Genomic DNA, 72089 nt, shown 5'->3' on the forward strand with positions numbered 1-72089 from the left:
TAAGCTATCGCAGGAGACGAAAGATCTGATCAAGAAACGGCAATGTATGAAAGCCTCTAACCCTTACCGGTAAAATAGAACTGTCAGAACTTTCGAAGTTAATCAACAAGCGGAAGACAGCTGACATAAGGAAGTATAATATGGATAGAATTGAAAATGCTCTAAGGAACGGAGGAAGCCTAAAAGCAGTGAAGAAAAAACTAGGAATTGGCAAGAATCAGTTGTATATGTTAAGAGACAAAGCTGGCAATATCATTACTTATATGGGTGAGATAGTTCAAGTGGCTGAGGAGTTCTATAGGGATTTATACAGTACCAGTGGCACCCACGACGATAATGGAAGAGAGAATAGTCTAGAGGAATTCGAAATCTCACAGGTAACGCCGGAGGAAGAAAAGAAGGCCTTGGGAGCTATGCAAAGGGGGAAGGCAGCTGGGGAGGATCAGGTAACAGCAGATTTGTTGAAGGAAGGTGGGCAGATTGTTCTAAAGAAACTGGCCACCCTGTATACGCAATGCCTCATGACTTTGAGCGTACCGGAATCTTGGAAAAACTCTAACATAGGTTCAGTAATGGTCCAGAGATATAAACGCCGTGGTGCGGCTCGGTGGATAAGGGGTTCCGCTGCTAAGCACGCAGTGGCACCTTCAATTGCCTGCTGCGGTAGGTTGAAATCAGGTTCGCTTTGAAACAACTGTACGGAAATGTAAGAAACGCTCGTGCCCTTGAATTTGTGTGCAGTTTAATCAACTGTAGGTAGTATAAACTATAACGATGCCGTCCACTACCGCGTAGCTCATAATGCCCTACCTGACGACTCTCTTTATTTCAGGGTGACACTCCCGAACTCCACCCAAAAATCCCCTATTGCAATGACACGGCCATAAACCTCCCAAATATTACACCATATCAAACGCAAAAAATAATAAAAAAGAACAACGTCATGCAGCACAGCCGCATCTAATCCTTCTTATGAGCTAGGAAGCTAGCTGAAGTGAGACTTAAATGTGCGGCCGGTGTAGGTACAGTGCAGGCTTAACTGAATTCGCTTCGGATCGACAGCTGTGTTGGGGAATGCGTTGCACAATGACAGTTTTTTGGGTCAGCTTCGCGGCTGTAGAATATTGTTATGCGATGAAATCTGTTGCTAGCGGGAAGGAGCCACTTTCAAAAGACACTCCCCCCGTTCCTTAACTACGCACGTGTGCACATGCGGTATGCGATCAGAATAGGAGCCGCGGGAAGTTTATAACTGTACTAACAGCCATTCATCGCTATGTTTCTGACGTTTCTGTCAGCTGGAAATTAAAAACAGCGTTTCATTTCTATTGTCGTCGTCGTCTTGCTCCCCTCTCATTTTTAGAATACCATACTCACGGGAACCGCACGCATTTTCAGACTGCACTATCATAGGGATCGGCCGACATTTTTATGCTGCACTATTCTCGAGCTGGGCAGTCCAGTAACACGATATGGAAAGGTGCGGTAACTTGCTGAGAAAGTAATTGTCAATAAATTCGAATATAACAAGACGATTTGCTTTGAAACCACGCAACAACTGCCTTGCTCTCGTTGCTTCAAGTGTGAACAAAATCTCACGGATTTCTGCGTAACCTGCACGAAGCGCTGCTGCCTACATGTTCAGTTAATTCTTCAGAAAATTAAATGACAGGTAAATGCTTGCACATTCCACTCTGTTGCTTTTTAGTCTTTATTTGGCGCTGTTCAGTATTGTCACATAGCTTTCCACACCGCCGAACTCATGGGCTTCATAAACAGCGCTTAATGGATCAGGCTGTCCAGAACGAAAGCTACCTCGATCAAATTTTAAGTAAAGCGGCCAGCTCACTCACCCCTGCCTGAGGCTGGTCTTCAGCAGCGACCGCGTGGTGCGACTCGAAAGTCAAAGGCAACACGCGTAGGTGCTCGTCCGTCTCCTCGACCTCTTCGGGAACGGCGGCTGTTGCCCTAATCTGCGTGGCCTCCGCCTTGTGCTTCCGGCCTGTGGTCTTGTGCTTCGACATCTTGGCCCGATGTGCAGCGGCTATGGTGCCTGCTCCACCCGCCGGCAGGTGGGCATGCTCTTGCAGCGGCTGCGTGAGAAGCACCTCTGTAAGTTTGGGCACCGCTGGAGCTGCAAATCCTGCGCCAGGATCTTGGGCAAGCAGTCCCGGAGCGGGAGCATCTGGTACCGCTGCTACCCCATGCTGCAGCACTTGCGGTGCAGACTCCTGCCTCTCGCCTCTTGTGGCGAGGAGGGCAGGTTGTGGAGGCTGTGGAGGCTGTGCTCCTGCACCTGTGGGGCCTTGCTTTGCAGCCATCTCGCTGCAGAGGATAACACTTGTCTTCAGCAACGGTGGTGCTGCAAACGTTGCTGGCTTCTTCTTCCTCTGTCTCGAATGCCACGCGCACACGAAGGAAATTGATGATGGCTGGAAAGATATCGGTGTGCCTGGAAAATCGGTTAAGTAGAAAGATGACAGGGAGGGTATAAAGAGCTTTATTAAACCTCAGCGGCCTGCATTCACAAAAAAAACCACTTTCGCCACAATTCATATCCCCACAGACATAATGAGCAACGTTCTACACCAATAATTAGAAGGTAGCAGTCGTCGTAATAAAGCTCAATAGGAGCTATAGAATAAAGATAGCACAAGCCTCAGTTCCAACCTCTAGTCATGGTGATGAAGAAACAGAACAGTTTGATGAAGATGTTTAATTAGCAATGACCTTGTCTGTGCCTGAGCTACCTAACACTTGTACTGGTCAAGTAGCTGGCGGTTTTCCTTTAATCTGTGTCTTCTAAGGGATTGTCTTTGACCATTTGTTTCAATATCCGTTACCTTGCCAGAGTAATGTCCTATTTCTCTGCAATGTCACTCTCATCGGCAGGCCAGGAGGCTTCCACCTGGCCGGCTTCTGTTCCTAACTCTGATTTGCCGGTGGAGCTTTTCTTACGCAATGGGAGGAACAGTGTACCTGTCGCTTTGATTCCGAGTCATGGCGGAGGGATTAGCGTGCAGAATACCAAGGCAATTCAAACCGAAATCCGCATGGCCTCGGCCAATTTTAAACAAATCGCCTAGTTTCGACAGTTTGGCTGAGGGGGCATTCTTTGCTGCACGTCAGACCAGGCTTGTGTTCAAGATTTACTGAAGTGCGATATTTTTGCGACACATCCGGTGAGCAGACTCATTCCTTGTCACCTTCCATGTACCAAAGGCCTAGTTCGCGGTGTCGACATAAGTCTATGTCCGGCAGAAATTTTGGAAATGTGTTCCGCGGCAGGCGGGATGTCTGTGTATCGTTGCAGCCGCGTCGTTGATAATAAGTGCGCTCACAAAGAAACAGTCATTGCTACTTTTGCTGAAATCAACCCCCATCGGAAAACAAAGCATGGCCATTTGTACACCGAGTAGAGCCTGTATCACCTCGTGTTCTTCAGTGTCTGAAGTGCTGGCGGTTCGGGCACTCCAGAAAAGGTTGCAAGTACAACACACGATGCCGAATTTGTGGAAAATGCGATAATTCAAATGACTGTTGTTCCCACAATGAGTCCTGCTGCCTTTCCAGTCATCCGCACCCTGCCGATGAGCTTAATTGCCCTGCAAGGTCAAAAGAAGTGCATATCACTGAAATAATTTAAGACGTCGATGCTATCGTCGTGAGGCCATTGGAGAAATTCAGAGCAGGACTCAAGGGTATGCTGGTACAACTGCCCGTCAAACTCTGTGCATAGAAATAGAAATGTGTGTCATAGAAATGGTGAGTTTTGTCACAACGCGCACCATTGCCTTTTCTACGTAAGCTTCCACAGCCTCAATCTCTGAGGCTGTGGAAGCTTACGTAGAAAAGGCGTTGGAGAAAGCAATGGTGCGCCTTGTGACAAAACTCACCGAATCCCTTGTTCAAGTGCTGTCCTCACAACTACCTGAGTGGCTTGAACTAACTAATAAAGCCAATATTGAGGATTCGGTGACGAGTCTTACGCGTAGTCCACCGATTGAAATATCGACCGCACAGCCATTTACGAATAACGATTCATCAAAGCCATCAACTGCTGAGAAAGTCGACCACATCTGCCTCTCTGACACAAATAGGATTGAAAATCAAGATGTAGATATGCGCCCACGATCTGTTAAACCAACAAGATCACCGACAGAGGAAATATCTAGCTCTACCACCAACCGCAAGAGAAAAAAGCACGTTAAAGAGATTCCGACTAAGAAGGGCTTCTTAAAAGAGAGCATTTCGTTCATTATTCATTTATAAGTGACAACATGGACATCTCAAAGGCAATGATTTCCTTAAAATGAACAGTTCAAGGTGCTAATTGTGACTGCACAAAGACCACCTATGGTATATCCAATCATGACCATGCGTTCTGAAAAAGTGAATTAAGTTCACAAATAAATGCATATTATTGACGTTGTAGAGATATAAACATAGTCGAAGCGCTTCTTTCTCTAAAAGAGCAAGTGGTTTCATTTTATATTTCGCACTTCCGGTAAACAAAGCACAGCAAAATTCTACAATCGGTCGTCCGTGCTTACGCTATATTGTTATTATTGTGTTATTTCGCATATCAGAACGCCGTTTACTGATCCTGCGTAGTATACCTACGGTTCGTCTCCCTTTCGTTGCAATATTTGCTATGTGAGAACACCAGGTAAATTCTCCGTCATATGTGATACCCATGTACTTAAGTGACTCTACCTTTAGCATGGTTCTTTGATGATATACTAAGGATAACTGCATTGGCGCGGAAACGGAAAGACAAGGTCTAATTTTTTGTTTAGGTTTACTGAAGGATCAATATTGGGAAGCCAGGTCTCTAGCTTACGAAGGTATGCTTTCAAAAACATGGCGACGGAAATTGAAGTCTGCCTAAGAGCATTCATGTCTCTTGTTGCCTGAAAAAAAAACGATGCCGTCTCCATAGACATACACATGACCATCCTGACGTAGTGGGACTCAACTCATCAGCACGGTACATCGTCATCATCACCCTATTTTATGACCACTGCAAAACTAAAGCCTCTCCATGCGATGTCCCATTATACCTGTCCCGCGCCAACCGATCCCAACTAGTGTCCCCGCGAATTTCTTAATTTCATCGCCCCACCTATTGTTCTGCCATCCTCGACTGCGTTTCCCTTGCCTTGGTACCTATTCTGTAACCCTATTGGTCCACCGGTTATCTATCCTACGCGTTGCATATCCTGCCCAGCTCCATTTCGTTCTGTTATAGTCAATTCCAATATCGGCTATTTCCGTTTGCTCTCTCATCCACACAGCTCTCTTCCTGTCTCCTAACGTTATGCCTAACATTCTTCGTTGCATCCCTCTTTGCGCGGTCTTTAAATTATTTTCGAGCTTCTTTGTCAGTCTCCAAGTTTACATTTCAGCACCAATATAATGCATTGATTGTACACGTTCTTTTTAATGATAAGGGTAAGCTTCCAGTCAGGGTCTGAGAATGTCTGCCGAATGCGCTCCAACTCATTTTAATTCTTCTGTAAATTTCCTTCTCATTATCAGAGTCCCCTGCGAGTAATTCACCTAGGTAAACGTGCTCCTTCACAGACTCTAGAGGCTGACTGGCGATCCTGAACTCTTGTTTTCTTGCCGCGCTATCGATCATTATCTGCCTCTTCTGCATATTAATCTTAAACCCCAGTCTTGTACTCTCCGCTTTAAGGTCCTCAATCATTTGTTGCAATTCCCACCAGTCTTGCCGAACAGGACAGTCATCTGCAAAGCTCAGGTTGCTGAGATATTCGCCCTTGATTTTGTTCTCTTAATACCTCCCCTTAATACCTTGAATACTTTTTCGAAGCGCACAGTGAATGGCATTGGAGAGGTTGTGTCGCCATGTCTTGTACAGGCGAATGAACAACCCCTTGGGGCACCCTTCTTACCTCCTACAATTTTCTCGAAGACGCACCGTTTTGAAGAGCAATATATGTTCTGTTTAAATTCGGTAATCTATGCCGTTATATATTTAGGAAAAGTGAAGGACTAATCTATCCAGTAGCAGTGGGTACTCGACGCTGTCGTAAGCTTTTGCTATGTCAAAAGTCGCTAACTGCGGTCACCTGCTTTACTCTGCTTCGTCCTCTTCTCTTCCAGAGCCCGCTTTGCGAGAGCCCGAACCCAGGGTCACGTCATCAAGTTCAGCGCTGTGTTCCCACGCGCCTGGTGTGGAGGTCGCGCAATCTCATGTTCCTAAGATGCGTTGAAGCTAAAGCCAGCACGAAGCGTGCGCTTGTCGCTGCTGTTGTTCTTCATCACGCCTGCATTCTAAGAGCGAATGTCGGCCGCCATTAAGTGAGATCTGTTCACGTTTGCTTGTGTGCGCTTGTTAGGAAGAATCATGCTTGTCAATTTATTTAGCAAGCGAATATTAACTGATATATATACCGCCGATAACACTGCTAACGAGACTTCGTACCGGTGTCTAATTATTCGTGAACCATTGAACTAGAACCATTGCGGAACTCGAAAAATTGCGAACCATCGTTATCGATGGTTCGCCTTTTGAAAGAAACTGTACATTATGTTATTTTGCATTTCTTTGATTCTTCTCCAAAATTTCTGTAGTCTTTAGTAAAAAGTAAACGTAATTTCTGATGACATGCGACCTCCACATCGCTTATGCCCGTCATCACAGCAACAGCAAACACAGTGCCAAAATTAGCATTATCAACGAAAGTTATATATGTATACATATAGTAATATATGTACATGGAGCGACGCTTGTTAGGCCCGAGTACTCGGTGTCGAACCAGCCAAGGCACACACCCGATGATGACGATCACACACGTAATTGAAGATGAGGATCGATTATAGTAGGATGCTGATAATAATATGCACATCAAGAAGGCCAGCGTAATAAACGCCTACGCCAATTTCCCCCCCCCCCCGCCACGTGAAAGCGGCCATCCTGACCGCAAGTCAAAGCGACGAAGTACTCCGCGTGAAGGGTTTCATGCCGGAGACGTGAACGACCTCGGTGCTGCGAAAACGTTGGTCCGATGCAGCGGCAACAGGAGTCACGCGATAAATGACGGGTGATGTCTGCTCCATGACTATGTATGGCCCGATGAATCGCGGTTGGAACTTGTCGCACAAACCACGAGTGCAAAGGCGCGTGAACAGATGTACCTCGTCACCAGGTCGGAAGGACACAACCGGATGGATTGTGTAATAAATGATTTCCCGATCTTAGTTGCCTGGCCGTTTGCGCGGGCACGCTGGCGACATTGAGCGAGTTGTGAAACGAAGTCTTCGCTAGACGATGTAGATGGGTTGACAGGAGCATGGAAGAAGGAAACCTCGAGAAGGGAGGAAAGTGACCGTCCGTTAACTACGTAAAATGGCGAGTAGTCGGTGGTGCGCTGAACGGCCCTGTTGTAGGTGAAAGTTAGGAATGGTAGAAGCTTCCGCCAAATTTTGTTGCCAGGTGGAATATACAAGGCGATCATATCGGCAAGCATGCGATGAAATCGTTCTGTGAAGCCGTTAGTCTGTGCATGGTAGCTCGAAGCTGTTTTATGGGTGGAACCAGAGGCATGCAGGACTTCGTTTTAAAGTTGAAAAGCTTTTCTGCGGTCTTTCAGTAATGTAGAGATATTAATAACTTATCTATGTTTGAATGATAGCTTGAAGGGCGAAGTCGGTAAATTCCAAAGCCTAGCCACTGATCACTGATGTTGTCCCAGCATAGCGCGTAAGGTGCTCGATGGCGGTCACTATCCAGTGATGCCGGGCGGCACTAACAGCGAGAGCCCCGTAAAGGCCAATACCAACAACTTCAAATGGTGCGGTGGGACACGGACAACGCAGTAATTCACCGGCAGGAGCCGAGGTTGGGAGTGTGCGACGCTGACACGGAGAACAAGAATCGACGTACCTCGCCACACTAGTAGAAATGCCAGGCCAATAGTAATGGCTTAAGCCTTAGGCTCGAAGGACTTAGGCTCGAAGAGAGCGTGGTAGAACGGGCACCCAGCATCGACCGTCAGGGTGGTAAATGCGCCGATACAACACGCGATTGTCCAGCTTAAATTGTGCTAGTTGGGGTCGCAGCCGCATGTTAGGTGGGCGAGACGCGTCAGAGAGGTGGTTCATCATACGCCGACAATATGGGTCGGCCCGTTGGGGAGATGCGAAAATGAGATCGTCGTCCGGAGAAAGGCGGTCTATTAGGCCTAGGCAACAAACCGGCGTAAAAGTCACATCCGAAGAGCCCCTTTGCGACAGAGTTGCCGAGACGTCGAGTGGGTGCTCAAGGACCAGACAACGAAAAATAGCGTCAGCGTCTTGGTGTTTTTGCCAAACTTATGAATAATGAGAAAGTCATACTCTTGCAGGGGAAGAATTCAGGGACCCAGGCGTCCCGTCAAGTTCTTGACCTTGGTAAGGAAGTATAAGGCGTGATGTTCCGTAACAATTGTAAAATGAAGCCCGTGCAGATAGGGTCAGAACGTCTGTATGGACCAAACAACAGCCAGGTATTGCTGCTCAGTGGTCGTATAGTTCTCGGCATCGGTTAGTGCGCGGCTGGCGTATGCAACGACTCTCTCTCGCGAAGAGTGTTCGCGTAGCAGAAGAAAGCACCGATGCCGCTATCGCTAGCGTCTGTGGGCAACAGAGCCGGTGCAGTGTGACCAAAATGGCAAAGCACAGGTTCAGACGTGAGGTCGTCCTTCAGCCTGTGATAAGCTGCTTCACATCCTTGAGACCAGAAGAAGGGTACACCAGAAGCAAGCAGCTTATGTAGTGGCGCAGCGATGGAGGCAATGTTCCGTGTAAAGCGACAGAAATGAAAAGCGAGGCGAAGGAAGCTTCTCAAGTCTTTAGGCCTTTCTGGGCGAGGAAAGTGAAGGACCGCAGCAATCTTGTCAGGGTCTGGACTTATGCCGTCCTTGCTGAAGGCATGTCCTATGAACCCAACAGAACTGCTGACGAAACGGCATTTCTTCGTGTGGAGCTGCGTCGGTAAGGCACGTAAGAACTTCATCCAAGCGTTACAGGTGCTGAGGAAATGTTGATTAAGAAACTAAATGTTGTTACACAAATGAAGGATTCAGGACTGGAAACTATTTACAAAGTATATACAAAGGATAATGAAGCGCTGGCCAGTTCAGCCGACAGCTCGATAGCCAGAGAGCGTTCGTCGTCTTCGTCGGGGCGCCCAAGTGCATCCTCCAGAAGAAGCACACAATATACATGTATCAATATCATCCAGGTAGCTGGGGCATTCCAAGTCAGGCCACACAGCACGGTGTCAAACGTGCGCTGAAACGTGGCAAGTGCATTGCATAGCCAGAAGAACATGGCGTTGAATTCGTAAAGTCCATCGGGGGGAAGCAAACGCTCTTTTCCTTTTCTTTATCATCTGCCTGCATGGGAAATTGCCAATAGCCAGAACGGATATCGAGGCTTGAAAAGTATTCTGCGCCTCGAAGCAAATCTAAGGCGTCGTCAATGCGTGGCATAGGTCCCTTTGAGTGATCTTATTGAGGGTCCAGTAATCGACGCAAGAGCGCACGTAACCGTCTTTTTTGTGGACCAAAACAACAGGAAATGACGAAGGCCTAGCTTACGATCGGGTGATCTCCTTTTGTGGCATGTCCCCGACATTTCCTTCTATCATATTTTGCTCGGCTAGAGACATGCGGTATGGGCGTCGCCGCACTATAGACGCTTCGTCTGTGTGAATGCGATGCGCTGCTGCTGTGGTTTGGCCCAGAGTTCACGAATGTACATTAAAGGAATGTGCGTGTTCGTTCAACAAAACAAGCAGCTGCTGCATCTCTGAAGGTGGTAAGTCACTGCTGTTGGCTGAAGTAAGGGCAGAGGAAGCGGCAGTAGCACAAACAAAGGGTCTTTGGAGGGCATAGGTTTACGGGGCAAGACGCACATGTGCTATGGGGCGGCCGCGCAAGCCACTTTGTTGCGTTTGGAAGGAGAATTTTCTCTGATGTGTTCGTGGCGGTGACGAGCGCACCGCCATTGTGAAATCGAACCACAACTGGTGAAAAAGCGATGCCTTTATGAAGGCAACAGGACGACGGCAAGACCAAGACGTCACCATGGTCACCATAATTTGACAGAATGGTAACAATTGGCTGTCGACCGGGAGGTAGGTCGATGTCTTCCGCAGCAATAAGGCGCAACGACGTGTAAGTTTCTTCCCCAAGCAAGTAGTCGGTGTCTGCAAGATGTAAGACGCGTTGCCCACCACAAATGGCAGTGGAAGCAGAATAGAATCCCGCCCTAAAATAAGTTGACAAGCCCACGGGTACAACTCAGCGAATTGAATATGATGGAGGGTGTCATCGATTAGGACGCGACCAGTACAAAGAGCGGAAGGCCGAACAGTGTCCCCTTGCGTTGCAATTAGCGTCGGGGCATCGTAAGGCGTCGTGACTTTTATGAGGTGGGAACATAAATCATCATGGATAACGGAAATTGTCGCACCTGTGTCCACCAAAGCATCGACGGGCACCCCTTGGAAAAGCATCGAAAGCATATTGGGGGGGGGGGGTGCACAGCAGAAACTTCAGTCCTATTGACGTGTGCAGTTGTTCCTCCAAAACTGCGTAGCTTAGTTTTCCGGACAAACGGTTGAGTTGAGTGAGACGAGCCGTAGTGCTAACGTGGAGCGACGGAATGGCCAAGGGTATTGGCGTCTGGCTGAACGGTCAGCACTTCGGTCTTCAGTCCTGCGGGTGGAGATTTAGACTGGAGTGGAGGTGAAGAGAAGCGCCGGCTTTGGGAAGAGGCTCCAATGGAAAAGTTGTGTTCAGACAATTCGTAACCCCGACGCTCGTCCTGTTGGCGCTTGCGGCAGAAACATGAAATATGACCGACGTGGCGGACTCAAAGGCGGATAGTACAGAGTGCTAGGTACTCCGGGAGCCAGTGCAATCAGATGGGCCGATAAAGGTTCAGACGGCATGGACGGGACGTCCTGTGGAGGCGCGGAAGCAACGGAAGCCTACGCTGTTAATGGCATCATCGAGTTGACCTTGGCTGGAGGCGAGGCAACAGCTTGCGCGTGCGTCGGCTAGCGGACAAGAGATCGATGGTCGCACGTGCGCGGAGTAGGTCGTGGAGGCCAGTTCATCCCCGATGACGTGACGCAAGGACGCGCCAGAAGGTGCACTAGGGCACACCGATGGGGATGACAAGCCCATTTATTGTCATTCTTCGCATATCATTTCTCTTATCATGAGACGCAGTTCTGGGTCCGCCGTGGAAGAATATTCGCCCACATCCGGCTGAAGGCGGACAGACTCAAGTTCGTCCAGGCACTGACACTTTGTGACGATTTCAGTGATTGTAGGGGGGTTCCTGGAGGCAAAGGCATTGAAGACGACTGTTCTACTGCCTTTCATAATGTGGCCTACTTTGACTCTGGCAAAGATTAACTCACACGGCGGCAGAGCGCAAGGACATCCCCTATATACGATGTGAAAGACACCTGGATGTTTTTGGGCGAGTGTCGAGGGTTTGCTTTGCGTTGGTAGAACGAGCCGCTGGGGTACCAAATGCATGACGGAGTGGCTGCGTAAAGGCAGCCCAGTCAGTAAAATCTATCTCGTGTTTGAAGAACCATGTCATCGGCACACCCATCAAGTAGAAGGAGACATATCGGAGCTTCAGGGGCTCATCCCAACGATTAGCGGAGCTGGCTCGTAATCGTCCATCCAGTCCTGGTCATCTTCCCCACAAGGACCAGCGAAAAGATGTGTGTCACGTTAATGGCTGCTTAGGATATAAGGAGTGGCTTGCGGTGTCTGGACGGTTGCGCTAGAAGTGGTGGGTGAGTCGGCCTGAGACATGCTAGCGGACAGTGGGCGCAAGCGGCGGCCTGAACCAAACTCCAGGAGGAAGATCGAGCGAGTAAAGGACTGAGGATTGAAACGTCACCTCCGCCACGTATAACGACTCTGTTGGAGCGACGTTATGTTAGCCCGAGTACTCGGTGTCGACCCAGCGAATGCACACACCCGATAATGCTGCTACAGGGAACCTCAATTCCCTCAATAGCCAAACACTGACTGCCTATCTCGAGAGACTGGCTCCAGGGTAAATCAGAGAGGTGCGATTTAATCCTAGAAGAAACATACTTACTGTCGATGTGACTACACGAACCATCGTCGACACTTTGAAAGCTGTAACTGAGCTAGGAAATATACTTGTCCGCTCATTCATCGTACATGGAGGCAGCACCACCGCCGGTGTTCTCTACGGTGCCGATACAGATATTGATAATGGCGATCTCCCAAAGCTAATCTCCTCAACTCTCCATATCACAGACGTACACTGCTTTGGACGGTCGAGGTGCATAAAACACATTTTTGAGGGAGAGACTATACCAACTCATGTAAAAGTGGGTTATGTGCGACATCCTGTCCGTCCATACATCCCTAGGTCCTTGCATTGCCGTAAATGCCAGAAAATAAGGAATGTAAGTCCTGTGTGCGTTAACAAGATGACATGTCCGCCCTGTGGTGGTGATCACGATGAGTTGACATTTGCTGGCTCTGACTTGAAGTGCCCTAACTGCCATGGGCCGCTAGAGGCAACGTCGAAGGACTGTCCAAGAAAAGACTGAAATGTCCGTGCTAAGGAAAATGGTACGAGATCGATCTACACACAGAGAAGCGGCTACCAAGGTCCACCACCGCCAAAGGCGCTCACGTAATCGCAGAAGGAGATAAGCTTCGAGAACAGGACAACCTGTACTCCAGCAAAAGTCGTCGCGCGCTCCTACTAGTCCTCAAACGTCAGAGCCACCTTTACCCACGTCTACTCTTCTGAACACCAAGGACACTACTATATGGCCTTCCCTGCCATCTCGCAGTACAGAAGCGCAGCCGTAACGCCAGCGTGAACATGAACCTTCATCGTCGGATGGGCAAATCAAGGCAATGCTTCCACAGTTCATTCGTTCCTCGCGGATGCTGCTTATCGGAGTTAAGACGCCCGTTGCCAAGGCTGCGCTGCAAATTCTGGACGCACTATAACCAGTGCTTGCTGCTGTATAAACGCTAGCAAACGCCATGCCATCATCAACCTGAAGATTGTCACTACAGGAAAGGATAAGCGGTTCCGTAATATTCCAGAGGAACGCACGAGGTCTACGGGGTCGCCTGGGAGATATTAAACAAAGAGAGTTCAAACATCGGTTTCCAGTTATCATAATATGCGAGCCGAATATGACATAGCCATTTAGACTCTCTGGATACGAACAATTCGAGTCTGCGACAAGTGTAAATACTAGCAAAGCTTTACAATGTGTGCGATATGACCTCACGTATTCGCTAAACCTGAAACTTGTTCTTGACTTTCGCAAAGGACCTCATATTACAGTAGGAGATTTAGCTACCTAGCTAAATAGCTGTCTCGATTTAGCTATCGCTTCAAGATGCCTTTAGTCTTCTGCTGCCTGGTGCACACATTCTGAAACGTATGGCAGTGATCACCTACCTACCTATGTACAAATGAAATGGTTTGCAAGACTTCCAAGTTCTCATAAGCGACGCACTGACCGGGATGCTTTTCAGAACCAGCTAGAAGAACCTTGCAGCTGTATAATTTCACCGAAAGAGATTGAAGAGCGCATTACAGCAGCAATGCATGCAGCAACATGCCTTATCCAAACATCATATTCAAGAACATCCGTTGACGTTCTATATGAAGAAGTGCGGGCAATCCGACGTCGCGCCGAGAGGAGATACAGGTGAACTAAAATGATATCAGACGTGAGGACGTCACGCCTTGTGCAAAAGAAAAATCGAAGATACTTGGAAAAGCTCGACGGACAACGTTGGAGGTCCTTTTGCACCAGCCTGGACCCAAGAAAGCCGTTGTACACAATATGGCATGTTGTACGAGCACTACCATCTCCTCCACAACCGCTACGTCCCTTCCGAGCTTTGGCTATCATCCCGACGCACAGTGAGAAGGAAATCGCGGAACGTTTCTGCATACACCTCTCTGGATCTACAACATCGATAGCTTCAGTGTTCAGGTGTGCTCCTCCAACAATGGAAGGTCGTCTCGACCTCCCATTCACGTTTCAAGAGCTACATGCAGCGATTTCCTCTTCAATGCACTCAAGTGCGCCTGGTCATGATGGCATTACCTATTCTACCTTGCGACATCTAGACCCTCGAGCGACTGACCAGCTTCTGGCTTTATACAATCTCTCTTGGCCATCGGGAACTGTGCCTGCACACTGGAAGACAAACAATATCGTGGCATTCTTGAAACCAGGCAGGACACACCATGCTATGCTTTCCTACAGACCTGTGGCACTTGCCAGTTGTATAGGTAAAACCATGGAACGCATGGTTTTGACGCGCCTTGAGTAATTTTTGGGGAAGCGTAATATATATTCAGACGCAATGACAGGTTTCCGAAAGGGTAGGTCGTCAATCGACAGCGTCATTGATCTAGTAACAACTGGTGAACATCAGAAACGTCGCCATCGATTCACGGCTGCTGTCTTTCTAGATATCAAGGGTACCTTTGACAACTTTCAACATGATGCAATTTTAAATGCCCTAGAAGAATGTGGCGTCGTTGGACGTATGCATCAGTGGATAGCCAGCTATCTTCAAGAGAGAACGATACTCATGACAACCTCAGACGGTGGAACAAAGAACCAGCTCGTCTATCGTGGAGTGCCTCAAGGAGGTCTAATGAGCCTAACCTTATTTAATATCGTTCTCATTGGACTTGTCAAAGAACACGCCGGCACACTCTGGGTCTCTGTGTACGCAGACGACATCTGTAAATGGACCACAAGCTTAACGCGCTCGTGCAAACGAAACTGCAGCGTGCGGTGTCAATGACGTCGACATACCTAAAGAGTCGCAGACTGCAGCTCTCACCGTAAAAAAGTGTAAACATGGCATTTACATGGAAGTCAATGGCCTGCTACCCCATTATGATTGATAAGAAGATTATACCTTCAGTAATCCACTACAAGTTTCTCGGAGTCGTCATCGACCGTGACTTATCTTGGTCGAAACACCTGTCTGGATTAAGAAAAAAGCTGGACAGCTTTACTCAGATCATTCGACATATGTCTGGAAAATCATGGGGGCCATCCAAGCCTTCTTTTCAGCAGCTCTACCAGGCACTTTTGTGTTGGCTACTTGCGCTACAGTGCGCCTGTACTTTCTCGGGTTAGTACAACTGCTGTACGCGCACTTGAAAGTGCTCAGGCTCCCGCACTGAGACATTGCCTAGGAATAACACGATCTGCGTCTAATAATAATAATAATAATAATATTTGGGGTTTTACGTGCCAAAACCACTTTCTGATTATGAGGCACGCCGTAGTGGAGGACTCCGGAAATTTTGACCACCTGGGGTTCTTTAACGTGCACCTAAATCTAAGCACACGGGTGTTTTCGCATTTCGCCCCCATCGAAATGCGGCCGCCGTGGCCGGGATTCGATCCCGCGACCTCGTGCTCAGCAGCCTAACACCATAGCCACTGAGCAACCACGGCGGGTATGCGTCTACTTGGGGCACTGTTGGAGAGGCACGTGTGGGCCCAACTCGAGTTTATATGCAACATAAGCCATTGCGAGTGCATCTAAGGCTACTGACTAGACACAGGAATCATCCACTCACGAACGTCACAAGCGTACAGCCTGTGTCCGCCTACTCAGAAGCCGCGTTGTCGCAGCAAGATTTATTGCCGTCGGGCTTCGAACCGTATGACATACCCGAAGTTCCATTCTGGACGATCGGAAACCCAACGGTGACACTCTCAATCCCTGGAAACACGAAGTCGAAAATGCCGCTTGCAGGGCTCAAGCATTTCGCGCTATCATACAGAAGCAGATCGCTGCATACTGCAACAGCGTCTCGAGAAGTAGACAGTGTTCTGTGACTCAGAACAAGCACTGCAACTCATCAACTATTATATGAATGACAGAACCGCATATAGCCCTCTGGTTTATGATATCATGTCTCTGCTTGCTGAAGCGTCTCATTCCGGGCATACCATCGTGCTGCAGTGGATTCCTGGCCATAGTGGAATAACTGGAAACGAACAGCTGACTCGGAAGCAAAAAAGACGCACACTGACAGAACCATTGTAAAAATTCATTTTGCCCGGTATGACATTAACGCCTTGCTCCACACCTCCATTAAAACTTCTACGACGCGATATTCGGACAACCCCGAACATCGACAAGAGCGCCTCCATAGATTTGACGCTGGATTACAATTCCGGCTTCCACTTCGGCTGCGGAGAAGCCGGGAAACACCCATTCATCGATTACGGCTGGGTGTGGCATACACCAGCCGATACCTTAACAACATTGGACAAGCACGGGACCCTGAACGTAGCGTCTGTGACACTCTCGAGACAATAGCTAACGTACTTTGCGTGTGCTCTCAATATACGGCCGAACGAAGAACACTGCAATCTACTGCTGACAGCTTCGACTCCCGCGCCTTTTCAGAAGAAAAGCTTTTGAGCGCGTGGAGGAGTGCTGACTGTGCTCAACGAGCCATAATATGACTTTTGAACTTTTTAAGTGAGACTGGTTTAGAAAATCGCCTTTAGAAGTTGTGAGACGTGCCGTCAGTGCGAAATGTGTTTGCGCAATAACTTTTTATGACAAGATTACTTTTTGCATGGACAAGATTACTCTTATGTGTATTGCGTCTACAGTGCGCATCCGCATATTAAACAACGTGTATATAGTATCTCATTGTACCATAACATAATCAACCGCCGCCTACATTTCCGTGTATTTCCAACTTCTCCTTACCCCTGTGAGTAGTAGCAGGCTAGAGCTACGCTCTCCAGACCAACCTCTCCTCCTTTTGCTTCATTAAAAATCTACTTCTCCCCACCCGATAATGATGGTCACACAGGGAACTGAAAATGAGGATCGATCAACGAAGGATGATGATGATAATGTATAGATGAAGAAGTGGAGCGTAATAAACCCCCACAGGACAGCCAATACTATACCCCATAGTGGTTACGCGCCACTGTTGAGGATAGAAGACAAGACATCTTGAGTACAAGTTGGGAAGAGAGAGAGATGGAGAAGGTTTATCGAGAGCTGGATATCGGACAGCGGAGCAGAAATTTTTTGCGACTACTCCACATGGTTGGAGGAGTTATAATATAATACATTGTTGCGCCAAAAAGGAATATAAAGACGTGGGAGGGAGACTACGAAATGACAGACCGAGCGCTAAACTTCAACTGATTTTATTTTTACAGGAGGACAGGGAGAATTGACAAACGTGCATGTGTACATCAGTGTTGCCTAGAGTGGTTACAGTCACATTTTTAACAGTTGCATCTCGTTTTCAAACAGAAAAACAGACGTGTCACTAATACAACCCGTGCCTCTCTCTTTTATGTGATATGCCTTCAACATCTCCTGTTTAAGTATCACCATTCCTGCCAGGTATGTTTATCTCATGTATCTAGCGGCTGGCAAGGGGGGAAAAGAAGCAACAGTGAAAAAAGTCGAGATTATTGAAGCAACACAAAAGCGAATTTACGAACACTAAGAACACGCTCATAAAGAATTATCGTAATACCGCTATGACACGGGAAATAAAACGTATAGCAGTACCTGATTGAGGCCAGTGTCACGTAAAATATTTCTTAGCGCCTTTTAGTGTGAAAGCCGAAGCAGCCCTCCGAAATGTTTGAATGCACCTAGCAGTTCCAGGCTTTCATAGAGACGCCGCTCTAAGAAACTCATTTAGGCTGCCCGTGAAGCTGTGGGCCTGTGAATCACAAGTTCTAATTAAATAAGTCACGTCTTCGCATTAACCTTACGTTTGGCGTATTGCAGAGCTTAAATAACAATCGAATGGTGAAGTGAAATTTAGCCGAACGTGTGACACAAGAGTAAAATTCGAGAGCAAATTTAGGAAGGGGCTCGTATGGCAACGCGCCGCAATTCCGGAGTAAACGCTGTGTGCTACACACAGCAGACACAACAACCGCAGCGCCACGCCTAGAAAAGGATGCGAGAAGAGAAAGAGAGAGATAGAGAAGACAGGAAAGGCAGGGAGGTTAACCAGACGCACACCCGGTTTGTTACCCTGCGCCGGGGGAAGTGGCTATGAGGATGAAGAGAGAGAGAGGAGAAACTGACAGGCAAATAACTTTAATAATTGTCCTGAGGAACCGCGTTAGGGTTCCTGCCTTTTTAGGGAGACCCCGTAGCTGTCGCGGGCAGCACCCACGTTGGTGACGGAAGATCGCGGTTCTCCGCCCTGTCGCAGGCCCTCTGGACAAACCGTAGTGGCTCTGAGAGGTTGACGCTCTTAAGGGCTGCCTCCCAGTCGGTTAGAATGGTCAGGGATGAGCTGCGTAACGCCCGGCATTGCCAGGGCATATGGGATAAGGAGCAGTACGCCTCCCCACAGTCTTGACAATGGGGTTATACATTAGGCGCGAAGTGACTAAATCAGCCCCTGGAGGGGAATTCATGACCCCGTTTGGAGCATGTGAAAGGCCGACGATTGTGGTCTATTAAGTTTAGGATGGGTAGCGGAAAGGCTCGCCGAGCAAGTTGATAATGTGCCAAGATTTCATGGAAGCTGAGACGCGAATCCCTGTACAGTCCTAAGACGCCGCCCGTGAGTCCACCTGAACCGCTGCGCTGTGTAAGACCTCGCTCACAGCCATGGGCCAACTCATTGGCGTAAGGAACCTCAGAGTGCACATTGATTTCCATATGGACCGGGAACCATTTGATGATATGAAAACCAGCAGCCCCCTCGCTGCCGAGCATGGCCGCCGCCTCCTTTGAGATCGAGCCGGAGGCGAACGCTCCGGCTGCAGACCTGGAGTCTTTATAGATATTGTAACGTAGAGGGCCCTTCAGTGATATAGTTATAGCAACTTGCTCGGATACTGTTGCAGGAACATTTCGCACGGATGCTGAGTTAATGAGAGTGTCATTGGAGTCACCGAAACTACGGTATAGCGATAAGAGCGCTCGTACTGGGCGGCGTCAACGAAACATGCCAGATTCGGAGTGGTCGCAGCCACTTTTGACAGGGAACGAGCCCTGGCTACCCGGCGCCCTACGTTGTATTGAGGGTGGACGTTACGTGGCATGGGACGTTTCTTGAACGTTTCTCGGACCATGGATGATAGGGTCACGTGGCGCTTCGTGAATTCCTGGTGACCGCATCCAACGGATTCGAGGATGCGTCTCCTCGCTCGCGAAGATGAGATTCGTATTAGTTGGGCCACTCATTGGGCCTCGATCCCCTCTGACTGGGTGTTGTGCTTGCCTAGTTGCATGAGACGCGCTGTGCTAGTAGTGAGTGATAAAGCCAGCACGCGCTTGATGCTTTTGCGCATGAGCGCGTCGATTTTGACCTCATCCCGTTTAGACCAGCGGAGCGCGGAGGCCATATAGTTAACTTGGCTCTTCAGAAACTTGTGATAGAATCTGAGGAGATTGCTCTCGCCTGACCCCCCCCCCCACCTGCGGTTCCAGATCCTGAGGATAAGCCGAAGCATATTCTCGGTCTTGGAGGTAATGCGGGCTGCCCCCGTGAGATTCCAGCAGGAGTCAAGGACCCTGATGGTATCCACCCTGTGAATTTGTTGTCCGTCCCCCGTATAGAGGGCTATCAGAACTTGATCTAAGGGTGTAACCTCCCGTCGGGTGGGCCTATACAAAAGAGTTTCGGACTTGGTTGGGGAAAGACTCAGGCCCGTGTCTTGTAGGAAGTGTTCTGTGACATCGAGTGCCTCTTGGAGCGCAATCGCAACTGCATCGTCAGACCCTCCCATGCACCACACGGAAATATAATCCGCGTAGTAGAAGGAGTGACCCCTTCCTTTTAGTGTGGCCAGTCTGTCCAAGAGGCTTTTCATGGCGATGTTAAACAGTAGGGGAAATACGACCGCCCCTTGCGGGGTGCCTCTTCCTCCTAATGTAAATTCCTTGAATTTGATTTGCCCTATTTTGACGGTGGCCTTGCGATCTCTGAGGAAGGAGCTAACGTATGCGTGGAATTGTGGCTCCAGGCCCAGGTCCGAGATGGCGTCTAACACGAACTGGCGCGAGAAGTTATCAAAAGCCTTGGACAAGTCAAGAGCAAGAATGCCCCGAACGTCTCTAGTGTCGTCATCAATGATTTGCCTTTTTATAAGTAGCATGACGTCCTGTGTGAAGAGTGTCGGCCGAAAGCCGACCATGTTGTGAGGGAATAACTCATTAGTTTCTATGTGCCTAAATATACGGTTGTGACTGGCATGTTCGGCCACCTTACCGACGCAGGATGTGAGCGAGATGGGCCGCATGTTCTTCGGTGCAAGAGCCTTGTCTGGTTTCGGGATGAGCACCACTGAAGCTGTCTTCCAGGAGTCGGGAATGAGGCGCGTTTCCCAGATTATATTGACTTCCTCGGTGAGCAGCGCAACTGATTGTTCGTCCAGGTTGCATAAGATATTATAGGCGATGCCATCCGGGCCCGGTGCAGAGCGACTGTTAAGCGTTTGAAGCACCTCCCAGATTTCGGATTCCGTGAAGGGGGCATCGAGCTCGCTCCAGTAACGAGGATAATCCCCGTCACCGGAGGGGCCCAGCGGAAGATACTTTTCGGCCAACTCTTGCAGGAGGACGTGTTCATGTACACCTGCCGCCTTTTGATTATGAACTATGCGATCGATGGCTAGTCTCTGATTGCTTTTGCTTTGCGAATCGTCGAGTAAGTGTTTGAGCAGGTTCCATTTCCTTCCGTTCTCATCTGGCCATCAACCGAGGAACACACTTCATTCCATTGTTGTTTGGACAATACGATGGAATGAAGTTCATTTATACGATTGAGCCCCGTAATTTTCTTGTGAAGTCGGCGGTAGAGTCTGTGCGTTCTCCAGCGGCTCAGCATGAAGTTTTTGGGTTCTAGGAGGTGCGCAAGGCGCGCGTCCATCCGATCTACTTTTAGGTCGGTCTTAACCACCTTGTATGCAGCTTCTACGTCCTTCTGTAGTCTTTTGAACAGACTATCGAGATTATCGTAGTTGGTCTGGTGCGCCTTCCGCATTTTCCGGAAGGCATCCCAGTCCGTCACTTTATAATCCCTGGTAGGGGCTATGATAATTGTTAGGGTAATCTCCACAATGAACTGGTCGCTACCCAGCTTCTCTTCCAAATTTCACCATCCTGCTCAGGGGGCGTTCTTGACGAACGCCAGGTCCGGAGTGTTGTCTCGGACTACCGACGTGTAGGTTGGCGTCGGGTTTTGAGGATCCGTAATCAATTCCAGTGAGAAGTAAGCAACTGCCTGTACAAGGAGATTGCCCTTGGTGGATCGGCGGGGGAATCTCCAGGCATTCTGGGGTGCATTGAAGTCACCCGCTGTCACTATGGGTGCCCCCTTGCTCAGGGCCACCACCTTTGCCATGATCGTGCCGAATGCCTGCCGTTGATCCGACGACGAGCTGTATATGTTTAAAAGGAAGACACTGCTCTTGAGCCAATTGTTAGGGATAATATCTGCGAAGTTCCTAGTTCTGCGAAGTTTCTGCGAAGTTTCTGCGAAGTTCCTAGTTCTGCGAAGTGGTAATATGTGTACTTGAAGGGTACTTCCGTGCGACCAAGGTTGCTAAACCACGCTTTACTTCCTCCCATATCGATGCAACCCGTTATCGGGGAAGGTGGGCGGATCATCGAGGGTTTCTTGTAATTGAATTACGTGCGGTTTGACCGCCGGGGCCGCAACCAATTGCTGCAGCGGAGCTTTGCGCCGTTGGAAACTGGCACATTTTCACTGCCACACAACCAGATTATTGGGATTGACCGCCATGGCGATTGCCTTGGATTGGCCATTCCACCGTCTTGTTGACGCGGACGGCGCTTGCGGGTAAAGGTGCCCGACGGGGCTCCCTCCAAGGCTGTCTTACCGCAGCTAACGCGGCCTGGCGCTTTCCAGGGACGCCGTCCTTTTAAGGAGGGCAGTCACGGTTTCACCGAGCTGCTCAATTGCTCGCTGCATGTTTCTAAGTCCTTGTTATTGGACTCGTTCTCTATAGAGTAAGCGTCCCCCTCTGGGGGCACGGCGCTACGTTTACACGAGCGCGCCTATGGCTCCCCTGAGGGGGGCACCTGCAGCTTCTCGACTTCCGAGGGGTAAGACTTGCGCTGCGACTCAAAGTCGGACCTCATCTGTTGCATTTCTGCTTTGAGCCGAGCGTTCTCTTGCATCAGTTGAGTGACTCTGGCATCAACTATCTGCTCCGGCAATGCTACCAGCGTTACCTTTGAAGCCGGCGTCGTCTGCTTCGGCTTGACACGATCGGCCCAAGTTGGCGTTTCCTGGATCCGATCCCGGGAGGTAGAGCGCCCTCGGGAACGAGAGCGCCCGCTGAGCGGCTGCGTAGTCGACGAGCTGGCGTGACGGAGTGCTCCTCCTGGGGGCTCCCGCCGCGCTGGCTACACGTTGCCAGATCTCCTTGGCAAGCTGTTGCTGCTGGTACTTGTTCTGGTACATCAAGCCCAACCGTTGGGCGGACAATAATTCGTATGTGCTCCCTAGGTAGTCTGGAGAGCCTCGACGAGGCTGCGAGACGTTGCAGCGCGCCTTGCGCGGCAGCCGTGCGGAAGCCACCCTTCGAGCCCACGTGGGATTTCTTGCGTGTTGAAACTGGTGTTCCTCGCCAAGCGTTCTTGTTCTTGCCCAAATCTGTCATCCAGCCTGGGCTGTTGCCTTCTTCGGAGCAGATTTCCTCTCCTACCACCATTTCTGCTTCGGGCATAATGCCCCTCTTCGTTGGGTTAGGCCTACGCCTACCCGCGCCTATAGTGTCGCCGCGGCATCCTCGACGTGAAAACTTCCACAATTCCCGCACAAGGGCCACTCACCGAAGGAAGCCCTCTGAAGAAACCGTGTCAAATGGCGTTGATTTCAGCTATAGCTGACACAAAAAGCAGACTGAAAATATTTACAAAAGCGGGAGCCGAGCTTTCCACGTCCGCACTAGTCGGCGGACGAGAGGAGAGGAGGACGGAGGAGAGAGAAAAAGAGCACAGTTTCGCGCACAGTGGAAGTTTCGCACGGACTCTGCGCACGGTTCCCAAGACCTGTAGACTTGACGTATCTTAAGAGCGTTTTCTTGCCTTTCTGTGCCATCGACGCGTCCGGCCAGGGTCCAAGGATCTTCATTACGCAAAATGGTCTAGAGTCCAGCTGGTTCATTGCTGTCCGGAGAACTTAGTGCTCGTCGCCGTGTTGGGGACAGATACACAGGATGTGTTCACTCATTTCTGTGGTTCCGCAATGGTCGCACATCGGCGTATCCCCATTTCCAATGCGGAACCAGTCGGCCTTCGTAACTGCCACTCCGAGCAAGAAGCGGCACAATACTGTCTCCTCAGAGCGGGAAATTCTTGACGGCACTTTTAGCTTTAAGGATGGATCCAGCCTATGACACTTCGGGAGGGTGGGAGAACGCCAGTATTTGTGTGTCGTAGCTTTAGCCACAATATGAAGCTTTCTTGCAGAGTCGGTTCTTAATAAGGATATTGAAAGTAGTCGGGCATCCATATGGGCAAACCGGGTGGCTTCGTCGGCGAGGTCATTTCCAGCAATGCCGGTATGTTCAGGTAGCCACCGGAATATGAATTTATGCTCTTTAGCAATTTATGGTGGTCTCCTCTTATTTCACAAGTCAGCCGCTCATGAGTCCTATGATATATGGCAAAATGTAGATTCTGAAGTGCTGCCTTAGAGCCGCAAAAAATGACCCATTTTGAGGTGTCTCTTGCAGGAGGTATTTGACTGCAGCACGCACGGCAGCAAGCTCTGCCGCCGTTGATGTTGTCATGTGGGATAGCATGAATTCGATTGTGGTTTTCGTGGCCGGAATGACAACGGCACCTGAAGAGGTTGTAAGTGAGAAGAAACCATCAGTATAGATGCGTATTCGGGTTTGAGGAATGGCTAACTGGAGCCATGGCATGCTGTTCTAGGAGCTTGAGCGTCTTTCACGGTGCCGGCTACGCCAAAGTGGGCGGGCAACCAACAGCGCAACAGGGCAGGCTTGCGCCGAGGCTTTAGAAGTTGTTGGCGCGCCAGCCCGTCAATGGAGATCAGCAAATCAAAAGATATGTGTTCAAAGCCGCAAGGGGAACGTTTCCTGTAGCACAATAACGCTCCCGTTTTCCGAGCCAGCAACTACAAGTACTCTGGCGTTTAGATCCCCGAGAACCATTCATGACAAACCCAGATTGAACAGACAGTCATTAATGCTAATCGTTCAATTGGTTACATAAAGTGAAACTTCTCCATTGTGCCTACTAACCTAAAAGGCCTTTTGTATAAAACACTTGTCCGTTTAAAACTTCAGTATGGCTACTCCATCTGGCACAAACATGTTCAGACAATATTGCTCTTCCTCGAAGTCATCCAAAACCGTGCAGCTCGTATAATTTTACCTAGCCATTGCCTCACTGCAAGTGTCACATCAATGAAATCATCCCTTAATTTGCCTGACCTATGACTTCGACGTCATTATGCTGAACTCTTTCTTTTTCATACAATATACCATTTCAACCTTGTCCTATGTAACACAATCTTCACAGCACCCTCTTTTTTTTCTTCACGCAACGACCACGAGTTGAAAGTTTTTGCGTCTAATTGTAGTAATATGTATTTTCATTCTTTTCTACCCACGCCAAGCACGGACTGGAACTGCATTCTCGCCGACTTGGCAGTCTAATATTAAATGACAAGAATTTTGGGACCGCCGTTTCGACTCACTTCATGTAATTACACCATATTACGCTCTCGACTCTGTAATCTTATAAACCCTGCGAGTAAATAAATGAAATCAAGTCAAGCAAATCGTCTAGTCATTCATATAACAATAGCATTCCGGTGCTACATGAGCTTTTTGATATCGCTGCAACCAGTCCAACAAGTTGAGCACAAACTTTAAGCATTGGGTACGATTCCGACTTGCCTCCCGTTTCAAATTTGTGCATACTTCGAATGAGAAAATTTGGGAATAGAATTGAATGCGGATATTCAATTATACCGAAACATGGGTTCAAAATAATGGTTTGCAGCACGAACGTCTTAATACGTTCACATAATCTATAAGATACCTGAAACTACGAAAGAACGCAGGGATTCTGAATAACTGGAATTATAATTTCCAGCACCTGGACATCTGCGACTAAAGTTGTCGACCGGCCTTTCTTGAAGGTGCCATATACTTAACTCCACAGATCTCTAAATTCTGATAAATATCGTTCTACCTATCGAAGATTGCTCCACGTTGATGAGTAGGCTAGCGAAATGCATAATTTTGCAGCAAGGCGTCTGTAATCAGTTCCAGACAGTTCAAACATTCAAGCATTTGAATCCTTGCTTACAAACGTCGCTCGCAGAAATGCAGTCGCTCTTGACATGGACGTGAAGATTTGCTTCAGAGCCGACACGCCTTTCACGTAGAATGAGGACTCAAGGCGCCATCTCGCACGACAGTGCAGTTTTGCAAGATAGGAAAGCAAAGCGACGAGTGCTAACCAACAAAATAGGTTGCGACTACGTGTCACGCAGGCGCAACGTTCGGAAAAGTGTCGCTGGCTGGTGTATAAAAGCCAGCTGCCCAAGAGAAGCGGCCAGAAAACACTTGCTGTCGCATCAACGTCGCTCGCCGGACCGCAGCTGTCTTGACTTAACCTGCGAGATCATCGTAAGAGCAAAAATGTTTCCCACGGTGAGAATTTATTTTACAGAAATTTCAGGGCACATGACTTTCATTCAGAGAATGCTGCCTTATTTTTCCCTTTCTGATGATTTACGCAATGTGGTGGAAGAGCTTGTTAAATATATAGTTGCATGTCGAACTATTATGACGTGTAATAATGTTCATGTTGCAGAATCAATTAGAAGAGATAAAAAATACCCGGGCACAACTGGTAACAGTAGAAGTCCTCCCCATCTTCTCAGTATTTTCTTTCTTGCGCTCTATTAATTTACTCGGCATTATGAACCAGGTAGCCTAAGAATACGTCTTGTTGCGTGCAAATTTATTGTTTTCGTAGCAGCTGTAAATCATTTGTAGGCGCATTTATATATGGACCTTCAAGGGCCCTTCCATCTTCGATTAGGCCTAATCTGAGAAATTATTACGTGAACGTCCTGAACGGATTTCGAGCCGTTCACTATCCTGATCATGCTCATCAAGACAAAGTCAGCAGGGTGCAAGTACACTGCATTAATATTCCCGTCTGCTTGTTCTCTGTGGTGTTCTAATTTCCTAGGTTATCTTTTCCAACTATGTTTACATTGTTCATATTATACCTATGGGTGTACTTTTTACATCCTCCTTCTACGTCCTTCATTACCATAGCTGATGTACATTAAAATATTCAAACTGCTTGGTTCATGAATAATGAGATTTCACGTCCAAATGAAGCACTGACGCTATGAAACACGCTGTACTGGGGAGCCGCAGATCAATTTAGACCTTAAATTAGGTAACCGACCATTTTTACATTTCACTTTCAGCGAAGTGCGGCCGCTGACGATTGCTAGTTGAAATTAATAAATAGCAGCTTCACGAAGGACTAAGTAAGTGCGCACCTACGCAGTCGGTCACATTTAAAACCTCTTCAGTTTATCAGGACATAAATTATAAAAAAGGTAAAAGGTATTAGATGTCAGCCCTCTCTATTTCCTTCAACGTGTGCGAGCGCTGTCGACAGTACTTAGGAGTTACACGGAGCCGCTGTGTTTCATAACAACCGGAATGAAGAAGTCGTGCGTACTTTATTTAAAGGCTGAAGAGGGCTCTTTGTATCAACTGGTATTCAATTCACTTTTCCTAACTCCTTCAATAGATCTAGACGTCGTAGATAAAGGTGATTTCTTCGCTTCATAAACACTGATAAGGTTTTTCACGAAAGTGAGAACCTAATCATCCAAGTATAAAGTACGGCTAAACCAAGCCGTTGAGCAGAAAATGATTCTGGAATGCACATGCAAACACTTATCTCAACAAGATCACAAGTACAAATTCTTCACTTGGCGTAGTATTGCCTTCGGAAGCTACATGCAAGTACTCTCAATGTATGCATCAAAAGAAAGAGTACAAAACTGCATTTACAGCACCAGTCAAGCAGTTAGAGCCCCTTGCTCGTCTAAATACGAACGAGGAAACGAATAATAAGTGCCCTCTAAAGTGGCCGTGAAAAGCTTCTTGAACATTATAAGAAAACGTAACCGATTTCTCGCATGTGCTACGTTGTACATGTGAGATGAATATTACTGCACTGCGTGCAGCAGGGAATTTACAGTCGTGTGCCAAAAACTGCGGTAATCGCTTGGTATCCCTTCCGTAGTTCCGTCATGCAGCGTCATCAAAATGAGCTAAAACCTACCAACGCTATTGGCTGATTTGGCGATCGCGAGAGCAGTCTGAGCGGCACATGTTGCTAATTTTGAGTGAAATAAATGAAAAACATACGTGCTTGGGATGTCGAAAACACGGCAAAATTACTTTATCTTTTCACTGCGCGTAGCTGCTTCATCGGCACGTGGCCTTCGAAATCGAAGCGGCGTATTGCGTAGCGTGTTCTACCGCGGCCGCCACGGGGTGGCGCGGTGAGCGCTTTGCCTTCTTAGCTACTCTACTGTGAAGCTCCCAGCACTGCAGTGCAGTTGAATAGACAGCGAAATTCAGATATCGGTGTGAAAACTACACTCTGATCGAAGAATTTGAAAATCTTTTTTAAACATGAAATACGTGAAAAGACGTGCTTTATAAGTGAGATCTTTCTGTGAATAGATCGGAAAGTGTTTCAGCGCCCCTTTAATACATAGCCTGCTCGAAGTTTTGCGAACACACCGCTGTTTCGCAGTGCCTTTCAAAGGTGAACAGGTATCACTCTGGCGCGAGGCCCCACGTGACGTATGCTCCAACGTTTTCGTGCCTTTGTAGAATAAAAACGCTCTTTTTGTTAATCCCAGTTGCAAGTGCTGCTGGTGCACATCGCCGTGGAAGCCTACGGCTTACACCACCACCACCAGCAGCCGACACAAGCCGGATACAGGGGCGCCGGCTTCGGTGGCTACGCTGCTGCGGGGACACCTTACGGAGGATACGACGCCTATGCCTCTGTGGGTACCACTTGCACTCTCTACGCACGATTTAATCCCGGACATTTCAGCGAGCACGCAATACTTCCGGTCACTTGCCCTGGCAATTGACCCTGGCGTGAATATGAGTGCATCCATTTTCTCAGCAACAGTAACAAGGATATGCTTCGCTTTATGAAATCATAACGTCTTTTACTTTCTGCTTATGTCTGTACCATATTGGGCCATGATCTGGCTCGCCCGACTGGCAGCTAGTACTTTAAATTTGTGTCAGAAGTGCTGGCGCGTTAGGCTACTGTTGAAAGCAAGTCTCGTTCTTGCCGAGGCAACCTCACCACCTTTTATCTGATTGAATCTTTCCCCTCGCTGTTGCCAGCTGAATTTAGCGGAATATTTTGCTTTCTGCGCTTTGTCCCTTCATGCCTACCTTATCGAAGAAACAACTGCCCCCTGAAAGTCTCCCGCGGCAATTTGCGCGAGCTCACCTGGAGTGCGCTTAAAAGCGCGTTATCTTTACACATTAAAATCAGGACTTTTGCATAATATCAACATTGTCCTGCATATTTTAATCTAGCCGTCGGTTATCAAGAAACTGTGAACCCACTTTGCTAAAGCTAGGTACAGCTAGCTTTACGATGGGCGACAGCACGTATTGCACCGATAAATACTTCGAGAACTCCACGCCCACGAGTACGTTGTTCGATGACGACGTTACTGTGTAAACAAACACGGCACAGTGTAAAGAATGCACCTCTTACCTACCAAACATTCTTACGGAAGGAACAAGCCTTCGTGACAAGGCTAATTTCGCGATCACTCTCTTAACCAAGTTCCCGGTACAATTGTACGGTGCGACTTTTAGCATTCTTTCTTTTCGTCCTTCATAATGATGCTAGTGACAAACCCATGCAAGTAACAGCACTATGCTGCTAAGCTTTCGACATAAAACACGCCACCTTTGATTTTCCAATTCCTCTCTACAATGTTATGTACTACGCTTTTGCATAAGTGTTTACAGGCTAGCTACCCAACACAGGCTAGACAGTCGGTACTTACACTTGGTAACCTCCCTGTCTTTCGTCTCGTTTTTTCTCTCTCTCTTTCGCTGGCTCTATTTGCATAAGTGTTGCCAACGAAAAAAATCTCGTTCCTCTTCTGGCTTACAGCCACCTCAGCCGTACAGTTTTGGCTACGACAACGTGGACGAGTACGGAAACCGACAGTTCCGCAGCGAGCAAGGTGACTCCAACAACGCCAAGACCGGCTCGTACGGCTACCGTGACGTCAACGGCCTCTACCGTCGAGTGAACTACGTGGCCGATGCGAACGGCTTCCGGGCCACCGTGGACACCAATGAGCCCGGCACCGCCCCTGGTGCCAGCGCCGACGCGGTCTTCAACGCTGCGCCAGTCGTCCCTCCGGTTCCCTCAGGACGTGGACAGATTGGTGCACCTGGAGCCTATGTCGCCAGGGCGGCGGGATCACACAACGCCGGTGGCTACAGTGGTTACGGCGGATACGGATACAACCTGTACGGAGGCGCTGCTGGAGGCTACGGATACACCCCGTACGGACGTCAGGGTTACGTTGACAGTAGCCCAGCACTCGGCGGATACGCTTACGGTGGCCAACCACCTTACGGCTACAGTGCCGCCGGCTACGCTGCGGGCAACTCGCCGGGTGTCTACGGCTCCCCTGCTGGATACGGAATTTGGCCTTCCTCTCATCGTGGATACCGCCGCCGTCGTTAATGAAGCGATCTGCAAAACTATATGTAAAGCTCTGAAAACGCGGTGTTATTTTCTGAATAAAGTGGGAACGTAACGACCAGAATTCTTGTCTCAAACAAGAGATTATAGCTTCAAAACAGAAGGCGAATCACAAAGTCAGATGTCTAGCATTCTGCATGTAAAAAAAAAATCACAGGAGATTATCTTCAAGAAACCATTACCCCCTTTCTACTAGCAACATGTGACGATTACCGAATATATTTAATTATGAATTTGTCTCTTGCGCATTCCGAATGTCTTTCTTTGCACTATGGCAAAACTTAATGGTGAAAATCAAGGTATACGTTCCTTGAGTTCTAAGGCTAGTAAATGTTAATCTCTGGATCAGCACTTTGTTAGCTCTGGTTACCACATTGAATGGGTAGCATCGCGCATCTTTGAATTCTAAGTTTAGAGAAACACAATTATGTTCCAGAAACGTATATATGCGATGGTGTACCAACTTTCCGCTGCAAGCAAATCACGAAAAGTCTGCTTATTAACGCCTTTTTATATCAGGACGGAATTTTTTTGTACTTATGCAACGCATCGAGAAGCCTCCACAAACATAAGGTTTTATGCGCAGCATGGCTCGGCGGTACAAATAATCGTCCACGGTAAGTTTCTACATCAAAAGGGGGTAAATAGGCCTTTTGCAATGACGACACACTAAACGTGTAAATTGGCACCTATTAAAATAGGCGATTTTAGGCACACCCTACACTCTTTAAAAAAGTTTGCAACCTTTAAGGGCTATCTTCTCCCACAATAATAATCGCCATCTGCCTTGCTTGCGTTTCATTTGCTTAACGTTGTGAGCCCGGTGTTTCCAGGTGACGAAAGGCATGCGCCTTATCAGCGTGACACATAATTCTGGACAGGGATTTAAGGAGCGCAGACTTTTCAAGAAACGAATCGTAATACCGGCAGACGACCACTATTGCGTGGATCATGACAAGCCCCAAGAGGTGCAAGCTTTTTTAAGAGTTAACTACAACGGTGCTTATGTTAAAACACTGAAAAAAAAACACCAAACCAAAGCGTGCCACATATACCCTTCGTATACCCTTCAGGAGGTCCCGTACAGTCTTTGACTATGGGACTTCCTTCTCTATATTATTCCTTCTTATAACCTGTTTTCTATAATGAATAAATCATCAATTTCAGTATATTTTTTCTAATTTAACACTCACTGTGAAGGGTGCCGAGGTGGGTACAACCCTAATAACAGGTGTTTCAAGCAGTTTTAACCGAACATTAAATGGGCACACTTTAAAGATAAATGAAATCTATGGCATATTGCCTACACTCGTCTGATCTTGTTTTTGAAATTGAATTATAGTGACCTGATTATATGCGTGTATGCATATGGCGAGGCCGCTTTTATACCTTGATTATACCTTGAGTGGCTTGATTTGGGGAGCAACTACAGCAAAGAACTACAGTAAGGTATTAAGCTTGCAAATACGAGTAGTCCGAATTTTTGAAAACTACCAAGGTAGACCGCGTGACTTACCCACACACAATTTCTTTGGTAAACATTTACTGATCCGAGCAAATCAATAATTTATTGTAGATTACTGTTACATATAAAAAATCCAGGCTCCATGTTGTCAGCATACCCACTTCTCTTCGATACCCATTACGTTATCAAATCAGAAAACTGCCATTCACGCATACTAACTACGGACGTCATGGTATAAACTATCAAATACCAAGGCTACTAAACATCGTTGAGCAAGAAATTGATTTCTATGCACCTCATTTTAAGCAATGCATAAAAAACCTTCTTAAACACAATAAAATTATTTATAGATAAAACGCTAACGCACTAAACAATTTTTGCACTATATATGTATGCCTTAATTTGCGCTGTATCTTGAATGTAAAAACGAACAAAAGTTGAAGCATAATTGTATAATGTACACGTTATGCTGTTTATTTGTATTTTCTACATCGTACTGGCTCTTTTCTTGTTATATTCGCGCTTAGGAGCAAGAGCCCCGAACGCGATTAGGACAAGAGCCCCTGTCAGGCCATATGGCTTTTAGTTCTTGTTTCCTCTTTCTGTAATGAAGAAAGAAATAAACTTTAAACCTTAAAAACCTTAAAACCTGCCGCTGGCCCAAAGCATATTTATGAATGAAGCTGCAGACAGCTTGGCCAAGGGTTCTATCAGCGGCTCTGTGATTATCCTTCTTCCAAAGACGGGTTTTATCACGTCTGTCGGCTTTAGAAGATATATATCTTTACCATCAAAATCAAATCTTACAGCATACTGAGGACTACACCACTTACGATTCCATTGGAGCAGAAAATTTTGCAAAAGCAGACAGACGGAAGTGACATTAACGAGATTGCGTTGTCGAGTCCCGCTCCCAAATTTATAGATGCACCGATTTGGTCTGGCAATTTCCGCTTTGTCCCATTCTTGCAACTCATTAGAAACGATCGAACAGTATTTACTGGAATGCCCGCCTTTCTCCTCCCTGAGAAAAGGGACGTTGGAAATTACAGTGCAACAGCTCGGCAAGCCATTGAACACTCCGTTACAGTCTTTCGGAGCGTCTGTGCTTGGGCACTCACACGGAAATGTAGGCATGGCCATGTAAAAGATTATTACTGCATGAAACCGACTTCATTGTTGACAATATTATTCATTTCATTCCTCCTTTAAGGCCTCATTTAAACCATATATACTTTGTTTGACTGACTGTATATTTCATTGTTTTTAGCTTCCCTCGCTTTAACCTATTAATAAATATTATAGATTTTTAAACTTATTACCTAAGCACATATGTAAAATTTGCCCTACTTTTGGCCAATCCTCGTGAGTGGATATGCGCCAAACACGTCAAGGTCATATCCATCATCATCAACTGTTTCCACCACGCGCGCAAGCAGCCAACCCGCCCTAGTTATGGCGGCCAAGGACGTATGAGAGGATTTAAACCGGTGGATATATTTGTAGACATAAGTGCGGAGCTTACACGTGCACCGAATGCAAGTATAAGCAATGGTGAATAACCTCCACATGCTGACCGACAAAGTAGTGCATGTAAGCGCACCTCTGTTCTGCGTAATAAAACAATATATCCTGCATAAAACTTGAAGGTATGCTCTAAAGCACACTGACCTCTCAATAGAATAGCCTAACGCAACATATTAATGGGATTCCTTGCTGTACTTAATTTTCCTTTATTTAGCCATTTGCTATGTGGCGATGGCTGCGCGCACATTCTTGAACAGCCCTCCACAACGGGTTTCCGCCAAAGTGGCATAACATGTACAGAATCTTTAAATGCAGCAAGTCGTTTGTCATACTTATCTACGCCATACACTTGTCACCACCATTTATCATTCACCAAGCGTCATAAAGCGCTTTTCCCTTCGCGACATCACTCCGTGAGCGTCCCAGTCTGTGCATCCACCAGATACAGGGCTTCCACTAGCGCGTAGCTTACGATCGGTGCAGGTCATAAGCGTACAAATATCGAAAAGAAAGACTTGCACGCTCTATAGGATGAACATCAAAAAAACTGCACGCACCGCTGCTAGTTGTATATGATTTAATACATGCCGCTTTGCTGAAACTTCGCTGCACATGGATTTCAATATGCATGTTGGATCTGCAGAATTTTCGAAAAACAATAGAAATTAGCAGCGCAGCGATGCAGGCATAGGCTTTGAGATGCGCGCCAGCGATTGATATGCGTCGATATACGTTGAAGAATACACGCAGCCCATCATAAGAGGTGCAGGACAATGACAAGGACAATGGAGTACACATACTGAGTTGTCTCCTCAGTATGCATAAGATAATGAATAACCAATGAAATTCGCGCAATACCGTCACGATGTCATTATTTCGCCGTACGTACTTGCTGACCATTTATCGCTTAGATCGTCACAACACACGTGCGCGTGCAAGACTTTCCGCATCACGAGACGGTATATTCGTGCAATTCATCGAAGCAACAGTCGAACATCTCCGCCCTCTCTTTTTGTCCTCCTCTCCTCACGAATAATAGCCAACGAGAACAGCCCCCTCGTCATCTCCTTGCCTCTTTATTCGTCCTTTCCCACTCTCTCTTGAGTGTTCATTCTTGTAGCACAACCAGGCACACCAGCTTACTTATTATTGTGTATTTCTTTTGTAACATAAACCGCTCTGAAAATTCGATTCGTTACTTTATGACTGAATTCTGCGGAAACCTACATGACTCACTGGGAAGCCTACAATTAGAACTCTTTTTTTGTCATGAATTTACTAATCATCTCGGTTATTGCACTTCTGTTTTCTTTTTTTGGTGTTCAATAGTCTGCACTAACGCCGCCTAATGGGATACTTACGGCATTTTTCAGTTATGTTTTTATTGAGCATTTCCTGTACTGATCCTTGTTATTCCTTCCTGAAAAGCAGCAGTGATCATAAACGTATTGCTGCACGAAGGAAGCAATGACTATATTATGGTACCTATCCCCATTATGGGGGACTGGCCGCGTAACCAGCGGTTAAACGGATGGGGGGAGAGGAAAAATGAGAGAAACATTAGGGCAGTGAAAAGGTTGAAATTTTAAAAAAGAAATTAAAGTAGAAAAACTGCTGCTAGAGACATTCTTTTTCTCGAAATAAAACGTATGTTTAATAAAGAGGTAGCAAATTCGAAGGGAATAAATTGTAATACATTTCAGACTGAAATTTTGTGACAGATTCATTAATGAATAAGTAAGTTCACGCGATATTCTGCATGTGTCACAAAGGCACTCGCAGACCGCCAGGCACACATGCTGTGGCAGAAATTCACTCTGGATGCCTTGAAGGAGAGAAGGTTTAAGTGTTTTTTCTCTTGATTGTACTTCAATGGCTGGTTAAAACAATATGATCAATGCTTTCAGAGTCTGTGCACATATTGCATAGAGAGAATGGCGCCAGGCCAACCTGCACATAGAAATAAATCGTAATTTTGTAAGACTGATTTTCAATTTACGAAAGGCACACCATTGATTGTCCCAAATGAGAAGCAAATAGTTAAAGTATGTTGTTTGGAATGTCTGTATTGCAGAGTATTTTAAAAAAGAAAATTTTCTAAATCTAGCCCCGTGATGAAAGCCCAAGTCGGCAGAACATACAGGACTGGTCCATCTAGAAATGTACGCCGAAGTATGTCGACTGTTTCGTTTTATTAGCAAACCACGGTCACCTGGTACACATATCGAGTGCACCAGACGGAATGTCGAAGGGTTTGTTGTTGCATACATTAAAAAGTGTTTTGTCTGGGGATGAGGTGAGTGCTCTGCAGACTGACACTGAATCGGTCACTTTTACAGCTGTTTTTGAAAACGTAAATTAACTGCTAATAATTCTGCCTCAAGTATGGATGTGACCTCGGCAAATTGCAATGAATAAGACCCGGTTAGCTCGTGAGGAATAATTTCCCCACCCGCTTTCTCTTCTCACATTGATGCATTCGTCGCTATTACACCATTGATTTTCAATTACGCTAAATGCTCTTGTAGCAGGTCGCATAAATATCTAGTCGGCCGGAAATTAGTAGTTGAAGGACATATATCATGAAATTCAATTTTAGGAGTATTTAGGGCTTTTTTGGAAAAGGACTCTCGCTTAACAGAACTTTTAATGGTCCTACTTGCACTTGCACAAAACACAACCAGCTGATTGTACAGAGAGGACCCGGTTTTATCAAAGAACGCAGATCTTAACCTAATAAGTACAAGCTGCGGTCGTCTCAATAAAGATAAGTAAATGTTTAAGTAGCCTTTTACTGTTTGAAAGCAGAATCTGCAAACAAGTGTGGGCAATCGGGCTTTTGGATATGTTATATTATTAGCAACAACTTTTGGCCCAGCAAGACAAATACGCATAGCATCTCACTCTATAACTAGAGCCTATTCTTGCATGCTGGCCCATCGGATAATGAAACGCACCCAAATTCCAATACGGATCGAACATACACTCTACAAACCACAATGCCTAGAGCCTGGAGCAGCGGCGAGCGAGATTGAGAACCATGCCAACTGCGGGTGCTCCCTTAGGCATAACAAATTCGATGCGGTTGCGACAGCTAAGTTTCGGGTCGTATATAACGCCTACACATTTAATATAGTTGCGACGAGGGATCCTCTCCTAACTCTATTGAAGGGAGACATTACCAGGCATAGTTAAGGGAAATACAATCAAGCTACATTTGCTAACATTTATTGGCATATTAGGATCGTCAAGCCAATCTTCAAGTATTGATATATATGATTGTAGCATTCTATACACTGGGCAAATGTCACTCGCTGACACAAAGAATGCAACGTCGTCTGCATAAACACACACTTGTAGGTGTCGACGCAATGGAGCAGAACTCATAATATTAAAGAAGCAAAGTAAGGTCAGAACGGAACCTTGTGGAAATCCTCCGAACTTATCATATTTTGGCGTCGAAACGCCACTTTAGGAGCAACAGAAAATTCTATCTTTTCGGAATTGCAAAATTCAATTTGTATAACATGGAGGAAAATTCATGCTTTTTGCAATATTTAGGAGAATGACATGCTCCACACAGACGTATGCCGTTGTTGTATCAAGAGTTTCTAACGCTGCATAGTCCGGCCTGTGTCGAGCAAGTTTAATGCCTCCCTCAAGATCAACATGTACGCCGTCATGTTCATAGCATCCGCGCGCGTCTGTTCGTAGTCGTGGTTTACATCGGGCCACTGTGGACGTTCTCTTTATTCAGGCGTAATATTTGAAGCTGCGGCGCTAGGCGAATACACTTGCTGTTCTACAGAATAGCGGAGAATATCTACAACAACAATATTTGGCCTTCATTTGGCAGAACTATCGAAGCTTAAGGCTGCTGATATTATTACAAAAAAAGATGGAGTCTCAAATAGGTAACTGCACTGCGAAGTCCAAGTCTACCTCTAAAACACTATAGGCTCTTCGTCATGAGCTTACTGAACAAGTCAAGACTGATCACTTGAAAATTAACTTTGAGCGCCTAGCGCTAACATAATAAAACATCGAAAATGTTCAGTCTCTGTATTTGAAATTAAGTGCGCAATGAACAACGCGTCTCCTCCTTTATTTTGTATATAAATATTCCTAAGACCACGAATTAACCATATGGACCCACGTCTTTTATTGTTTAAGGTAAATGAATAGAGAAGTGCAGCTCGCGCACATTGTGATTGTCTCACCGGTCGGGGCGGACTGCTAAAGTGTGTCGCGGCCAAGAAAGAGGAAAAACGTCAAGGCAGAAGAGAAGACAGGCTAAACGAAGTCAACACCTAATTAGACAGAAAAGTTGGATAAGAATATGAATAATTAAAGAGTAGTCCAATACACTGCTCCAGGTATCTTGCTCCGTCAAAGCGTTGAGTGGAGACTGAGTTCCAGTATAACTTCGTAGCACCAGTCTAAATAGTGGCAGTTATGACGCCGGCGCTGTGTTGGTCCGAGTCATTCGACACGGTGTGACGAGCCACGGACTCGGTCGTGGCAGCGGTCTCCTGCGCACCGGGCAGCATCTCCAGTTCCCGCTCATCAGCGTCCATCGTCGAGAATTCCGCGATGGCGGCTTTGCTTCGCCCTTTCCGGTAGGTGGCGCTAATGGCCAGGTATAGCCAAAGCAGCACGAAGATGAGCGCTGCGATCGTGTAACAGGCGCAGAAAAAGTCCACGGCACCTTCCTCCACACGAACTACGCCTGCACGTGGCTGCTGCTGGGGAGGCGGCTGTATGTAGCCATGCACCACGACCGCGCTGGCGCTGCCCGAATACAGGGCGGGCTTACCCAGTGGCGCCCTCATTGTGGGTGCCCACAACGACGGCGGCCGACGTTGCAGCGGTAGCTGAGGCCGCCAAACTGGAGGCACGGCGCCAGGACGAGCGTATTGGCCGTGGCCGTGGCTTCGGCGCCGCGGCGGCTGTTGTTGCTGCGAGAATAATTGTCCACCGATATATATTGATAGAATTGCTATTGATAGAATTGGCAAGAATCGGATGTGTGCTTTAAGAGACAAAGCCGGCAATATCATTACTAATATGGATGAGATAGTTCAAGTGGCTGAGCAGTTCTATAGAGATTTATACACTACCAGTGGCACCCACGACGATAATGGAGGATGATAAAGTCAAAACGAAATACATTATACTGATGGGCGACTTTAATGCCAAGGTAGGCAAGAAGCAGGCTGGAGACAAAGCAGTGGGGGAATATGGCATAGGCACTAGGAATAGCAGGTGAGAGTTATTAGTAGAGTTTGCGGAACAGAATAATATGCGGATAATGAATACCTTCTTCCGCAAGCGGGATAGCCGAAAGTGGACGTGAAGGAGCCCGAACGGCGAGACTAGAAATGAAATAGACTTCATACTCTGCGCTAACCCTAGCATCATACAAGATGTGGACGTGCTCAGCAAGGTGCGCTGCAGTGACCATAGGATGGTAAGAACTCGAATCAGCATAGACCTGAGGAGGGAACGGAAGAAACTGGTACATAAGAAGCCGATCAATGAGTTAGCAGTAAGAGGGAAAATAGAGGAATTCCAGATCAAGCTACAGAACAGGTATTCGGCTTTGACTCAGGAAGAGGACCTTAGTGTTGAAGCAATGAGCAACAATCTTGTGGGCATCATTAAGAAGTGTGCAATAGAAGTCGGTGGTAACTCCGTTAAACAGGATACCAGTAAGCTATCGCAGGAGACGAAAGATCTGATCAAGGAACGGCAATGTATGAAAGCCTCTAACCCTTACCGGTAAAATAGAACTGTCAGAACTTTCGAAGTTAATCAACAAGCGTAAGGCAGCTGACATAAGGAAGTATAATATGGATAGAATTGAAAATGCTCTAAGGAACGGAGGAAGCCTAAAAGCAGTGAATAAAAAACTAGGAATTGGCAAGAATCAGTTGTATATGTTAAGAGACAAAGCCGGCAATATCATTACTAATATGGGTGAGATAGTTCAAGTGGCTGAGCAGTTCTATAGAGATTTATACAGTACCAGTGGCACCCACGACGATAATGGAAGAGAGAATAGTCTAGAGGAATTCGAAATCCCACAGGTAACGCCGGAGGAAGAAAAGGAGGCCTTGGGAGCTATGGAAACGGGGAAGGCAGCTGGGGAGGATCAGTAACAGCAGATTTGTTGAAGGAAGGTGGGCAGATTGTTCTAAAGAAACTGGCCACCCTGTATACGCAATGCCGCATGACTTCGAGCGTACCGGAATCTTGGAAAAACTCTAACATAGGTTCAGTAATGGTCCAGAGATATAAACGCCGTGGTGCGGCTCGGTGGATAAGGGGTTCCGCTGCTGAGCACGCAGTGGCACCTTCAATTGCCTGCTGCGGTAGGTTGAAATCAGGTTCGCTTTGAAACAACTGTACAAAAATGTAAGAAACGCTCGTGCCCTTGAATTTGTGTGCAGTTTAAACAACTGTAGGTGGTATAAACTATAACGACGACGTCCACTACCGCGTAGCTCATAACCCCCTACCTGACGACTCTCTCTATTTCAGGGTGACACTCCCGAACTCCAGCCAATAATCCCCTATTGCAATGACACGGCCATAAACCTCCCAAATATTACACCATATCAAACGCAAAAAATAATAAAAACAAGAACAACGTCATGCAGCACAGCCGCATCTAATCCTTCTTGTGAGCTAGGAAGCTAGCTGAAGTGAGACTTAAATGCGCGGCCGGTGTAGGTACAGTGCAGGCTTAACTGAATTCGCTTCGGATCGACAGCTGCGTGGGGAGTGCGTTGCATAGTGACAGTTTTTTGGGTCAGCTTCGCAGCAGTAGAATATTGTTATGCGGTGAAGTCCGTTGCTAGCGGGAAGGAGCCACTTTCACCAGACACTCCCCCCGTTCCTTAACTATGCACGTGCGCACATGCTGTATGCGATCAGAATAGGAGCCGCGAGACGTTTTATAATGTACTAACAGCCATTCATCGCTATGTTTCTCACGTTTCTGCCAACTGGAAATTAAAAACAGCGTTTCATTTTCTTTGTCGTCGTCGTCTTGCTCCCCTCTCATATTTAGAATGCACACACTCAGGGGAACAGCGCGCATTTTCAGACTGGACTATCATAGGGATTGGCCGACATTTTTATACTTCACTATTCTCGAGCTGGGCAGTCCAGTAACACGATACGGAAAGGCGCGGTAACTTGCTGAGAGAGTAATTGTCAATAAATTGAAAATAACCAGACAATTTGCTTTGAAACCATACAAGTGCCTGCCTCTCGTTGCTTCAAGTGTGAACAAAATCTCACGGATTTCTACGTAACCTGCACGAAACGCTGCTGCCTACAAGTTCAGTTAATTCTTCAGAAAAGTAAATGACAGGTAAATGCTTGCACATTCCACTCTGTTGCTTTTTAGGCTTTATTTGGCGCTGTTCAGTATTGTCACAGAGTTTTTCCACACCGCCTAACTTATGGGCTTCATAAACAGCGCTTAATGGATCAGGCTGTCCAGAACGAAAGCTACCTCGATCAAATTTCAAGTAAAGCAGCCAGCTCACTCACCCCTGCCTGAGGCTGGTCTTCAGCAGCGACCGCGTGGTGCGACTCGAAAGTCAAAGGCAACACGCGCAGGTGCTCGTCCGTCTGCTCGACCTCTTCGGGAACGGCGCCTGTTGCCCTAATCTGCTTGGCCTCCGCCTTGTGCTTCCGGCCTGCGGTCTTGTGCTTCGAAATCTTGGCCCGATGCGCAGCGGCCATGGTGCCTGCTGCACCCGCCGGCAGGTGGGCATGCTCTTGCAGCGGCTGCGTGAGAAGCACCTCTGTAGGTTTGGGCACCGCTGGAGCTGCAAATCCTGCGCCAGGATCTTGGGCAAGCAGTCCCGGAACGGGAGCATCTGGCACCACTGCTACACCATGCTGCAGCACTTGCGGTGCAGACTCCTGCCTCTCGCCTCTTGTGGCGAGGACGGCAGGTTGTGGAGGCTGTGCTCCTGCACCTGTGGGGCCTTGCTTTGCAGCCATCTCGCTGCGGAGGATAACACTTGTCTTCAGCAACGGCGGTGCTGCAAACGTTGCTGGCTTCTTCTTCCTCTGTCTCGAATGCCACGCGCACACGAAGGAAATTGATGATGGCTGGAAAGATATCGGTGTACCTGGAAAATCTGTTAAGTAGAAAGATGACAGGGAGGGTATAAAGAGCTTTAATAAACCTCAGCGGCCTGCATTCACAAAAAAACCACTTTCGCCATAATTCTTATCCACAAAGACATAATGAGCAACGTTCTACACCAATAATTAGAAGGTAGCAGTCGTCGTAATAAAGCTCAATAGGAGATATAGAATAAAGATAGCACAAGCCTCAGTTCCAACCTGTAGTCATGGTGATGAAGAAACAGAACAGTTTGATGAAGATGTTTAATTAGCAATGACCTTGTCTGTGCCTGAGCTACCCAACACTGGTACTGGTCAAGTAGCTGGCGGTTTTCCTTTAATCGGTGTCTTTTACGTGATTGTCTTTGAACATTTGTTTCAGTATCTGTTACCTTGCCAGAGTAATTTCCTATTTCTCTGCAATGTTACTCTCATCGCCAGGACAGGAGGCTTCCACCTGGCCGGCTTCTGTTCCTAACTCTGATTTGCCGGTAAAGCTTTTCTTACGCAATGGGACGAACAGTGTACCTGTCGCTTTGATTCCGAGTCATGGCGGAGTGATTAGCATGCAGAATCCCAACGCAATTCAATCCGAACTCCGCATGACCTCGGCCAATTTTAAACAAATCGCCTAGTTTCGACAGTTTGGCTGAGGGGGCATTCTTTGCTGCACGTCAGACCAGGCTTGTGTTCAAGATTTACTGAAGTGCGATATTTTTGCGACACATCCGGTGAGCAGATTCATTCCTCGTCACCTTCCATGTACCAAAGGCTTAGTTCGCGGTGTCGACATAAGTCTATGTCCGGCAGAAATTTTGGAAATATGTTCAGCGGCAGGCGGGATGTCTGTGTATCGTTGCAGCCGTGTCGTTGATAATTAGTGCACGCACACAGAAACAGTCATTGCTACTTTTGCTGGAATCAACCCCCCACCGGAATTCAAAGCATGGCCACTTGTACACCGAGTAGAGCCTCTATCACCTCGTGTCCTTCAGTGTCTGAAGTGCTCGCGGTTTGGGCACTCCATGAAAGGTTGCAGGTACAACACACGATGCGGAATTTGTGGGAAATGCCATAATTCAAATGATTGTTCTTCCCACAATCAGTCCTGCTGCCGTTCCAGTCGTCCGCACCCTGTAGATGAGCTTAATTGCCCTGCAAGGTCAAAAGAAGTGCATATCACTGAAATAATTTAAGACGTCGATGCTCTCGTCGTGAGGCCATTGGAGAAATTCAGAGCAGGACTCAGGGGTATGCTGGTACAACTGCCCGTCAAACACTGTGCATAGAAATAGAAATGTGTGTCATAGAAATGGTGAGTTTTGTCACAACGCGCACCATTGCTTTTTCCAACGCCTTTTCTACGTAAGCTTCCACAGCCTCAATCTCTGAGGCTGTGGGAGCTTACGTAGAAAAGGCGTTGGAAAAAGCAATGGTGCGCGTTGTGACAAAACTCACCGACTCCCTTGTTCAAGTGCTGTCCTCACAACTAGCTCCGTGGCTTGAACTAACTAATAAAGCCAATATTGAGGATTCGGTGACGAGTCTTACGCGTAGTCCGCCGATTGAAATATCGACCGCGCAGCCATTCACGAATAACCATTGATCAAAGCCATCAACTGCTGACAAAGTCGACCACATCTGCCTCTCTGACACAAATAGGATTAAAAATCAAGATGTAGATATGCGCCCCCGATCTGTTAAACCAACAAGATCAACGACAGAGGAAATATCTAGCTCTACCACCAACCGCAAGAGAAAAAAGCACTTTAAAAAGATTCCGACTAAGAAGGGCTTCCTAAAAGAGAGCATTTCGTTCATTATTCATTTATAAGTGACAACGTGGACATCTCAAAGGCAATGATTTCCCTAACATGAACAGTTCAAGGTGCTAATTGTGACAGCACAAAGACCACCTATGGTATATCCAATCATGACCATGTGTTCTGAAAAAGTGAATTAAGTTCACAAATAAATGCATATTATTGACGTTGTAGAGATATAAACATAGTCGAAGCGCTTCTTTCTCTAAATGAGCAAGTGGTCTCATTTTATATTTCGCACTTCCGGTAAACAAAGCACAGCAAAATTCTACAATCGGTCGTCCGTGCATACGGTATATTATTATTGTGTTATTTCGCATACCAGAACGCCGTTTACTGATCCTGCGTAGTATACCTACGGCTTGTCTCCCTTTCGTTGCAATATTTGCTATGTGAGAACACCAGGTAAATTCTCCGTCATATGTGATACCCACGTACTTAAGTGACTCTACCTGAAGAATGGTTATTTGATGATATACTAAGGATAACTGTATTGGCGCGGAAACGGAAAAACAAGGTCTAATTTTTTGTTTAGGTTTACTGAAGGATCAATATTGGGAAGCCAGGTCTCTAGCTTACGAAAGTATGCTTTCAAAAACATGGCGACGGAAATTGAAGTCTGCCTAAGAGCATTCATGTCTCTTGTTGCCTGAAAAAAAAACGATGCCGTCTGCATAGACATAGACGGAGTCACCAACGTGCTCCATAGCTTCATCGTAAAGACCATTTCAGATCTGGGTCTCGGCTCCAGATTCCATAGCTACATTAGCTCTTTCCTAACGGACAGGAAGGCCAAGCTTCGCATTGGGGACTTCCGCTCCAACGATGTGCCCCTCGGAGGGCGAGGCACTCCTCAGGGCGCCGTCATCTCACCCACCCTGTTCAACATCTGTATGATTGGCCTTTCCGAAAGGTTGGCACGCGTAGAGGGCGTCAAGCACACCATATACGCCGACATCACTTTATGGTGCTCCAGCGGCTGCGAGGGCAGAGTCGAAGAATCCATGCAGGAGGCGATAGACGTGATCGAGGAGTATCTCCGCCCCACCGGACTTCGATGCTCCCCCGCCAAGTCGGAGCTTCTGCTTTACAGAAAAGAGAAGGGAGGCAGGCCCAAAGATTGGAAGCCAGTCTCCGAAAGCAGCATCAGTCTTCGCACTTGTGACGGGGGGGGTGATACCCAGGGTTGACGTTATTCGGGTCCTGGGCATGTTTGTCGAATTCAACGGCGGGAACGGAACGGCTCTCCGCAAGATCATCGCAAAGACGGACAACGCTTTCCGCCTCGTTCGCAGAATAGCAAACCGGCACCGAGGAAAGAAGGAAAACAATCTCCTCAGGCTTATCAATGCATTCGTACTATGTCACTTTATGTACACAATTTCTATGCATAACTGGCTCAGAGCGGAGCGAGACAAACTCAACGCTCTCATCCGCAAAGTGGTCAAGAGGGCTCTCGGGCTACCCATCAGGACCCATACCGAGGATCTCCTTAGGCTGGGGGTGCATAACACTGCCGAGGAGATTGCCGAAGCCCAAGAACGCGCGCAACTCACTCGCTTGAGCGCCACAGCGGCAGGTAGACACATCCTCGAAGAGCTGGGTTACCAACCTGCGGGATTCCCGATGGTCAGTACCCCGATCCCCAGGTGCATTCGAGACAAGTTCGAAGTGGCGCCTGTGCCTCGAAACGTCCATCCCGTCCATAACGAGGGCAGACGCAAGGCCAGAGCAGCAGCCATCCTCAAACAGATCAAGCAACAAGACATTAGAGCAGGCTTCGTCGACGCCGCGGAGTACAGCGATGGGAAGACCTTTGCCATCGTTGTGGTCGACTCCAGCGGCAAGATTTCCAACTGCGCCTCCGTTCGCACTTCAGACCCCGGTGTCGCCGAACAAGCCGCCATCGCCCTCGCCCTGCTAGACGGTCGTGGATCCGAGATATATAGCGATTCCAAAACAGCAGTTAGGGCTTTTCAGAAGGGTTGCATCGCCAAGCAGGCTGCTCGTCTTCTTAGCAGCTCGAGTCGAGATGCTCTCACGCATCATTCAATCCACTGGTTTCCAGCTCACGTAGGGTCGGTCGAGGGTGCTCCCCCGAACCTAAATGAGTCTGCTCACGAGGCTGCGCGTGACCTCACTGACCGCGCTTCCTCTACAAGAAGCACCGACTCCCCTCCTCCCTACGGCCACAGGGACGCTCCCGCTACTCACAACGAGCTTACTAAATTCTTCTACATGTCTAGAAGGGTCTTTCCACCCCCTCACCCCAAGTTGAATAGGGCGCAAGCCGTTTCGCTTAGGCTTCTGCAGACCAGTACGTATCCGTGTCTGTCCGTTCTCCACGAGGCTTACCCGGACGTGTATCGCGACGACGCCTGCCCCTCCTGCGGCCAGACCTCCACTCTAGCGCACATGCTGTGGGAGTGTGGGTCGACATACCCCAAGTTCACCAAGGAGGAGTGGGACTTGCTTTTGCGTAGCCCCGCTCTAGAAAAGCAAATCCTGGCTGTCCAGCGTGCCCGCGACCGGGCCGGTGGGCTAGACCTGCCGGCCCCGACGTGGGACTAGCCGGGTGCGCGACGAGTTCGCGTCCTCGCCGGACCTACAATAAAGTTTATTCACTCACTCACTCACATACACATGACCATCCTGACGTAGTGGGACTCAACTCATCAGCACGGTACATCATCATCATCATCACCCTATTTTATGACCACTGCAAAACGAAAGCCTCTCCATGCGATGTCCCATTACCCCTGTCCCGCGCCAACCGATCCCAACTAGTGTCCCCGCGAATTTCTTAATTTCATCGCCTCACCTATTGTTCTGCCGTCCTCGACTGCGTTTCCCTTGCCTTGGTACCTATTCTGTAACCCTATTGGTCCACCGGTTATCTATCCTACGCGTTGCATATCCTGCCCAGCTCCATTTCGTTCTGTTATAGTCAATTCCAATATCGGCTATTTCCGTTTGCTCTCTCATCCACACAGCTCTCTTCCTGTCTCCTAACGTTATGCCTAACATTCTTCGTTGCATCCCTCTTTGCGCGGTCTTTAAATTATTTTCGAGCTTCTTTGTCAATCTCCAAGTTTCTGCCCCATATATCAGCACCAATATAATGCATTGATTGTACACGTTCTTTTTATTGATAATGGTAGGCTTCCAGTCAGGATCTGACAATGTCTGCCGAATGCGCTCAAACTCATTTTGATGCTGCTGTATATTTCCTTCTCATTATCAGGGTCCCCTGCCAGTAATTGACCTAGGTAAACGTACTCCTTCACAGTCTCTAGAGGCTCATTGGCGATCCTGAACTCTTCTTTCCTTGCCGCGCTATCGATCATTATCTGCCTCTTCTGCATATTAATCTTAAACCCCAGTCTTGTACTCTCCGCTTTAAGGTCCTCAATCATTTGTTGCAATTCGCACCAGTCCTGCCGAACAGGACAGTCATCTGCAAAGCTGAGGTTGCTGAGATATTCGCCGTTGATTTTGTTCTCTTAATACCTCCCCTTAATACCTTGAATACTTTTTCGAAGCACGCAGTGAATGGCATTGGAGAGGTTGTGTCGCCATGTCTCGTGCAGGCGAATGAACAGCCCCTTGGGGCACCCTTCTTACCTCCTACAATTTTCTCGAAGACACACAGTTTTGAAGAGCAATATATGTTCTGTTTAAATTCGGTAATCTATGCCGTTATATATTTAGGAAAAGTGAAGGACTAATCTGTCCAGTAGCAGTGGGTACTCGACGCTGTCGTAAGCTTTCGCTATGTCAAAAGTCCCTAACTGCGGTCACCTGCTTTACTCTGCTTCGTCCTCTTCTCTTCCAGAGCCCACTTTGCGAGAGCCCGAACCCAGGGTCACGTCATCAAGTTCAGCGCTGTGTTCCCACGCGCCTGGTGTGGAGGTCGCACAATATCAAGTTCCTAAGATGCGTTGAAGCTAAAGGCCGCACGAAGCGTGCGCTTGTCCCTGCTGTTGCTCTTCATCACGCCTGCATTCTAAGAGCGAATGTCGGCGGCCATTAAGTGAGATCTGTTCACGTTTGCTTGTGTGCGCTTGTTAGGAAGAATCATGCTTGTCAATTTATTTAGCAAATGAATATTAACTGCTATATATACCGCCGTTAACACTGCTAACGAGACTTCGTACCGGTGTCTAATTATTTGTTAACCATTGAACTAGAACCATTGCGAAACTCGAAAAATTGCGAACCATCGTTATCGATGGTTCGCCTTTTGAAAGAAACTGCACATTATGTTATTTTGCGTTTCTTTGATTCTTCTCCAAAATTTCTGTAGTCTTTAGTAAAAGGAAAACGTAATTTCCGATGACATGCGACCTCCACAGCGTTTATGCCCGTCATCACAGCAACAGCAAACACAGTGCCAAAATTAGCATTATCAACGAAAGTAATATATGTATACATGTAGTAATGTATGTACATGGAGCGACGCTTGTTAGGCCCGAGTACTCGGTGTCGAACCAGCCAAGGCACCCACCCGATGATGACGATCACACACGGAATTGAAGATGAGGATCGATCAAAGTTGGATGCTGATGATAATATGCACATGAAGGCCAGCGTAAAAAACGCCTACGCTAAATTGCCCCCCCTCCCCCAACCCCGCCACGTCAAAGCGGCCAACCTGGCCCCAAGTCAAGGCGACGAAGTACGTCGCGTGAAGGGTTTCATGCCGGAGACGTGAACGACCTCGGTGCGGCGAAAACGTTGGTCCGATGCGGCGACAACAGGAGTCACGCGATAAATGACGGGTGATGTCTGCTCCATGACTATGTATGGCCCGATGAATCGCGGTTGGATCTTGTCGCACAAACCACGAGTGCAAAGGCGCGTGAACAGATGTACCTCGTCACCAGGTCGGAAGGACACAACCGGATGGATTGTGTAATAAATGATTTCCCGATCTTAGTTGTCTGGCCGTTTGCGCGGGCACACTGGCGACATTGAGCGAGTTGTGAAACGAAGTCTTCGCTAGACGATGTAGATGGGTTGACAGGAGCATGGAAGAAGGAAACCTCGAGAAGGGAAGAAAGTGACCGTCCGTTAACTAGGTAACATGGCGAGTAGTCGGTGGTGCGCTGAACGGCCCAGTTGTAGGTGAAAGTTAGGAATGGTAGAAGCTTCCGACAAATTTTGTTGCCAGGTGGAATATACACGGCGATCATATCGGCAAGCATGCGATGAAATCGTTCTGTGAAGCCGTTAGTCTGTGGATGGTAGCTCGAAGCTGTTTTATGGGTGGAACCAGAGGCACGCAGGACTTCGTTTAAAAGTTGAAAAGCTTTTCTGCGGTCTTTCAGTAATGTAGAGATATTAATAACTTATGTATGTTTGAATGATAGCTTGAAGGGCGAAGTCGGTAAATCCCAAAGCCTAGCCACTGATCACTGATGTTGTCCCAGCATAGCGCGTAAGGTGCTCGATGGCGGTCACTATCCAGTGATGCCGGGCGGGACTAACAGCGAGAGCCCCGTAAAGGTCAATACCAACAACCTTAAATGGTGCGGTGGGACACGGACAACGCAGTAATTCACCGGCAGGAGCCGAGGTTGGGAGTTTGCGACGCTGACACGGAGAACAAGGATCGACGTACCTCGCCACACTAGCAGAAATGCCACGCCAATAGTAATGGCTTTAAATGCCATCGTAAGTCTTATGGCAACCGAGATGTCCAGCCGTCATGTCATCGCGGAATACTTCGAGGACTTAGGCCCGAAGAGAGCATGGTAGAACGGGCACTCAGCATTGACCGTCAGGGTGGTAAATGCGCCGATACAACACGCGATTGTCCAGCTTAAATTGTGCGAGTTGGGGTCGCAGCCGCGTGTTAGGTGGGCGAGACGCGTCAGAGAGGTGGTTTATTATACGCCGACAATATGGGTCGGCCCGTTGGGGACATGCGAAAATGAGATCGTCGTCCGGAGAAAGGCGGTCTATTAGGCCTAGGCAACAAACCGGCGTAAAAGTCACATCCGAAGAACCGCTTTGCGACAGAGTTGCCGAGACGTCGAATGGGTGCTCAAGGACCAGACAACGAGAAATATCGTCAGTGTCTTGGTGTTTTTGCCAAACTTATGATTAATGAGAAAGTCATACTCTTGCAGGGGAAGAATCCAGGGACCCAGGCGTCCCGTCAAGTTCTTGACCTTGGTGAGCAAGTAAAAGGCGTGGTGGTCCGCAACAATTGTAAAATGAAGCCCGTGCAGCTAGGGTCAGAACGTCTGTATGGACCAAACAACAGCCAGGTATTGCTGCTCAGTGGTCGTATAGTTCTCGGCATCGGTTAGTGCGCGGCTGGCGTATGCAACGACTCTCTCTCGCGAAGAGTGTTCGCGTAGTAGAAGAAAGCACTGATGCCGCTATCGCTAGCGTCTGTGGGCAACAGAGCCGGTGCAGTGTGACCAAAATGGCAAAGCACAGGTTCAGACGTGAGGTCGTCCTTCAGCCAGTGATAGGCTGCTTCACATGCTTGAGACCAGAAGAAGGGTACACCAAAAGCAAGCAGCTTATGTAGTGGCGCAGCGATGGAGGCAATGTTCCGTGTAAAGCGACGGAAATGAAAAGCGAGGCGAAGGAAGTTTCTCAAGTCTTTAGGCCTTTCTGGGCGAGAAAAGCGAAGGACCGCAGCAATCTTGTCAGGGTCTGGACTTGTGCCGTCCTTGCTGAATTCATGTCCTATGAACCCAACAGAACTGCTGACGAAACAGCATTTCTTCGTGTTGAGCTGCGTCGGTAAGGCACGTTACAACTTCACCCAAGCGTTACAGGTGCTGAGGAAATGTTGATTAAGAAACGAAATGTTGTTACACAAATGAAGGATTCAGGACTGGAGACTATTTACAAAGTATATTTACAAAGGATAATGAAGCGCTGGCCAGTTCAGCCGACAGTTCAATAGCCAGAGAGCGTTCGTCGTCTTCGTCGGGGCGCCCAAGTGCATCCTCCACAAGAAGCACACAATATACATGTATCAATATCATCCAGGTAGCTGAGGCATTCAAAGTCAGGCCACGCAGCACGGTGCCAAACGTGCGCTGAAACTTGAAAGTGCATTGCATAGCCAGAAGAACATGGCGTTGAATTCGTAAAGTCCATCGGGGGGTAGCGAACGCTCTTTTCCTTTTCTTTATCATCTGCCTGCATGCGAAATTGCCAATAGCCAGAACGGAGATCGAGGCTTGAAAAGTATTCTGCACCTTGAAGCAAATCTAAGGCGTCGTCAATGCGTGGCATAGGTCCTTTTGAGTGATCTTATTGAGGGCCCGGTAATCGACGCAAGAGCGCACGGAACCGTCTTTGTTGTGGACCAAAACAACAGGAAATGACGAAGGCCTACCTTACGATCGGGTGATCTTCTGTTGTGGCATGTCCCCGACATTTCCTTCTATCATATTTTGCTAGGCTAGAGATATGCGGTATGGGCGTCGCCGCACTATAGACGCTTCGTCTGCGTGAATGCGATGCGCTGCAGCTGTGGTTTGCCCAGAGTTGACGAATGTACATTAAAGGAATGTGCGTGTTTGTTCAACAAAACAAGCACCTGCTGCATCTCTGAAGGTGGTAAGTCAGTGCTGTTGGCTGAAGTAAGGGCAGAGGAAGCGGCAGTAGCACAAGCAAAGGGTCTTTGGAGGGCATAGGTTTACGGCGCAAGACGCACATGTGCTTTGGGTCGGCCGCGCAAGCCACTTTGTTGCGTTGTGGAAGGAGAATTTTCTCTGATGTGTTCGTGGCGGTGACGAGCGCACCGCCATTGTGAAATCGAACCACAACTGGTGAAAAAGCGATGCCTTTATGAAGGCAAAAGGACGACGGCAAGACCAAGACGTCACCATGGCCACCATAATTTGACAGAATGGTAACAATTGGCTGTCGACCGGGAGGTAGGTCGATGTCTTCCGCAGCATAAGGCGCAACGACGTGTAAGTTTCTTCCCCAAGCAAGTAGTCGGTGTCTCCAAGATGTAAGACGCGTTGCCCACCACAAATGGCCGTGGAAGCAGAATAAAATCCCGCCCTAAAATAAGTTGACAAGCCCACGGGTACAACTCAGCGAATTGAATATGATGGAGGGTGTCATCGATTAGGACGCGACCAGTACAAAGAGCGGAAGGCCGAACAGTGTCCCCTTGCGTTGCAATTAGCGTCGGCGCATCGTAAGGCGTCGTGACTTTTCTGAGGTGGGAACATAAATCAGCATGCATAACGGAAATTGTCGCACCTGTGTCCACCAAAGCATCGACGGGCACCCCTTGGAAAAGCATCGAAAGCATAATGGAGGGGTGCACAGGAGAAACTTCAGTCCTATTGACGTGTGCAGTTGTTCCTCCAAAACTACATAGCTTAGTTTTCCGGACAAACGGTTGAGTTGAGTGAGACAGGCCGTAGTGCTGACGTGGAGCGACGGAATGGCCAAGGGTATTGGCGTCTGGCTGAACGGTCAGCACTTCGGTCTTCAGTCCTGCGGGTGGAGATTTAGACCGGAGTGGAGATGAAGAGAAGCGCCGGCTTTGGGAAGAGGCTCCAATGGAAAAGTTGTGTTCAGAGAATTCGTAACCCCCACGCTCGTCCTGTTGGCGCTTGCGGCAGAAACATGAAATATGACCGACGTGGCGGACTCAAAGGCGGATAGTACAGAGTGCTAGGTGCTCCGGGAGCCAGTGCAATCAGATGGGCCGATAAAGGCTCAGACGGCATGGACGGGACGTCCTGTGGAGGCGCGGAAGCAACAGAAGCCTACGCTGTTAATGGCATCATTGAGTTGACGTTGGCTGGAGGCCAGGCAACAGCTTGCGCGTGCGTCGGCTAGCGGACAAGAGATCGATGGTTGCACGTGCGCGGAGTAGGTCGTGGAGGCCAGTTCATCCCTGATGACGTCACGCAAGGACGCGCCAATGGTGCACTAGGGCACACCGATGGGGATGACTAGCCCATTTATTGGAATTCTTCGCGTATCATTGCTCTTATCATGAGACGCAGTTCTGGGTCCGCCGTGGAAGAATATTCGCCCACATCCGGCTGAAGGCGAACAGACTCAAGTTCGTCCAGGCACTGACACTATTTGACGATCTCAGTGATTGTAGGGGGTTCTTGGTGGCAAAGGCATTGAAGGCGACTGTTCTACTGCCTTTCATAATGTGGCCTACTTTGACTCTGGCAAAGAATTACTCACACGGCGGTAGAGCGCTAGGACATCCCCTATATACGATGTGAAAGACTCACCTGGATGTTTTGGGTGAGTGTCGAGGGTTTGCTTTGCGTTGGTAGAACGAACCGCTGGGGTACCAAATGCGTGACGGAGTTGCTGCGTAAAGGCAGCCCAGTCAGTAAAATCTATCTCGTGTTTGAAGAACCATGTCATCGTCACACCCATCAAGTAGAAGGAGACATATCGGAGCTTGAGGGGCTCATCCCAGCGATTAGCGGAGCAGGCTCGTAATTGTCCATCCAGTCCTGCTCATCTTCCCCACAAGGACCAGCGAAAAGATGGGTGTCACGTTAATGGCTGCTTAGGATATAAGGAGTGGCTTGCGGTGTCTGGACGGTTGCGCTAGAAGTGGTGGGTGAGTCGGCCTGAGACATGCTAGCGGACTGTGGGCGGAAGCGGCGGCCTGAACGAAACTCCAGGAGGAAGACCGAGCGAGTAAAGGACTGAGGATTGAAACGTCACCTCCGCCACGTATAACGACTCTGTTGGAGCGACGTTATTTTGGCACGAGTACTCGGTGTCGACCCAGCGAATGCACACACCCGATAATGCTGCTACAGGGAACCTCAATTCCCTCAATAGCCAAACTCTGACTGCCTATCTCGAGAGGCTGGCTCCGGGGCAAATCAGAGAGGTCCGATTTAATCCCAGAAGAAACATACTTACTGTTGATGTGACTACACGAGCCATCGTCGACCTTTTGAAAGCTGTAACGGAGCTAGGAAATATACTTGTCTGCTCATTCATCGTACGTGGAGGTATGTCGACACACATATTGATAATGACGATCTCCCAACGCTAATCTCCTCAACTGTCCATGTCACAGACATACACCGTTTCGGACGGTCGAGGTGCATAAAACTCGTTTTTGAAGGAGGGACCATACCAACTCATGTAAAAGTGGGTTATGTGTGACATCCTGTCCGTCAAAACATCCCTAGCTCCTTGCATTGCCGTAAATGCCAGAAAATCTGGCATGTAAGTGCTGTGTGCGTTAACAAGATGACATGTCCGCGCTGTGGTGGTGATCACGATGAGTTGACATTTGCTGTCTCTGACTTGAAGTGCCCTAACTGCCATGGGCCCCTCGAGGCAACGTCGAAGGACTGTCCAAAATTAAAGACTGAAATGTCCGTGCTGAGGAAATTGGTACCAGATCGATCTACACACAGAGAAGCAGCTACCAAGGTCCACCACCGCCAAAGGCGCTCACATATTCGCAGAAGGAGATAAGCATCGACAACAGGACAACCTGCACTCCAGGAAAAGTCGTCGCGCGCTCCTACTAGTCCTCAAACGTCGGAGCCAACTTTAAACACGTCTACTCTTCTTAACACCAAGGACACTACAATATGGCCTTCCCTGCCATCTCGCAGTACAGAAGTGCAGCCGTAACGCCAGCGTGAACATGAACCTTCATCGTCGGATGGGCAAATCAAGGCGATGCTTGCACAGTTCATTCGTTCCTTGCGGATGCCGCTTATCGGAGTTAAGATGCCCGTTGCCAAGGCTGCGCTGCAAATTCTGGACGCACTATAACCAGTGCGTGCTGCTGTATAAACGCTAGCAAACGCCATGGCATCATCAACCTGAAGATTGTCACTACAGGAAAGGATAAGCGGTTCCGTAATATTCCAGTGGAACGCACGAGGTCTACGGGGTCGCCTGGGAGATATTAAACAAGGAGTGTTCAAGCATCGGTTTCCAGTTATCGTAATATGCGAGCCGAATATGACATAGCCATTTAGACTCTCTGGATACGAACAATTCGAGTCTGCGACAAGTGTAAATACTAGCAAAGCTTTACTATGTGTGCGATATGACCTCACGTATTCGCTAAACCTGAAACTTGTTCTTGACTCTTGCAAAGGACCTCATATTACTGTAGGTGATTTCAGCGCGCACCACCATCTTTGCGGCAGTAGGAGCACAAATCTTCGAGGAAGACAACTTCTTAACTTCACAAGCAGCAATGATCTCAACATCCTCAACGACGGCTAATCGACATTTCTTCGTGGCACAACGTACAACAGCTGTCTCGATTTAGCTATCGCTTCAAGATGCCTTTCGTCTTCTGATGCCTGGTGCACACATTCTGAAACATATGGCAGTGATCACCTACCTACTTATGTACAAATGAAATGGTTTGCAAGACTTCCAAGTTCTCATAAGCGACGCACTGACCGGGATGCTTTTCAGAACAAGCTAGAAGAATCTTGCAGCTGTATAATTTCACAGAAAGAGATTGAAGAGCGCATTACAGCAGCAATGCGTGCAGCAACATGCATTATCCAAACATCATATTCAAGAACATCCGTTGACGTTCTATATGAAGAGCTGCGGGCAATCCGACGTCGCGCCGAGAGGAAATACAGGCGAACTAAAATGATATCAGACTTGAGGACGTCACGCCGTGTGCAAAAGAAAAATCGAAGGTACTTGGAAAAGCTCGACGGACAACGTTGGAGGTCCTTTTGCACCAGCCTGGACCCAAGAAAGCCGTTGTACACAATATGGCATGTTGTACGAGCATTATACCATCTCCTCCACAACAGCTACGTCCCTTCCGAGCTTTGGCTATCATCCCGACGCGCAGTGAGAAGGAAATGGCGGAACATTTCTGCATGCACCTCTCTGGATCTACAACATCGGTAGCTTCAGTGCTCAGGTGTGCTCCTCCAACAATGGAAGATCGTCTCGACCTCCCATTCACGCTTCAAGAGCTACATGCAGCGATTTCCTCTTCAATGCACTCAAGTGCGCCTGGATGGCATTACCTATTCTACCTTGCGCCATCTAGACCCTCGAGCGACTGACCAGCTTCTGGCTTTATACAATCTCTCTTGGCCATCGGGAACTGTGCCTGCACACTGGAAGACAAACAATATCGTGGCATTCTTGAAACCAGGCAGGACACACCATGCTATGCTTTCCTACAGACCTGTGGCACTTGCCAGTTGTATAGGTAAAACCATGGAACGCATGGTTTTGACGCGCCTTGAGTGGTTTTTGGGGAAGCGTAATATATATTCAGACGCAATGACAGGTTTCCGAAAGGGTAGGTCGTCAATCGACAGCGTCATTGATCTAGTAACAACTGGTGAACATCAGAAACGTCGCCATCGATTAACGGCTGCTGTCTTTCTAGATATCAAGGGTACCTTTGACAACTTTCAACATGATGCAATTTTAAATGCCCTAGAAGAATGTGGCGTCGGGGGATGTATGCATCAGTGGATAGCCAGCTATCTTCAAGAGAGAACGATATTCATGACAACCTCAGACGGTGAAAGAAAGAACCAGCTCGTCTATCGTGGAGTGCCTCAAGGAGGTCTAATGAGCCTAACCTTATTTAATATCGTTCTCATTGGACTTGTCAAAGAACACGCAAGCACACTCTGGGTCTCTGTGTACGCAGACGACATCTGTATATGGACCACAAGCTTAACGCGCTTGCAAACGCAAATGAAACTGCAGCGCGCGGTGTCAATGACGTCGACATACCTAAAGAGTCCCAGACTGCAGCTCTCAGCGGAAAAAAGTGTAACCATGGCATTTACATGGAAGTCAATGGCCTGCTACCCCATTATGATTGATAAGAAGATTATACCTTCAGTAATCCACTACAAGTTTCTCGGAGTCGTCATCGACCGTGACTTATCTTGGTCGAAACACCTGTCTGGATTAAGAAAAAAGCTGGACAGCTTTACTCAGATCATTCGACATATGTCTGGAAAATCATGGGGGCCATCCAAGTCTTCTTTTCAGCAGCTCTACCAGGCACTTTTGTGTTGGCTACTTGCGCTACAGTGCGCCTGTACTTTCTCGGGTTAGTACAACTACTGTACGCACACTTGAAAGTGATCAGGCTCGCGCAATGACAATTTCCGTAGGACTACCACGATCTGCGTCTACTTGGGGCACTATTGCAGAAGCACGTGCGTGCCAGCTCGAGTTCATATGCAACATAAGCCATTGCGAGTGCATCTAAGGCTACTGATTAGACACAGGAATCATCCACTCACGAACGTCACAAGCGTACAGCCTGTGTCCGCCTACTCAGAAACCGTGTTATCGCAGCAAGATTTATTGCCGTCAGACTTCCAACCGTATGACATACCCCAAGTTCCATCCTGGACGATCGGAAACCCAACGGTAACACTCTCAATCCCTGGAAACACGAAGAAGTCGAAAATGCCGCTTGCAGGGCTCAAGCATTTCGCGCTATCATACAGAAGCAGTTCGCTGCATACTGCAACAGCGTCTCGAGAAGTGGACAGTGTTCTGTGACTCAAAACAAGCACTGCAACTCATCAACTATTATATGAATGACAGAACCGCATATAGCCCTCTGGTTTATGATATCATGTCTCTGCTTGCTGAAGCGTCTCATTCTGGGCATACCATCGTGCTGCAGTGGATTCCTGGCCATAGTGGAATAACTGGAAACGAACAGCAGACTCGGAAGCAAAAAAGACGCACACTGACAGAACCATTGTAAAAATTCATTTTTCCCGGTATGACATTAACGCCTTGCTCTACACCTCCAGTAAAACTTCTACGACGCGATATTCGGACAACCTCGAACATCGACAAGAGCGCCTCCATAGATTTGACGCTGGATTACAATTCCGGCTTCCACTTCGGCTGCGGAGAAGCCGGGAAACACCCATTCATCGATTACGGCTGGGTGTGGCATACACCAGCCGATACCTTCACAACATTGGACAAGCACGGGGCCCTGAACGTAGCGTCTGTGACACTCTCGAGACAATAGCTAACGTACTTTGCGTGTGCTCTCAACATGCAACCGAACGAAGAACACTGCAATCTACTGCTGACAGCTTGGACTCCCGCCCCTTTTCAGAAGAAAAGCTTTTGGGCGCGTGGAGGAGTGCTTACTGTGCCCAACGTGCCATAATATGACTTTTGAACTTTTTAAGTGATCCTGGTTTAGACAATCGCCTTTAGAAGTTGTGAGACGTGCCGTCAGTGCGAAATGTGTTTGCGCAATAACTTTTTGTGACAAGATTACTTTTTGTATGGACAAGATTACTCTTATGTGTATTGCGCCTACAGTGTGCATCCGCATATTGGACAACGTGTATATAGTATCTCATTGTACCATAACATAATCACCCGCCGCCTATATTTCCCTGTATTTCCAACTTCCCCTTACCCCTGTGAGGAGTAGCAAGCTAGAGCTACGCTCTCCAGACCGACCTCTCCTCCTTTTGCTTCATTAAAAATCTAAATCTGCCCACCCGATAATGATGGTCACACAGGGAACTGAAAATGAGGATCGATCAACGTAGGATGATGATGATAATGTATAGATGAAGAAGTGGAGCATAATAAACCCCCACAGGATGCCAATACTATACCCCATAGTGGTTACGCGCCACTGTTGAGGATAGAAGACAAGACATCTTGAGTACAAGTTGGGAAGAGAGAGAGATGGAGAAGGTTTATCGAGAGCTGGATATCGGCCAGCGGAGCAGAAATTTTTTGCGACTACTCCACATGGTTGGAGGAGTTATAATATAATACATTGTTGCGCCAAAAAGGAATATAAAGACATGGGAGGGAGACTACGAAATGACAGACCGAGCGCTAAACTTCAACTGATTTTATTCTTACAGGAGGACAGGGAGAATTGACAAACGTGCATGTGTACATCAGTGTTGCCTAGAGCGGTTACAGTCACATTTTTAACAGTTGCATCTCGTTTTCAAACAGAAAAACAGACGTGTCACTAATACAACCCGTGCCTCTCTCTTTTATGTGATATGCCTTCAACATCTCCTTTTAGCGTATCACCATTCCTGCCAGGTACGTTTATCTCATGTATCTAGCGGCTGGCAAGGGGGGAAAAGAAGGAACAGTGAAAAAAGTCGAGATTATTCAAGCAACACAAAAACGAATTTCAGAACACTAACAACACGCTCATAAAGTATTATCGTAATACCGCTATGACACGGGAAATAAAACGTATAGCAGTACCTGATTGAGGCCTGCGTCACGTAAAATATTTCTTAGCGCCTTTTAGTGTGAAAGCCGAAGCAGCCCTCCCCAATGTTTGAGTGCACCTAGCAGTTCCAGGCTTTCATAGCGACGCCGCTCTAAGAAAATCATTTAGGCTGCCCGTGAAGCTGTGGGCCTGTGAATCACAAGTTCTAATTAAATAAGTCACGTCTTCGCATTAACCTTACGTTTCGCATATTGCACAGCTTAAATAACAATCGAATGGTGAAGTGAAATTTAGCCGAACTTGAGATCGAACCATGCGCGTGCACGTGTGACACAAGAGTAAAATTCGAGAGCAACATTTAGGAAGGGGCTCGTATGGCAACGCGCCGCCATTCCGGAGTAAACGCTGTGTGCTCCACACAGCAGACACAACAACCGCAGCGCCACGCCTAGAAAAGAATGCGAGAAGAGAAAGAGAGAGATAGAGAAGACAGGAAAGGCAGGGAAGTTAACCAGACGCACACCCGGTTTGTTACCCTGCGCCGGGGGAAGGGGCTATGAGGATGAAGAGAGAGAGAGGAGAAACTGACAGGCAAAGAACTTTAATAATTGTCTTGAGGAACCGCGTTAGGGTTCCTGCCTTTTTAGGGAGACCCCGTAGCTGTCGCGGGCAGCACCCACGTCGGTGACGGAAGATCGCGGTCCTCCGCCCTGTCGCAGGCCCTCTGGACAAACCGTAGTTGCTCTGAGAGGTCGACGCTCTTAAGCGCTGCCTCCCAGTCGGCTAGAATGGTCAGCGATGAGCTGCGTAACGCACGGCATTGCCAGGGCATATGGGATAAGGAGCAGTATGCCTCCCCACAGTCTTGACAATGGCGTTATACATTGGGCGCGAAGTGACTAAATCGGCCCCTGGAGGGGAATTCATGACCCCATTTGGAGCACGTGAAAGGCCGACGGTTGTGGTCTATTAAGTTTAGGATGTGGTAGCGGAAAGGCCCGCCGAGCAAGTTGATAATGTGCCAAGATTTCGTGAAAGGTGAGAAGCGAATCCCTGTACAGTCCTAAGACGCCGCCCGTGAGTCCACCTGAACCGCTGCGGGATGTAAGACCTCGCTCACAGCCATGGGCCAACTCATTGGCGTAAGGAACCTCAGAGTGCACATTGATTTCCATATGGACCGGGAACCATTTCATATAAAAACCAGCAGCCCCCTCGCTGCCGAGCATGGCCGCCGCCTCCTTTGATATCGAGCCGGAGGCGAACGCTCGGGCTGCAGACCTGGAGTCTGTATAGATATTGGGACGTAGAGGGCCCTTTAGTGCTATAGCTATAGCAACCTGCTCGGCTACTTTTGCAGGAACATTTCGCACGGATGCTGAGTTAATGAGAGTGCCATTGGAGTCACCGAAACTACGGTATAGCGATAAGACCGCTCGTACTGGGCGGAGTCAACGAAACATGCCAGATTCGGAGTGGTCGCAGGCGCTTTAGACAGGGAACAAGCCCTGGCTACCCGGCGCCCTACGTTGTATTGAGGGTGGACGTTACGTGGCATGGGACGTTTCTTGAACTTTTCTCGGACCATGGATGATAGGGTCACGTGGCGCTTCGTGAATTCCTGGTGACCGCGTCCAACGGATTCGAGGATGCGTCTCCTCGCTCGCGAAGATGAGATTCGTATTAGTGGGGCCACTCATTGGGCCTCGATTCCCTCTGACTGGGTGTTGCGCTTGCCTAGTTGCATGAGACGCGCTGTGCTGGTAGTGAGTGGTAAAGCCAGCACGCGCTTGATGCTTTTGCGCATGAGCGCGTCGATTTTGGCCTCATCCCGTTTAGACCAGCGGAGCGCGGAGGCCATATAGTTAACTTGTCTCTTCAGAAACATGTTGTAGAATCTGAGGAGATTGCTCTCGCCTAACCCCCCCCCCCCACCTGCGGTTCCAGGCCCTGAGGATAAGCCGAAGCATTATCTCGGTCTTGGAGGTAATGCGGGCTGCCCTCGTGAGATTCCAGCAAGAGTCCAAGGACCCTGATGGTATCCACTCTGTGAATTTGTTGTCCGTCCCCCATATAGAGGGCTATCAGAACTTGATCTAAGGGTGTAACCTCCCGTCGGGTGGGCCTATACAAAAGAATTTCGGACTTGGTTGGGGACAGACTCAGGCCCGTGTCTTGTAGGAAGTGTTCTGTGACATCGAGTGCCTCTTGCAGCGCACTCGCAACTGCAGCGTCAGACCCTCCCATGCACCACACGGAAATATAATCCGCGTAGTAGAAGGCGTGACCCGTTCCTTTTAGTGTGGCCAGTCTGTCCGAGAGGCCCTTCATGGCGATGTTAAACAGTAGGGGAAATACGACCGCCCCTTCCGGGGTGCCTCTCCCTCCTAATGTAAATTCCTTGAATTTGATTTGCCCTATTTTGACAGTGGCCTTGCGATCCCTGAGGAAGGAGCTAACGCATGCGTGGAATTGTGGCTCCAGGCCCAGGTCCGAGATGGCGTCTAGCACGAACCGGCGCGAGAAGTTATCAAAAGCCTTGGACAAGTCAAGAGCAAGAATGCCCCGAACGTCTCTAGTGTCGTCATCAATGATTTGCCTCTTTATAAGTAGCATGACGTCCTGTGTGGAGAGTATCGGCCGAAAGCCGACCATGTTGTGAGGGAATAACTCATTAGTTTCAATGTGCCTAAATATACGGTTGTGAATGGCATGTTCGGCCACCTTACCGACGCAGAATGTGAGCGAGATGGGCCGCATGTTCTTCGGTGCAAGAGCCTTGTCTGGTTTCGGGATGAGCACGACTGAGGCTGTCTTCCAGGACTAGGGGACAAGGCGCGTTTCCCAGATTAAATTGACTTCCTCGGTGAGCAGAGCAACTGATTGTTTGTCCAGGTTATGGAAGATCTTATAGGCGATGCCATCCGGGCCCGGTGCAGAGCGACTGTTAAGCGTTTGAAGCACCTCCCAGATTTCGGATTCCGTGAAGGGGGCGTCGAGCTCCCCCACAGTAACGAGGATAATCGCCGTCACCGGAGGGGCCCAGCGGAAGATATTTTTCGGCCAACTCTTGCAGGAGGACGTGTTCAAGTACGCCTGCCGCCTTTTGGTTATGAACTATGCGATCGACGGCTAGTCTCTGATTGCTTTTGCTTTGCGAATCGTCGAGTAAGTGTTTGAGCAGGTTCCATTTCCCTCCGTTCTCATCTGGCCATCAACCGAGGAACACACTTCATTCCATTGTTGTTTGGACAATTCGATGGAATGAGGTTCATTTATACGATTGAACCCCGTAATTTTCTTGTGAAGTCGGCGGTAGAGTCTGTGCGTTCTCCAGCGGCTCAGCATGAAGTTTTTGGCTTCTAGGAGGTGCGCAAGGCGCGCGTCCATCCGATCTACTTTTAGGTCGGTCTTAACCACCTTGTATGCAGCTTGTACGTCCTTCTGTAGTCTTGTGAACAGAATATCGAGATTATCGTAGTTGGTCTGGTGCGCCTTCCGCATTTTCCGGAAGGCATCCCAGTCCGTCACTTTAGATTCCCTGGTAGGCGCTATGTTATTTGTTAGGGTAATCTCCACAATGAAGTGGTCGCTACCCAGCTTCTCTTCCAAATTTCACCATCCTGCTCAGGGGGCGTTCTTGACGAACGCCAGGTCCGGAGTGTTGTCTCGGACTACCGACGTGTAGGTTCGCGTCGGGTATTGAGGATCCGTAATCAATTCCAGTTAGCAGTCAGCAACTGCCTGTACAAGGAGATTGCCCTTGGTGGATCGGTGGGGGTATCCCCAGAATGCCTGGGGTGCATTGAAGCCACCCGCTGTCACTATGGGTGCCCCCTTGCTCAGAGTCACCACCTTTGTCATGATCGTCCCGAATGCCTGCCATTGATCCGACGGTGAGCAGTATATGTTAAAAAGGAAGACACTGCTCTTAAGCCAATAGTTAGGGATAATTTCTATCATAATGATTTCCGCCCTACTTATGCGAAGTGGTAATTTGTGCTCTTGAAGGGGCACTTCCGTGCGACCAAGGTTGCTAAACCACGCTTTACTTCCTCCCATATCGATGCAACCCGTTATCGGGGAAGGTGGGCGGATCATCGAGGGTTTCTTGTAATTGAATTACGTGCGGTTTGACCGCCGGGGCCGCAACGAATTGCTGCAGCGGAGCTTCGCGCCGTTGGAAACTGGCACATTTTCACTGCCACACAACCAGATTATTGGGATTGACCGCCATGGCGATTGCCTTGCATTGGCCATTCCACCGTCTTGTTGACGCGGACGGCGCTTGCGGGTAAAGGTGCCCGACGGGGCTCCCTCCAAGGCTGTCTTACCGCAGCTAACGCGGCCTGGCGCTTTCCAGGGACGCCGTCCTTTTAAGGAGGGCCGTCGCGGTTTCACCGAGCTGCTGAATTGCTCGCTGCATGCTTTCTAAGTCTTTGTTATTGGATTCGTTCTCTATAGAGTAAGCGTCCCCCTCTGGGGGCGCGGCGCTACGTTTACACGAGCGCGCCTGTGGCTCCCCTGAGGGGGGCACCTGCAGCTTCTCGACTTCCGAGGGGTAAGACTTGCGCTGCGACTCAAAGTCGGCCCTCATCTGCTGCGTTTCTGCTTTGAGTCGAGCGTTCTCTTGCATCAGTTGAGTGACTCTGGCATCAACTATATGCTCCGGCAATGCTACCAGCGTTACCTTTGAAGCCGGCGTCGTCTGATTCGGCTTGACACGATCGGCCCAAGTTGGCGTTTCCTGGATCCGAACCCGGGAGGTAGAGCGCCCTCGGGAACGAGAGCGCCCGCTGGAGCGGCGGCGTTGTCGTCGAGCTGGCGTGACGGAGTGCTCCTCCTGGGGGCTCCCGCCACGCTGGCTACACGTTGCCAGATCTCCTTGGCAAGCTGTTGCTGCTGGTACTTGTTCTGGTACATCAAGCCCAACCGTTGGGCGGACAATAATTCGTATGTGCTCCCTAGGTAGTCTGGAGAGCCTCGACGAGGCTGCGAGACGTTGCAGCGCGCCTTGCGCGGCAGCCGTGCGGAAGCCACCCTTCGAGCCCACGTGGCATTTCTTGCGTGTTGAAACTGGTGTTCCTCACCAAGCGTTCTTGTTCTTGCCCAAATCTGTCATCCAGCCTGGGCTGTTGGCTTCTTCGGAGCAGATTTCCTCTCCTACCACCATTTCTGCTTCGGGCATAATGCCCCTCTTCGTTGGGTTAGGCCTACGCCTATCCGCGCCTATAGTGTCGCCGCGGCATCCTCGACGTGAAAACTTCCACAATTCCCGCACAAGGGCCACTCAACGAAGGAAGCCCTCAGAAGAAACCGTGTCAAATGGCGTTGATTTCAACTATAGCTGACACAAAAAGCAGACTGAAAATATTTACGAAAGCGGGAGCCGAGCTTTCCACGTCCGCACTAGTCGGCGGGCGAGAGGAAAGAGGAGAGGAGGACGGAGGAGAGAGGGAAAGAGCACAGTTTCGCGCACAGTGGAAGGTTCGCACGGACTCTGCGCACGGTTCCCAAGACCTGTAGACTTGACGTTTGTTAAGAGCGTTTTCATGCCTTTCTGTGCCATCGACGCGTCCGGCCAGGGTCCAAGGATCTTCATTACGCAAAATGGTCTAGAGTCCAGCTGGTTCATTGCTGTCCGGAGAACTTAGTGCTCGTCGCCGTGTTGGGGACAGATACACAGGATGTGTTCACTCATTTCTGTGGTTCCGCAATAGTCGCACATCGGCGTATCCCCCTTTCCAATGTGGAACCAGTCGGCTTTCGTAACTGCCACTCCGAGCCAGAAGCGGCACAATACTGTCTCCTCAGAGCGGGAAATTCTTGATGGCACTTTTAGCTTTAAGGATGGATCCAGCCTATGACACTTCGGGAGGGTGGGAGAACGCCAGTATTTGTGTGTCGTAGCTTTAGCCACAATATGAAGCTTTCTTGCAGAGTCGGTTCTTAATAAGGATATTGAAAGTAGTCGGGCATCCATATGGGCAAACCGGGTGGCTTCGTCGGCGAGGTCATTTCCAGCAATGCCGGTATGTTCAGGTAGCCACCAGAATATGAATTTATGCTCTTTAGCACTTGATGGTGGTCTCCTCTTATTTCGCAAGTCAGCCGCTCATGAGCCCTATGATATATGGCAAAATGTAGATTCTGAAGTGCTGCCTTAGAGCCGCAAAAAATGACCCATTTTGAGGTGTCTCTTGCAGGAGGTATTTGACTGCAGCACGCACGGCAGCAAGCTCTGCCGCCGTTGATGTTGTCATGTGGGATAGCATGAATTCGATTGTGGTTTTCGTGGCCGGAATGACAACGGCACCTGAAGAGGTTGTAAGTGAGAAGAAACCATCAGTATAGATGCGTATTCGGGTTTGAGGAATGGCTAACTGGAGCCATGGCATGCTGTTCTAGGAGCTTGAGCGTCTTTCACGGTTTCGGCTACACCGAAGTGGGCGGGCAACCAACAGCGCAAAAGGGCAGGCTTGCGACGAGGCTTTAGAAGTTGTTGGCGCGCCAACCGGTCAATATAGATCAGCAAATCAAAAGATAACTGTTCAAAGCTGTAGGGGGAACGTTTCTTGTAGCGCAATTTGTTTCTTGTAGCGCAATAACGCTCCCGTTTTCCGAGCCAGCAACTATAAGTACTCTGGCGTTTAGATCCCCGAGAACCATTCATGACAAACCCAGATTGAACAGACAGTCATTAATGCTAATCGTTCCATTGCTTACATAAAGTGAAACTTCTCCATCGTGCCTAATAGCCTAAAGCGCCTTTTGTTTAAAACACTTGTCCGTTTAAAACTTCAGTATGGCTACTCCATCTGGCACAAACATGTTCAGACGTTATTGCTCTTCCTCGAAGTCATCCAAAACCGTGCAGCTCGTTTAATTTTACCTTGCCATTGCCACACTGCAAGTGTCACATCAATGAAATCATCCCTTAATTTGCCTGACCTATGACTTCGACGTCAGTATGCTCAACTCTTTCTTTTTCATACAATATACCATTTCAACCTTGTCCTATGTAACACAATTTTCACAGCACCCTCTTTTTTTTCTTCACGCAACGACCACGAGTTGAAAGTTTTTGCGTCTAATTGTAGTAATATGTATTTTCATTCTTTTCTACCCACGCCAAGCACGGACTGGAACTGCATTCTCGCCGACTTGGCAGTCTAATATTAAATGACAAGAATTTTGTGACCGCCGTTTCGACTCACTTCATGTAATTACACCATATTACGCTCTCGACTCTGTAATCTTATAAACCCTGCGAGTAAATAAATGAAATCAAGTCAAGCAAATCGTCTAGTCATTCATATAACAATAGCATTCCGGTGCTACATGAGCTTTTTGATATCGCTGCAACCAGTCCAACAAGTTGAGCACAAACTTTAAGCATTGGGTACGATTCCGACTTGCTTCCCGTTTCAAATTTGTGCATACTTCGAATGAGAAAATTTGGGAATAGAATTGAATGCGGATATTCAATTATACCGAAACATGGGTTCAAAATAATGGTTTGCAGCACGAACGTCTTAATACGTTCACATAATCTATAAGACACTTGAAACTAAGAAAGAAGGCATGGATTCTGAATAACTGGAATTATAATTTCCAGCACCTGGACATCTGCGACTAAAGTTGTCGAGCGGCCTTTCTTGAAGGTGCCATATACTTAACTCCACAGATCTCTAAATTCTGATAAATATCGTCAACTACCAATCGAAGATTGCTCCACGTTGATGAGTAGGCTAGCGAAATGCATAATTTTGCAGCAAGGCGTCTGTAATCAGTTCCAGACAGTTCAAACATTCAAGCATTTGAATCCTTGCTTACAAACGTCGCTCGCAGAAATGCAGTCGCTCTTGACATAGACGTAAAGATTTGCATCAGAGCGGACACGCCTTTCACGTAGAATGAGGGCTCAAGGCGCCATCTCGCACGACAGTGCAGTTTTGCAAGATAGGAAAGCAAAGCGACGAGTGCTAACCAACAAAATAGGTTGCGACTACGTGTCACGCAGGCGCAACGTTCGGAAAAGTGTCGCTGGCTGGTGTATAAAAGCCAGCTGCCCAAGAGAAGCGGCCAGAAAACATTTGCTGTCACATCAACGTCGCTCGCCGGACCGCAGCTGTCTTGACTTAACCTACCTGCGAGATCATCGTAAAAGCAAAAATGTTTCCCACGGTGAGAATTTATTTTACAGTAATTTCAGGGCACATGACTTTCATTCAGAGAATGCTGCCTTATTTTTCTCTTTCTGATAATTTACGCAACGTGGTGGGAGAGTTTGTCTAATATACAGTTGCATGTTGACCTATTGTGACCTGTAATGATGTTCATGTTGCAAAATAAATTACAACAGCTAAAAAATACCTGGGCACGACAGGTAACAGTAGAAGTCCTCCCCATCTTGTCAGTACTTTCTTTCTAGCGCTCTATTAATTTACTCGGCATTATCAACAACGTAGCTTAGGAATACGTCTTGTTGCGTGCAAATTTATTGTTTTCGTAGCAGCTGTAAATCAGTTGTACGCGCATTTATACATGGACCCTCAAGGGCCCTTCCATCTTCGATTAGGCCTAATCTGAGAAATCTTTATGTGAACGTCGTGAACGGATTTAGAGCCGTTCACTATCCTGACCCTGCCCATCAAGACAAAGTCAACAGGGTGCTAGTACCCTGCATTAATATTCCCGTATCTTTGTTCTCTGTGGGGTTTTAATTTCCTAGGTTATCGTTTCCAACTTTGTTTACATTGTTCATATTATACCTGTAGGTGTACTTTTTACATCCTCCTTCTACGTCCTTCATTACCATAGCTGATGTACCATTAAAATATTCAAACTGCTTGGTTCATGAATAATGAGATTTCACGCCCAAATGAAGCACTGGCGCTACGAAAGACGCTGCAGTGGGGAGCTGCAGATAAATTTCGAACTTAATTTAGGTAACCGACCGTCTTAAATTTCACTTTCAGCGAAGTGCGGCCGCTGAAGATTGCAAGATGAAATTAATAAATAGCAGCTTCACGAAGGACGAAGTAAGTGCGCACCTACGCAGTCGGTCACATTTAAAAGCTCTTCAGTTTATCAGGACATAAATTATAAAAAAGGTAAACGGTATTAGGTGTCAGCCCTCTCTATTTCCTTCAACGTGTGCGAGTGCTGTCAACAGTACTTGGGAGTTACACGGAGCGGCTGCGTTTCATAACAACCCGAATGAAAAAGTCGTGCGTACCTTATTTCAAGGCTGAAGTGGGCTCTTTGTATCAACTGGTATTCAATACAATTTTGCTAACTCCATCAATGAATCTAGACGTCGTAGATAAAGGTGATCTCTTCGCTTGATATACACAGATAAGGTTTTTCACGAAAGTGAGAACCTAATCGTCAAAGTATAAAGTACGGCTAAACCAAACCGTTCAGCAGAAAATGATTCTGGAATGCACATGCAAACACTTATCTCAACAAGATCGCAAGTACAAATTCTTCACTTGACGGTAGTATTACCTTCGGAAGCTACAGGCAAGTACTCTCATTGTATGCATCAAAAGAAAGAGTACAAAACTGCATTTACAGCACCAGTCACGCAGTTAGAGCCCCTTGCTGGTCAAATTCGAAAGAGGAAACGAATAATAAGTGCCCTCTAAAGTGGCCGTGACAATTTTTTTGAACATTATAAGAAAACCTAACCGATTTCTCGCAGAGGCTACGTTCTACATGTGACATGAATATTACTGCACTGTGTGCAGCAGGTAATTTACAGTCGTGTGCCAAAAACTGCGGTAATCGCTTGGTATCGCTTTCGTAGTTCCGTCATGCAGCGTCATCAAAATGAGCTAAAACCTACCAATGCTATTGGCTGATTTGGTGATACCGAAAACAGTCTGAGCAGGACATGTTTCTAATTGTGAATTAAATAAATGAAGAACATACGTGCTCGGGATGTCGAAAACACGGCAAAATTATTTCATTTTTTCATTAGGCGTAGCTGCTTCACCGGCACGTGGCCTTCGATATCGAAGCGGCGTATTGTGGTGGTGGTGAAAAACGTTTATTTGCTCTATTCAAATATGGAGTTAGCGGCGCGTCAGATGGCTTCTTCCATCTTGATTTGCAGGGTTGGTGCCCCTAGTCCAGGGCCCCACTGAGGGTAGCTGGCGTGCGAGCACGCCTTACTAGCCCTTGCTGGACTTTCAGGATGTCGCTGGAAAGCATCCTCTCCCACTGTTCCGCACTCGGGTTTTCTATTACGGTTATTTCTTTTGCTTTTTGGCAGGCCCACGTGATATGATATAGCGTGGGCTTGTTCCCGCACCAGGGGCATGTGTTCTCATATTGGGTAGGGTAAATTTTGTTTAGAATGTATAAGTTCGGGTATGTGCCCGTTTGTAGTTGGGGCCAGATTACGGCTTCTTCTCTGTTGAGTCATTTGTCTGGTGCCGGATATCTCATTCTGGCGCCCCTGAAGTAGTTTAGCGTGTCAGCTTATGTTTGGCCTACCGGTTCTGGGTCCTCTATGGCGGCAGTGTTCTTGGACACCCGGTTTGTTGCGTACCCTCGAGCTATCCTATCTGCCTCCAGATTTCCCTCGACACTCGTGTGTCTCGGTAAAGCAAACACTCGCGTGTTTTCTTTGCTTGTCTGTGGGTCAGCCGTTAGAGCGGAAAATGTTCAGCGCTTTGCGGCTGATCCTGCCATTCATGTAATTCCGGCATGCTGTTTGCGAGTCTGTTAGAATCGTTAGGGATTTGCCTAGTCGATAGCCCTCCACTGCCGCTAGAGCTACGGCCGCTTCCTTGGCTTCAACTACCGTGCAGTTCCGTATTGACGCGCTGGTGATTTCCCTGAGGTCCGGGCCAATCACCGTCGCCACTTTATGCTTATTGCCTTCTCCTTTGCCGGCGTATGTTGCGGCGTCAACATACACCGTTTCGTTCCGGATGGCCAGTGTCCTTTGCACGTACTCTGCCCTCGCCTCCCTGCGTGCCTTGTGCAGGTTCGGGTCCATATTTCTGGGTATTGGTGCTGCCCTGATGATACTGCGGTACTCGTCCGGGATCGTCATGTTATCTTGTACTTCTCGTAGGGTTGATTCGCCGCCGTACCTGACTAGAAGTCTTCTACCGGTTTCAGTTTGCTGTAGTCTTTGGAATTGTGCGATACTTTGGGCTTCTTGCAGTTCCTCAAAGCTGTTGTGCAGCCCTAGGGCTAGCAGCTTCTCGGTCGAAGCTGTTTGGGGTATTTGAAGCGCCGTCTTGAGTGCTTTCCTTAGGATGGTATCGATTTACTGGATTTCGCTTTTGACACAGTTGTAGTACGGTAGGCTGTACACCACTCTGCTGACTACTAGGCTTTTTATCAGCTTAAGTGTATCTGCCTCCTTCATGCCATATCTTCTTTTCGACACCCGGTTTATCATTCTGGCGACTTGGTTGACTGCAGTCTTGGTTAGTGCCAGGGCGTATGTGCAACGCTGGTTTGTTTGCACCCACATCCCCAGTATTCTGTATTGCGTCACTTCCGCGATGTGGTGTCCCTCCAGGTAGATTTTCAGGGGCTCGGCCTCGTCGCTGGCCTTGCGTCTCCGGCGTACTCTCAGGAGCTCAGATTTCTCCGTTGAGCATGCGAGTCCTCTTGCCCTGACATGTTTCTACGCATGCTGCGGCCTCTTGCAACTTGAGTTCTTGGTATCCTAACGGAGCTCTTTGCGCCCAGATGGTGATATCGTCGGCGTACATCGCATGATGTATACCCCCAATTGCCTCTAATTGTTTGGCCAGTCCTATCATGGCCACGTTGAAAAGGATGGGCGAGATAACTGACCCTTGCGGTGTACCTTTGTTTGGAGTGCTGAACTTGTCTGATCTTAGCTCTCCTAGCCCGATGGTCGCTGTTCTGCCCGACAAGAATGCTTCGACACAGCCGTGTGTCTTTCTGCCGCAGTTCAGGTTGTCTAGGCCCGTTAGTATGGCTTCGTGACTGCCATTGTCAAAGGCGCCTTTGATGTCGAGTGCCATGATGATATTTTCTCCGTAGCGTGGGATTTCGCTGAGTATTTCTTCCTTTATCTGCAGCAGCACGTCTTGAATTTGGAACATTTTTCAAACATGAAATACCTGAAAAACGTGCTTTATAAGTGAGATCTTTCTGTGAATAGATATAAAAGTGTTTCAGCACCCCTTTAATACATAGCCTGCTCGAAGTTTTGCGAACACACCGCTGTTTCGCAGTGCCTTTCAAAGGTGAACAGGTATCACTCTGGCGCGAGGCCCCACGTGACGTAAGCTCCAACGTTTTCGTGCCTTTGTAGATTAAAAACGCTCTTTTTGTTAATCCCAGTTGCAAGTGCTGCTGGTGTACATCGCCGTGGAAGCCTACGGCCTACACCACCACCACCAGCAGCCGCCACAAGCCGGATACAGGGGCGCCGGCTTCGGTGGCTACGCTGCTGCGGTGACACCTTACGGAGGATACGATGCCTATGCCTCTGTTGGTACCACTTGCTCTTTCTACGCACGATTTGATCCCGGACATTTCAGCGAGCACGCAATACTTCCGGTCACTTGCCCTGGCGGTTGACACTGGCGTGAATATGAGCGCATACATTTTCTCAGCCACAGTAACAACGACATACTTCGCTTTATGAAATCATAACGTCTTTTACTTTCTGCTTATGTCTATACCGTATTGGGCCATGTCTGGCTCGCCCGACTCGTAGCTCGTACTTTAAATTAGTGTCAGAAGACTGGCGTGGGAGGCTACTGCTGAAAGCAAGTCTAGTTCTTGCCGAGACAACCTCACCACCTTTTATCTGATTGAATCTTTCCCCTCGCTGTTGCCAGCTGAATTTATCGGAATATTTTCCTTTCTGCGCTTTGTGCCTTCATTCCTTACCTTATCGAAGAAACAGCTGTCGCCTGAAAGTCCCCCGCGGCTATTTGCGCGAGCTCACCTGGAGTGCGCATAAAAGCGCGTTATCTTTACACATTAAAATCAGGACTTTTGCATAATATCAACACTGTCCTGCATATTTAAACTAGCCGTCGGTGATCAAGAAACTGTGAACGCATTTTGCTAAAGCTAGGTACAGCAAGCTTTACGATGGGCGACAGCACGTATTGCGCTGATAAATATTTCGAGAACTCCACGCCCACGAGTACGTTGTTCGATGACGACGTTACTGTGTAAACAAACACGGCACAGTGTAAAGAATGCACCTCTTACCTACCAAACATTCTTACGGAAGGGACAAGCCTTCGTGACAAGGCTATTTGCGCGAGCACTCTCTTAACCGAGTTCCTGGTACAATTGCACGGTGCGACTTTTAGCATTCTTTCTTTTCGTCCTTCATAACGAAGCTAGTGACAAACCCATGCCTGCAAGGCTTAGCTGATCTTATGGGTTCAGGACTATACTGCTAAGCTTCTGTCACAAAAGAGGCAACAATTGATTTTCCAATTCCTCTCTACAGTGTTATGTACTACGCTTTTGCATAAGTGTATACTGGCTAGCTACCCAACACAGGGTAGCCAGTCGGTACTTACACTGCGTAAACTCCCTGTCTTTCCTCTCGTTTTCTCTCTCTCTCTCTCTCTCTTTCGCTCGCTCTCTTTGCATAGGGGTTGCCAATGAAAAATCTCGTTCTTCTTCTGGCTTACAGCCACCTCAGCCGTACAGTTTCGACTACGACAACGTGGACGAGTACGGAAACCGACAGTTCCGCAGCGAGCAAGGTGACTCCAAAAACGCCAAGACTGGCTCGTACGGCTACCGTGACGTCAACGGCCTCTACCGTCGAGTGAACTACGTAGCCGATGTGAACGGCTTCCGGGCCACCGTGGACACCAATGAGCCCGGCACCGCCCCTGGTGCCAGCGGCGACGCGGTCTTCAACGCTGCGCCAGTCGTCCCTCCGGTTCCCTCGGGACGTGGACAGATTGGTGCAACTGGAGCCTATGTCGCCAGGGCGGCGGGATCGCACAACGCTGGTGGCT

The 72089-nt window shown here is 48.1% G+C and overlaps 2 protein-coding genes across 2 annotated transcripts in view; both read right to left on the reverse strand.

Moving 5' to 3' along the window:
• Window positions 1-2446, reverse strand: part of LOC142571156 (uncharacterized) — a 6826-nt gene extending 4380 nt beyond the window's left edge. Inside the window, exon 1 of the mRNA XM_075679434.1 lies at window positions 1854-2446. Coding sequence (XP_075535549.1) covers window positions 1854-2321 — 468 coding nt within the window. The 5' untranslated portion in view covers window positions 2322-2446. The remainder of the gene's footprint in view (window positions 1-1853) is intronic.
• A 34621-nt stretch (window positions 2447-37067) lies between these two features.
• LOC142571157 (uncharacterized) lies at window positions 37068-41004 on the reverse strand. Its single transcript, XM_075679435.1, has 2 exons — window positions 40474-41004; window positions 37068-37868 (listed from the first exon to the last, which is right to left on the reverse strand). The coding sequence occupies exons 1-2, from the start codon at window positions 40930-40932 to the stop codon at window positions 37350-37352; spliced, it is 978 nt and encodes a 325-aa protein (XP_075535550.1). The 5' UTR covers window positions 40933-41004; the 3' UTR covers window positions 37068-37349.
• Window positions 41005-72089: the final 31085 nt, after the last annotated feature.

The sequence above is a fragment of the Dermacentor variabilis genome, chromosome 2 (assembly GCF_050947875.1).
Source record: "Dermacentor variabilis isolate Ectoservices chromosome 2, ASM5094787v1, whole genome shotgun sequence".
NCBI classification, from domain to species: domain Eukaryota; kingdom Metazoa; phylum Arthropoda; class Arachnida; order Ixodida; family Ixodidae; genus Dermacentor; species Dermacentor variabilis.

Coding starts and splice junctions, on each gene's coding strand:
- LOC142571157 (XM_075679435.1), bottom strand. CDS start 40,932: ATGGCTGCAAAGCAAGGCCCCACAGGTGCAGGAGCACAGCCTCCACAA. Junction 37,869..40,473: donor AAGACCAGCCTCAGGCAGGG/GTGAGTGAGCTG, acceptor TTATTCTCGCAG/CAACAACAGCCGCCGCGGCG.